Source organism: Primulina tabacum, chromosome 2, assembly GCF_025594145.1.
Source record: "Primulina tabacum isolate GXHZ01 chromosome 2, ASM2559414v2, whole genome shotgun sequence".
Lineage (NCBI taxonomy): Eukaryota > Viridiplantae > Streptophyta > Magnoliopsida > Lamiales > Gesneriaceae > Primulina > Primulina tabacum.
Genome location: NC_134551.1, coordinates 4,558,090 through 4,627,582, shown reverse-complemented (window position 1 = coordinate 4,627,582; position 69,493 = coordinate 4,558,090). Strand labels below are relative to the sequence as shown.

At 34.3% G+C, this 69,493-nt stretch overlaps 3 protein-coding genes and 2 long non-coding RNA genes across 5 annotated transcripts in view; all 5 read left to right on the top strand.

Annotated features, from left to right (window-relative positions):
- The first annotated feature begins 12,607 nt into the window (after window positions 1–12,607).
- On the top strand, window positions 12,608–17,041 carry LOC142526835 (putative pectate lyase 12). Its single transcript, XM_075631455.1, has 4 exons — window positions 12,608–12,922; window positions 14,680–15,586; window positions 15,763–15,965; window positions 16,702–17,041. Exons 1-4 carry the CDS (start codon window positions 12,783–12,785, stop codon window positions 16,892–16,894), a joined length of 1,443 nt encoding a protein of 480 aa, XP_075487570.1. The 5' UTR covers window positions 12,608–12,782; the 3' UTR covers window positions 16,895–17,041.
- An 11,179-nt stretch (window positions 17,042–28,220) lies between these two features.
- On the top strand, window positions 28,221–30,582 carry LOC142537312 (uncharacterized). Its single transcript, XR_012818519.1, has 2 exons — window positions 28,221–28,390; window positions 30,416–30,582. It is a non-coding gene; the product is annotated as an uncharacterized LOC142537312 (long non-coding RNA).
- A 3,617-nt stretch (window positions 30,583–34,199) lies between these two features.
- On the top strand, window positions 34,200–36,561 carry LOC142537311 (uncharacterized). Its single transcript, XR_012818518.1, has 2 exons — window positions 34,200–34,369; window positions 36,395–36,561. It is a non-coding gene; the product is annotated as an uncharacterized LOC142537311 (long non-coding RNA).
- Window positions 36,562–46,389: 9,828 nt separating this feature from the next.
- On the top strand, window positions 46,390–50,791 carry LOC142526824 (enolase-like). The gene is made up of 10 exons (XM_075631445.1): window positions 46,390–46,529; window positions 48,678–48,752; window positions 49,266–49,338; window positions 49,430–49,477; window positions 49,582–49,668; window positions 49,759–49,839; window positions 49,949–50,050; window positions 50,122–50,202; window positions 50,584–50,662; window positions 50,751–50,791. Exons 1-10 carry the CDS (start codon window positions 46,405–46,407, stop codon window positions 50,774–50,776), a joined length of 777 nt encoding a protein of 258 aa, XP_075487560.1. The 5' UTR covers window positions 46,390–46,404; the 3' UTR covers window positions 50,777–50,791.
- Window positions 50,792–60,687: 9,896 nt separating this feature from the next.
- LOC142526817 (protein fluG-like) overlaps window positions 60,688–69,493 on the top strand; it is an 8,840-nt gene continuing 34 nt past the window's right edge. Inside the window, 19 exon segments of the mRNA XM_075631431.1 lie at window positions 60,688–60,894; window positions 61,243–61,494; window positions 61,979–62,043; window positions 62,153–62,268; window positions 62,341–62,443; window positions 62,572–62,731; window positions 62,816–62,911; window positions 63,103–63,151; window positions 63,947–64,218; window positions 64,615–64,787; window positions 65,933–66,053; window positions 66,125–66,177; window positions 66,258–66,387; window positions 66,863–67,008; window positions 67,671–67,877; window positions 68,407–68,453; window positions 68,456–68,638; window positions 68,882–69,024; window positions 69,342–69,493. The exon segment at window positions 69,342–69,493 is cut by the window's right edge and continues 34 nt beyond it. Of these exon segments, the coding sequence (XP_075487546.1) occupies window positions 60,730–60,894; window positions 61,243–61,494; window positions 61,979–62,043; window positions 62,153–62,268; window positions 62,341–62,443; window positions 62,572–62,731; window positions 62,816–62,911; window positions 63,103–63,151; window positions 63,947–64,218; window positions 64,615–64,787; window positions 65,933–66,053; window positions 66,125–66,177; window positions 66,258–66,387; window positions 66,863–67,008; window positions 67,671–67,877; window positions 68,407–68,453; window positions 68,456–68,638; window positions 68,882–69,024; window positions 69,342–69,404 (2,544 nt within the window). The 5' untranslated portion in view covers window positions 60,688–60,729 and the 3' untranslated portion in view covers window positions 69,405–69,493.

Below are 69,493 nucleotides of genomic sequence, written 5' to 3'. Positions count from 1 at the left end.
TTTTAGTGCCAAATTTAGCTTCACCATACTCCCCTATAAATAGTGCATCAACCCTAGTCATTCCCCACACCTAATTTTCGAAAGTCCTTGCTGCAAATTTTCGAGAATTTCAGCAACTCTCTATAGCCAAACTCTGCCTAAATATTGTCCCGAGGTTAGCCTAAAAGTCGAGCCGAAGCGCTGTCCGAGCCAGCACAAGAAGCAACCTAAATCCCGAAGCCAAGCATCTTCGTTTTCTAGCATTCAAACACAGTAAGTGGGCTGTTTTAAAATTTATAAATTTCGAGTTATGCATACGTAAAAATTTCGGTTTTGTGGTTTAAAAATACGGTCGAGTACCGTCGTTTCGTCTATACGTTTTTACGAAATTTTGGTACGTTATGTTTGACACTGTGAGGATTCCCTGAAAATGGGTGGAATTCCAACATATGGCCCTTAACAGTGGGATAGAACTGTTTTATGGCCTCGCCCCCTTAGAGGATTAAAACTTAGGGACTGATGTCAGTAAACCGTTAAAGGTGAAAAATCGCAGTGTTATTATGTTATGAAATTTACGTTACGTTTATGAAAAGCATGATGTACGTTTATGATATGTTTTGAAAATGTTATTAAATTGGTTATGTTTTGTTCAAAGTCCCCCATTTACTGAGTATTCCCAAAATACTCACCCCTCTTACATCCCTTCCCAGATAAGTCCGAAGAACAGATTGAGGAGGAAGAATCCGAGCAGTTTTGGGGATGGTGAATGCTCAAGGAAATCGATTATGTTTAAGTTATTATTTACGTTTCCGCATTAAAACTATGTCGTCTTATTTAATTCGATATTGTAATGACAATTGTTATTTCATTGAGATTATGATATATAAACTGGTTTCGGTTTATACTAGTGCTACGAAAAGCTTGTTGTTTCGATTGTGTGATTGTTAAACAACGCCGGTGTCAATTCCGAGTTTCGGGGCGTGACATTTAAGTGGTATCAAAGCCGCCAGGTTCATAATCCGAGTGGGAAAAAAATCGATTTAAAAAAAAAATTCGGGAATTCCGGCCAAACAGGCCCTTAGCGCGATCCGCCGCATTTTTCGCCGATTCCGGCCGCTTTCGGTAGTATTTCTTTGATCGGAGACCAGATCTAGGACCGCCTCGACGAGACGAACAAAAGCCCTCAAACAATTTCAGATTTCGTGCTCGGGTGCAACCGGAATTTCGGATCTACGGATTTGTCGTACGAACCCTAATGCCGAATCTTATTTCGTCCAATTACCCTATCAATCCTACTCCAATTTTCAATTTCTTTTACCCAAACATTATACTATCCATGGGTAACGTTTCCCAACAATCAATTTTGAGATCGGATCAACTAATCGAAAACGTCCAATTTCAAGTGAGTTAACCGAGTTTGAGCGAGTTCCGGCCAATTAGGTAGTTTTCCGACCGATTCTGGCCGTGCCACCACCGGTTTTGTGATGCTGACCTCTTCGCCGACGCACGCCTTTCCTCCGACCATACTCCGGCGAGTCAACTCAGCCGAGTCAACGAGTCAACCCGCCAGCATGTGTCCTTCGATTTTTCGTAGGAAACTCCGAATTCGATTCCGTCAACTGATCTGAAATCCTCTCGACATACTCTTCGAATCCATATGCCTATTTCAAAACTTTCCATTTTTCGAAATTTTCAAAAAAATTTTAATTTTCAGTATCTTACTCTATCCTGATATTTTATTATGTCTTAGTGATTTTGTTCTAGGAGTTTTATTTTACCTTTCTTTTTCCGTTGTTGCTATTTTATTCAGTTCGACTTTTATTTCCTTTAGATTGGTCATGTTCTTTCTTTTAGAAATCAATAAAAATTTGTTCTATTTGGTTCATTGATTTCAATTTATTTCAGCACAACCTATTGTAGAAACTTTACTCGTACAACAAATTCTTAGAACTTGCAATCTGTAGGAAATGGCCGGCAGACCCCCAAGACAGAACCGCAACCCGCGTTATGCTAATATCAACCGTGAAGGCGGACAGGAGAACGAGCAACGAAATGGACCCCCGCCGGCAGTCAACTTAAGCCAAGCTGATCTTATGGTCATAGCCACTATTGTGGCGACAACACTGCAAGGGTTGGGAAACCCGAACGCCAATCAGCCACCACCACCTGCACCACCAAATGGAATCAAGTTCCACTATGAGTCACTTCGCAAGAATAGGTGTCCAACCTTCAGTGGAGCCGCTGACCCTGAAGTTAGCCAGAGTTGACTGAAAGGTGTAGAGACTCAACATCGCCTATTGGAAGTTCCCGAGGCACTGAAAGTGGACGTGACTGTGCCGTTCCTGGAAGATAAAGCAGGAAAATAGTGGGAAGCACTCTCGCCAGCCATGACAGCTGCAGGACCAATGACTTGGTGGTTGGAACTGGTGAAGGACTATGATTGCGAGATTAGCTACCATCCGGCAGCGATTTCGAGAAGCCTTTCTGAAACAGTATTATCCAGCCGAGGTCAGACTGCAGAAACTGAGTGAGTTTGAAAACTTCACTCAAACTCCGGATATGTCAGTTGTAGAATACACCTCCCAGTTCAACGCCTTAGGATCTTATGCTCCGACAATCATGGCGGACGAAGTTCTAAAATTACACCGCTTCAAAAAGGGTTTGAACAGCAGAATACAGTCGGCTTTGGCAGTCTACCAACCTGCGAACTTCTCAGACTTGATGGGCGCAGCCATCCGAGCTGAAACTGATATCCAGCGCAGAGAGAAGGAGATTAGGAACAAAAGGCCTATGAATGATCAGTCCTCTCATGGCAGTCAGTCGTTCAAGAAACCGAACCACTCCGGCGAACCACCTAAGGGGCTTTCACCCGCCACCAACTACCAAGCCATTAAGCCTTGCCCAACTTGCCACTTACGACACCTGGGAGAATGTCGTAGAGCCAGCGGCGTCTGCTTTGGATGCGGAAAACCAGGACACCGTATGGCAGATTGTCCAGCCGCCAGCAACAAAACAACTGGACCAGGTAAAGGAGACGGGTCAAGCTCAGGGGCGAATACCAATAAACCACGGGAGAACAAACCAAATGCCAGGTTGTTTGCCATAACGCAGGAGGAGGCAGATGATGCAAGCGATGTTGTGACAGGTACCATATTTTTTTTAGCAAGTGCCTGCTTATGTGTTATTTGACTGTGGCGCTACGCATTCTTGTATATCTTAGAGATTTGGTAAGAAGTTAGGACGTAAGCCCGATAAGATAACCGAACCTTTCCAACTAGCCACGCCTACTAGTAGAGCCATTGAAACTGACGAAATTTACAGAGATTGAAAAATCAGTATTGGTAATTAGACTTTTAGAGCCGACCTGATACAGTTGATCATGGTCGATTTCGATATCATCTTAGGAATGGATTGGTTAGCAAGAAACAATGCGGTAGTAGATTGTAAGGGAAAGGAATATCCCTACTTATTTGGCGACCAGGCCAACTCCAATTTCGAGGACGAAACTTCTCATAAGGAGGGAGGGATGTGAGAACCGAAAATCTTGCAATAATGTAATTAAAATTTAGAAGGAAATTTTATTAGCATAAGATTCTTTTTATTGTATTAGAATAAGATGGCCATGTTGAAATCTTTATTGCCAAGCAAATTTCGAATTTTGGGGTATGAAATATTACAAATTAGTATATCATACAAGATGCAAGGAAACAAGATAAAGAAAATCTCGGATATTCATATAAATCAAGGATTTATATCTCACGAATTAGGAAGAGAAATCATCAGCAATGTCATGGATATTTGGAGTCAATATTAGGAGATTTGACATGAATTTTTGGTATGATTTTAGTGCCAAATTTAGCTCCATCCTCCTCCCCTATAAATAATGCATCAACCCTAGTCATTCCCCACACCTAATTTTTGAAAGTCTTTGCTGCAAATTTTCGAGAATTTCAGCAACTCTCTATAGCCAAACTCTGCCCAAATATTGTCCCGAGGTTAGCCTAAAAGTCGAGCCGAAGCGCTGTCCGAGCCACCACAAGAAGCAACCTAAATCCCGAAGCCAAGCATCTTCGTTTTCTAGCATTCAAACACAGTAAGTGGGCTGTTTTAAAATTTATAAATTTCGAGTTATGCATACGTGAAAATTTCGGTTTTGTGGTTTAAAAATTTGGTCGAGTACCGTCGTTTCGTCTATACGTTTTTACGAAATTTTGGTACGTTATGTTTGACACTGTGAGGATTCCCTGAAAATTGGTGGAATTCCAACATATGGCCCTTAACAGTGGGATAGAACTGTTTTATGGCCTCGTTCCCTTAGAGGATTAAAACTTAGGGACTGACGTCAGTAAACCGTTAAAGGTGAAAAATCGCAGTGTTATTATGTTATGAAATTTACGTTACGTTTATGAAAAGCATGATGTACGTTTATGATATGTTTTGAAAATGTTATTAAATTGGTTATGTTTTGTTCAAAGTCCCCCATTTACTGAGTATTCCCAAAATACTCAACCCCCTTACAACCCTTCCCAGATAAGTCCGAAGAACAGATTGAGGAGGAAGAATCCGATCAGTTTTGGGGATGGTGAATGCTCAAGGAAATCGATTATGTTTAAGTTATTATTTACGTTTCCGCATTAAAACTCTGTCGTCTTATTTAATTCGATATTGTAAAGACAATTGTTATTTCATTGAGATTATGATATATAAACTGGTTTCGGTTTATACTGTGCTACGAAAGGCTTGTTGTTTCGATCGTGTGATTGTTAAATAACGCCGGTGTCAATCCCGAGTTTCGAGGCGTGACATTTAAGTGGTATCAAAGCCGCCAGGTTCATAATCCGAGTGGGAAAAAAATCGATTTAAAAAAAAAATCGGGAATTCCGGCCAAACAGGCCCTTAGCGCGATCCGCCGCATTTTTCGCCGATTCCGGCCGCTTTCGGTAGTATTTCTTTGAGTGGAGACCAGATCTAGGACCGCCTCGACGAGACGAACAAAAGCCCTCAAACAATTTCAGATTTCGTGCTCGGGTGCAACCGGAATTTCGGATCTACGGATTTGGCGTACGAACCCTAATGCCGAATCTTATTTCGTCCAATTACCCTATCAATCCTACTCCAATTTTCAATTCCTTTTACCCAAACATTATACTATTCATGGGTAACGTTTCCCAACAATCAATTTTGAAATCGGATCAACTAATCGAAAACGCCCAATTTCAAGTGAGTTAACCGAGTTTGAGCGAGTTCCGGCCAATTAGGTAGTTTTCCGACCGATTCTGGCCGTGCCACCACCGGTTTTGTGATGCTGACCTCTTCGCCGATGCACGCCTTTCCTCCGACCATACTCCGGCTAGTCAGCCCGGCGAGTCAGCTCGGCCGAGTCAACGAGTCAACCCGCCAGCATGTGTCCTTCGATTTTTCATAGGAAACTCCGAATTCGGTTCCATCAACTGATCTGAAATCCTCTCGACATATTCTTCGAATCCATATGCCTATTTCAAAACTTTCCATTTTTCGAAATTTTCAAAAAAATTTTAATTTTCAGTATCTTACTCTATCCTGATATTTTATTCTGTCTTAGTGATTTTGTTCTAGGAGTTTTATTTTATCTTTATTTTTCCGTTGTTGCTATTTTATTCAGTTCGACTTTTATTTTCTTTAGATTGGTCATGTTCTTTCTTTTAGAAATCAATAAAAATTTGTTCTATTTGGTTCATTGATTTCAATTTATTTCAGCACAACCTATTGTAGGAACTTTACTCCTACAACAAATTCTTAGAACTTGCAATCTGTAGGAAATGGCCGGCAGACCCCCAAGACAGAACCGCAACCCGCGTTATGCTAATATCAACCGTGAAGGCGGATAGGAGAACGAGCAACGAAATGGACCCCCGCCGGCAGTCAACTTAAGCCAAGCTGATCTTATGGCCATAGCCACTATTGTGGCGACAACACTGCAAGGGTTGGGAAACCCGAACGCCAATCAGCCACCACCACCTGCACCACCAAATGGAATCAAGTTCCACTATGAGTCACTTCGCAAGAATAGGTGTCCAACCTTCAGTGGAGCCGCTGACCCTGAAGTTAGCCAGAGTTGACTGAAAGGTGTAGAGACTCAACATCGCCTATTGGAAGTTCCCGAGGCACTGAAAGTGGACGTGACTGTGCCGTTCCTGGAAGATAAAGCAGGAAAATAATGGGAAGCACTCTCGCCAGCCATGACAGCTGCAGGACCAATGACTTGGCAGCGATTTCGAGAAGCCTTTCTGAAACAGTATTATCCAGCCGAGGTCAGACTGCAGAAACTGAGTGAGTTTGAAAACTTCACTCAAACTCCGGATATGTCAGTTGTAGAATACACCTCCCAGTTCAACGCCTTAGGATCTTATGCTCCGGCAATCATGGCGGACGAAGTTCTAAAATTACACCGCTTCAAAAAGGGTTTGAACAGCAGAATACAGTCGGCTTTGGCAGTCTACCAACCTGCGAACTTCTCAGACTTGATGGGCGCAGCCATCCGAGCTGAAACTGATATCCAGCGTAGAGAGAAGGAGATTAGGAACAAAAGGCCTATGAATGATCAGTCCTCTCATGGCAGTCAGTCGTTCAAGAAACCGAACCACTCCGGCGAACCACCTAAGGGGCCTTCACCCGCCACCAACTACCAAGCCATTAAGCCTTGCCCAACTTGCCACTTACGACACCTGGGAGAATGTCGTAGAGCCAGCGGCGTCTGCTTTGGATGCGGAAAACCAGGACACCGTATGGCAGATTGTCCAGCCGCCAGCAACAAAACAACTGGACCAGGTAAAGGAGACGGGTCAAGCTCAGGGGCGAATACCAATAAACCACGGGAGAACAAACCAAATGCCAGGTTGTTTGCCATAACGCAGGAGGAGGCAGATGATGCAAGCGATGTTGTGACAGGTACCATATTTTTTTTAGCAAGTGCCTGCTTATGTGTTATTTGACTGTGGCGCTACGCATTCTTGTATATCTTAGAGATTTGGTAAGAAGTTAGGACGTAAGCCCGATAAGCTAACCGAACCTTTCCAACTAGCCACGCCTACTAGTAGAGCCATTGAAACTGACGAAATTTACAGAGATTGAAAAATCAGTATTGGTAATTAGACTTTTAGAGCCGACCTGATACAGTTGATCATGGTCGATTTCGATATCATCTTAGGAATGGATTGGTTAGCAAGAAACAATGCGGTAGTAGATTGTAAGGGAAAGGAATATCCCTACCTATTTGGAGACCAGGCCAACTCCAGTTTCGAGGACGAAACTTCTCATAAGGAGGGAGGGATGTGAGAACCGAAAATCTTGCAATAATGTAATTAAAATTTAGAAGGAAATTTTATTAGCATAAGATTCTTTTTATTGTATTAGAATAAGATGGCCATGTTGAAATCTTTATTGTCAAGCAAATTTCGAATTTTGGGGTATAAAATATTACAAATTAGTATATCATACAAGATGCAAGGAAACAAGATAAAGAAAATCTCGGATATTCATATAAATCAAGGATTTATATCTCACGAATTAGGAAGAGAAATCATCAGCAATGGCAAGGATATTTGGAGTCAATATTAGGAGATTTGACATGAATTTTTGGTATGATTTTAGTGCCAAATTTAGCTACATCCTCCTCCCCTATAAATAATGCATCAACCCTAGTCATTCCCCACACCTAATTTTCGAAAGTCCTTGCTGCAAATTTTCGAGAATTTCAGCAACTCTCTATAGGCAAACTCTGCCCAAATATTGTCCCGAGGTTAGCCTAAAAGTCGAGCCGAAGCGCTGTCCGAGCCAGCACAAGAAGCAACCTAAATCCCGAAGCCAACTTCGTTTTCTAGCATTCAAACACAGTAAGTGGGTTGTTTTAAAATTTATAAATTTTGAGTTATGCATACGTGAAAATTCGGTTTTGTGGTTTAAAAATACGGTCGAGTACCGTCGTTTCGTCTATACGTTTTTACGAAATTTTGGTACGTTATGTTTGACACTGTGAGGATTCCCTGAAAATTGGTGGAATTCCAACATATGGCCCTTAACAGTGGGATATAACTGTTTTATTGCCTCGTCCCCTTAGAGGATTAAAACTTAGGGACTGACGTCAGTAAACCGTTAAAGGTGAAAAATCGCAGTATTATTATGTTATGAAATTTACGTTACGTTTATGAAAAGCATGATGTACGTTTACGATATGTTTTGAAAATGTTATTAAATTGGTTATGTTTTGTTCAAAGTCCCCCATTTACTGAGTATTCCCAAAATACTCACCCCCCCTTACAACCCTTCCCAGATAAGTCCGAAGAACAGATTGAGGAGGAAGAATTCGAGCAGTTTTGGGGATGGTGAATGCTCAAGGAAATCGATTATGTTTAATTTATTATTTACGTTCCGCATTAAAACTCTGTCGTCTTATTTAATTCGATATTGTAAAGACAATTGTTATTTCATTGAGATTATGATATATAAACTGGTTTCGGTTTATATTGTGCTACGAAAGGCTTGTTGTTTCGATTGTGTGATTGTTACACATCGCCGGTGTCAATTCCGAGTTTCGGGGCATGACAATTAGTATTTTGTTTTTCATATATTATTTGTTTAGCGGAATAAAGCTAATCTATTCATGATGGTCAAACATGGTTGTTAGATTAACAAGAAAACTCGAACAAAATTGCAGAAAATAATAGAACAGAATGAATGATACAGATTTACTTGGTTCGAATTAAGATCAATCATACATCTAAGGATATGAGAACACCCAATTGAATCCGCTAAACAAATGAGTTATACAAGGTTACAATTCTCATAAAGCCACACCACCAAGCTCTCAATACAGATCTACAGACGTATATCAAGTTTGTATATAGTGCTCTGTCTCCCTTGCTTCCCCAATTCCAGAATCAAGAATCTCAAAGAGAATAAAGAAAATAGATGATACTTTGATCTGTTTTGGATAATATACGCGAAGAAGAAGGAAATTATGATTGTTAACAGACCTTAACCAACTCATCCCTATTTTAATTTGTTGGCTTCCAAGATTAGATGTCACAGCCGTTGAATGACCAACGTATAGTCATAAGCAATCTAAGTCCTCCGATTAACATAATGAGTCAAAATAAGTCTTCACAAGGGTCCTTGGACCTTACAATGGGGTATTATCCCACTTAGGAGAATGATCAAGATTTGGTTACATATGATTTTTCATGTGAGATGTACATAAATAATACGAGCTACGAGTAAAATTGACCAAATTTTAGTCGTTAATCTTACAAAGGGACAATACCCTGTAAGATCCCATATGTGGTACTAAAAAAAGAAATATATATGCTTGGCGTGAAAACATGTGTGATTAAGTAAGAACGATATCAATAATATAAAAAACGATAAATCACAGACCAAAATTGGAAACAATTTCGATGTTCCACAATATAGTTATTAACTTATTGTTGTCTCATGTTTTTAAAGAAAATTTGTCAGAATTTTTTCAATGAGATTCGGATTTTACTTAAATAAAAAAAGATACTGAACCAAAAAAAATAGAAATCATGGTTGTAACTAAAACCAAAATATTCAGTTTCGGTTTGGTTTAATTTATGTTTGATTCGGAAAAATTCATCAACTGCGGCTGCTGAGTTTCATCTTAACAAAATTGATTGTACGATGATAACCTCCTCCACTAGTGATATAAATCTTTGTCGATGCAAAGGGGAAATTCTCGGTTCAATCACTTATTCCCTAATTTCTTGTTAGCCAATGGAAGAAGATCGTCTCCCTCGCTGTTGTCAAGCCCTGCTACCTTTGAATGTTAATATCAATTTAATCTCAAACAATCGTGAACATATAATGAGGAAGAGGAAGAGGAAGAGGAAGAGGAAGACGAAGAGGCTTCAACCGTGGATCGCCCGGGAAGCTGGTCTGTTAAGTCAGGGCAATGAAATGAAATGTCTACTCCTAGAAATTTTTTAAAATGGGTCGACTCGAATTAAAATGCCAAGAATGGGGACCCTTTTGGAAAATACCGTCAAAAAAATGGATAAATCATAAATGTGCTTTATTGGAAACCCGATGTGCCCATGTTCTGCACAAATTCATGCTTCCACGCACTAAATTTTTTTTCCCATTTTTATTTCATTTTCTAAAAAAATTATATTATTTTTTTAATTAGCAAATTGCCCGCTTTGTTGTCAATAATCCAGGACGTTGAAAACGTACACGATAAAGCAATCGATGTCTAAGAGCATGTGTAGCCAAATTCAATGATAGATGGCCCACTCTATTTTCAAATTTCCACACTAACAAAATGCACAAAAAGTGACGTGATTATTATTATAATTATTATTATTTTTTTAATAAATTAATTTCTGATATAAATTCTTTAAAAAATACTTGGCAACGACGGAGTGATAATATCATCAAGAAAATGAAAAAAACAGAAATAATTTTATGTGTAGGGCCCCAATGTCGTTGATATTATGTTAAAAAGTATGCCATGCGAAAATGTCGTAGATAAATGAAGTGATAAAAAAGAAAAGTATCGCCCTTCCTACGACATGAGGGAATATCTAGTTTTAAATTTTTCTAGCAAAAAAATTACAATTCGGACATTTTTTTTAAAAAAAATTATTACAGGGGTAATGTCCTCGAGATATCAATTTCTTTTAATTTAGAGACATAATTGTTATAATTGAATCTTAAACATACGATAACTAAATTTAAGAAGTTGGTGGGCAAAAAATTCAGCCTTACCAAACAAGCGAGAATTACTACATTTGATGATGCCAACAAAAAGAAAAAGAAAAAACTTACGTGAGACGGTATAACGAGTTGTATTTTGTGAGACATATATTTTATTTTGGTCATCCATAAAAAAAGTATTAACTTTTATGCTAAGAGTATTACTTTTTATTGTGAATATCGTCGATAGGGTTGACTTGACTCGTCTCACATATAAAGATTCGTGATACCGTCTCACATAAGACCTACTCAAAAAAAAAAACTCCATTTTCAGGAAATCCAATTGGCACACATGATGTGACGGAAATGTCCCTGGAAGATAAATTTAAACCTTAATTTAAGGCACCATTAACCCTGCAGATTGAGCTAATTGCGGGATTGAATAGCAACAACATTCAAAAGCGAACAAATTGATTATCCATAGGCAGACCAGAGCCAACATCTTTCATATGTTGCAATACAGTAAGTTTTCGTGAGTTCATCTTATGAATTTTTATTTCTGAAAATAATGTACATATTTACAAGTAATATTTTTGACATAAAAATAATTTTTTTAAATGAATGATTCAGATAAAAAATCTGTCTCAAAAATTGACTCGTAAGACTGTTTTACAAAAGTTTTTGTTGTTGCAATAATATCCACTTAATATTAAATTAGATTTTTTTAAAAATTAATTATATAAAAATACATTAACGTATCTTCCCCTAAAACATTTGCCTTTGAAAATAAAATAACGGATTCATCATTAGTTTATTAGGAATAGGGCCCTTTTATGTCTCAATATCAACTTTTTATCAAAATATTTTAAAACCGATACAGTTCGGTTACGGTTCAAAGTATAGTTTGAATCGAGTAATTTTCCTGATTTTTTCTTTTTTTAAAAAAATAAAATTATGAATTAAAATTGATGAATAACCCACAAGATAATTAAAATATCATACAGAAATATCAATTATTAATTGCGCAATAACAATAAACTTTATGCTTTTTACTTTTTTAGAATGAAAATGGTCAAGCATAAATATATTTACAAACACATGAAGTAAGAAAGACCTAGTTATATTGGAAAATATAATTTTCAGGGGAAAATTTGGCCTTTTGGTTTGTAATTTGAGATATGTTCTCATGATTTTACATGATTTTCTGCTAGATTTCTAGTTTAAACTATGAAAAAATTAGATGAAATTCTAAAATGTGTCCTATAAATCGGCCAAGTTTGGACTTAGTTAAATATGTATGATGTTTTTGTTGTTGTCGTCCATTTAATACCAACGTGACAAACATTACAATGTGTTTGGTATTACATTTACACAACTGAAAAGGCTGCTAAAATTAAATAAATTCAAACTTATTAGACCATGACCAAAATGAAAGCACAAAAACCATTGAAGTTGTTTTAAAGATCAATTTTATGAAATAAATTTATGATTGGATCCCTAAATCGAGAAAAAGTATTATTAATAAATTTATGATTGGATCCCTAAATCGAGAAAAAATTTTATTTTTTATATTGAAAATATTATTTTTCATGAAAAATATATAAAATCAATCTCACCAATATAGACATGTAAAATCGTAATTATTTTTTATGTTAAAAATATTATTTTATTTTTTATATTGAAAATATTATTTTTCATGAAAAATATATATATAATCAATCTCACCAATATAGACATGTAAAATCGTAATTATTTTTTATGTAAAAAATATACATATAATCGATCTCACCGATATAGACATGTAAAATGGTAATCTAAGATACATCAACTTCCAGGGCAAATTTGTAATTTTATGTTTTTGACTTCTATAATCAATTCACATAGGCCCTACGTGAACCAAAGTGCAGATAAATTAACTCTTAGGAACGACATGACCTGACAAAAGGTAGTAGAACGGAACTACAAATATACTACCCAAGATTAATATATTCACTCAGTGCATTGAGCCCTTCAAAATGTTCAGACTTTTAAGAAACTGAAAACAACGCTTCCCTTCTTCTCCTCACTTCTCATTAATGCACTAATCTGAAACCACATTTGCAGAGATTAGTGCAATGGAAGTGCTGACAAGTAGCCGGTGCATTGTGTTTGTATTTCTTGTGGGTGCATTTTCTTGCCAGGTTTCAGCATTGCTCAATTTCACTCTCCCTGGGCAGCACCCGGACCCTGAATCTGTTGCTCAAGATGTTCACAGGCGAGAATTTGCTCCCTTTTGCTATCATTTTTTTTTCTGAGTTTTGGCTTCTATTTATTTTTTCGTGTAAGTTCAGTTTAAGCTTCTCCGGTCTCACTTCCTCTACATTTGGGCGTAAAAACTTTAGTCCAACACCGAAAATGTTTGTTTACAGTGTTCTATGGCAATGTGCATGTTTAGGATACCAGTTCCTCTAAAACTTAAACATTTTTAAAAAAAATGTGTGTGTTTTTTTTTCCTTCGAGGGACTAACGACCGGGTCACGTCTGAACCTTTTTCGGGTTGTCTATGATACATGTATACAGAGTTGGACTCATGGTTCGCTTGTCGCGGTCACGGAGATCGGAACGGATGCTGCCGTTCCAATTACAATGAAATTTCGCGTAACGGTCGCGGAACGAGTATTTTAAAAAAATATTATAAATATATAAAAATTAAAAATTTTGAAAAATATTTAGAAATATGAAAATTAAAATAAATATCATTTAAATAGATTATTTGATGTAAATAAGAAATTAAAATGTTTTTAAAATTTTATTAAAAATTTATTGAACACAATTTATATGGTCATTACATTTAAAATATTTCCAACCATATCAAAAATTAAATATATTATTAAAAATTATTTGTATTTAATTAATTAAAACTTTAAAATATTTTCGATTGGATATATATAAGTTCGCACAAATTTGAATCAATTTAGAGTGATGGACTAATAATAAGCATCAAATCTTATATAAAGTGATGTTACAAATTATTTAACATCAATTAAAATAGAAATATTTTATAATTAACTTAGTTTTTTCACACTTTGTAATGAAAATTTCTCAATATAAATAGTTGACTTGCGATCTCTTCTTTATTAGTCTTTCATCGATGGATGCACCGGGAATAAGACTCAAGATTCACTATCTCACATCAACCGATGTGCTTTGCTTTCCAATGTTCCTAGTGAAATTAATATTAAACTTATTAAATTACTCATATCATATGATAATAAAATAACAATGAGAAATGAAATATAAGTTGATGAAAACAAACATTTATATTCAAGCCATCAACCTACAAATTCATTCCCTTCCATTCCGTGCCGTTCCGCATGTCCCGTGCCGTTCCGCCGTTAAATACCCGTTTTCGGTATATGAAACGCCGATACAAGCCATCAACCTACACACCCCGGAACCTCGTCAAGGTTGCATCCGTTCCGGTTCCGGAACGCCCGTTCCGGCCGTTCCGTTCCCGTTCCCGTTCCGGCGAACCATTGGACTTATACTGCACATGCTGTATCTAACTCTGTATAACACAAAATATGAGCTGCAGAGTTGTGGGATTTTCATCTTTCTCTGTCTTCACAGCTTTATACTATTTGACTGTTTTAAGCAAACTTAGAGGATATACAGTCAGGAGATCAAAATATTTTCTAGTTAAGACTTAAAATGTTGGACTAAATTCTTGTTGGAGCACGCCCCGAGAGAACAAGTTTTTCTTCTTGATGCGTGGTCTTCCATGTCAGACATCTCTGTGTGTGTGAATCTATAAACTTACTTGAATTCGTGTATGCATTTTAAGCTAAAGTGTGGTCCTCCATCAACTTTTCAATTTTCTGTTGCATGCCATGGAATCCTATGTGTGTCGTCTTTCATGAATTGACTGTCGTCTTTCATGAATTGACTAGTGACAAGTACATGCAAATGTTCACTATAATTTATATCTTATACTGGGCCCTGAACAGATTTTATTTTCATTAATTCCCGCAGAAGAGTCAATGCATCAATGTCAAGAAGACAAATGCTATCCTACACCACCAGTGACCAGTCATCCACTTGCTTCACTGGCAATCCCATGGATGACTGCTGGCGTTGCGACCCCAATTGGCAACTCAACCGTCAAAGGCTTGCAGATTGCGCCATTGGGTTTGGTCAATATGCCCTTGGTGGCAAAGGGGGGCGTTACTATGTCGTGACAGATTCATCAGACGGCGATGCCGTCAACCCAAAGCCGGGAACCCTTCGATATGCAGTCATTCAAACTGAACCTCTGTGGATTGTTTTTCCCACCAATATGCTCATTCATCTCTCCCAAGAGCTGATTTTCAACTCCTATAAGACTCTGGACGGCCGGGGAGCAAACGTACATATAACCGGGGGAGGATGCATAACATTGCAATATATAAACAATGTCATCATTCATAATATACATATACACCATTGCTACCAATCGGGGGAGACAAATGTTAGATCGAGCCCAACACACTCTGGGTGGCGTACACTATCAGACGGTGATGGGATCTCCATATTTGGATCAAGGGACATTTGGATTGATCATTGCAGGTTGTCAAATTGTAAAGATGGCTTGATTGATGCTGTCATGGGATCCACTGCAATCACCATATCTAACAACATTTTCTCACACCATAATGAGGTCATGTTATTAGGCCACAGCGACAATTATTTGCCCGATTCTGGGATGCAAGTGACCATAGCTTTTAACCATTTTGGTAAAAGACTAATACAGAGGATGCCAAGGTGTAGAAGGGGATACATACATGTGGTAAACAATGACTTTACAAGGTGGGAAATGTATGCGATTGGAGGTAGTGCGAGTCCTACCATCAATAGCCAAGGAAACCGCTACATTGCCTCTTTTGATAACAATGCAAAGGAGGTAATCTTTTTCCTTGAACAATGTACTATCATTCTGGCACATCCCATGCCCAGGGGCTCTAAGAAAAACATCAATTCTACAATCCATCATGAGACAAAAGATTACATATTACCGACTTAGGGTCTGTCCGAGATCATCATCTCAAATCCATTATATTGAACTAATTTGTGTTGTAGGTTACGAAACGGTTGGATACTTCGGATGAAGAATGGAGGGATTGGAATTGGAGGAGTGAAGGAGATATAATGGTGAATGGAGCATTCTTCGTGGCGTCAGGACAAGATGTAGGGGTGAAATATGAGAAGGCTTATAGTGTGGAGCCCAAATCTGCTGCAGATATTGACTTGCTCACGCTCAACGCTGGTGTCCTTAGGAGCAGGTCATTTTACTTATTCTTTCTTTAACTTTGTTCTCTTTTTCCCTTTTTCCTGTCTGTTGCTTTTGCTCTTTTTAATAAAGAACTAGTCACAAATTTTGTTTGTTTCTCAGTTAAAACGCTAAGAGAATAGCGCTGATTTATTTCAAGATGCTGGAGAACCCAACATACAATCTTACAAACATTTACAAATTTCTCACACATTTAAAGACCTCACCAATATACACATTGAACCATAACAAGATCATCTCCGCCGATAGAGTACCCATTGGTTGACTCTAAAACCATTTTTCATGCTTAGGATCCACGAGGCAACTTGTGCAAGCAAGTCTTGCTTGCCATGACATAGCCGGATTTAGCTGATATGGGTGGCGGTCGTCCCTGGCCTTGTCATATTTTCTGTAAAATTGTTTTTTTTTTTTTTTTTTAATTATACCCCTCTGCTTTGGGAGCCTTGGCATGATTGTCTCTATAACGTCTCCTTTGAGTCCACACTCACTTTAGAAGAAGGTGGATTCAAGTTTTGGGAGAAATCAATCATACCACCTTGAAAACATTTTCAATTTGTCAATAAGATGACCGATGCTTATATCTGGCCTACAGCTCTCTCCTACATCGTTTACTAAGGGAGCACACATAACATTACCACATACGTTCATCATTTCATTTGCATAGAGATCAATATATCGGAGTCATCAATCAAAATGCTATACCTAACTTTGTTTCTTTCTGTCAGCAGGGGTAACAAGATGTCTAAGTGGGCAGGAGATAGCTCTGGAGCTGATTTTGATTCAAATTCCGATGGCTTTGACGACTATGATGACTACTCGGGGAGCCAGAAGCCTTGCACTAATAACTCTATCCTGACCACTTCTCTAACGATCTTGACAATCTTTTTATTTCTACATGGCACTACGACTTCCATTCTATAGTGGAAAGCCATGTAATGACTATGGGAGAATCCCAAGTATGGTTTCGTTCCTGCATTTTAGTTGTGATATTTAGCTTTTACTAGTTTCAAGAAAACTTGCTCGGAACAGACCCAAAAATCAATATTCAGGAAGACTGGATTTGGGATCTGGTTGTCACGGGGTAAACCTTTCAAGTTCGTGTATGATATTTGCAAATCGACTCTGCCCCTAAAAGTAAATCACAACAGAGAGCCTCGATTTCGTCCTTGATAAAATGACCAAACAAGAAAAAATTTCAAATTTCATACATATTCGTGGAAAAAAATATTTTTCCATAAAAATTCACATAGATCACCTCAGCTCAATAAAGCTCCTGCTTCACCGCGGTTGAATCATGTGTTGTATGGACAGAAAACGTCAGATAAATCTAGAAATTTGTCCACAAACATGTAAGTGGCAATGAAAACTGAGTTCAGTGTTCTAAAAAAAGTGAAAGCTAATGCGCGATGTGAGGAAAAAGCTTTCGCTTAAAACAAAAGCCTGAAAAAACAGTCATCCTTTGGTTGACTATACTAAGTGCAAAAAGCATGTAAAAACTATATAAAAAAGGAAAAATTGATTGGGTGGGCTGAACCCATAGTTTGATATATTGATCATAGACGGAAGGGCATTTGAGAGGGAGCAGAGAAGTGTCATTGGGGGGAAAAATTTGCCTTCACCGCAGCTATGTTTTCCGTCATGTATGATCCTGATTCTACTCTGCTAATTTTCGAGTTCGACGGTAGTTTCCCCAAACACCCATCACTTATTCTCTCTCCCAGATAAGTCGGAGGTACAAGTTGAAGACGAAGAAAATACATGTTTTAGGGCTGGTGACGGAAACTGGAGATTGGTTTCACATATTTTATTACGTTAATTCAAGTTTTAATTTAAGTGTAAGATATTTCCGCAATTTTTATTAGGTTTTGAGATTTTACGTTCTAAAAACAATGATATTTATGAAATAAATTGATTTTGGTTATATGGTGGTACGAGATTTGTTGTTGACGATTATGTGATTGTTGAACAATGCCAATTTCAGCACGTCTAGGTCTCGGGACGTGACATGTACTAACAACATACTTTGCTCAAAAGGCCACAAAAATAGGCATGCGATTAATGTACTTGAAATGTTTTTATAATAACAATTCATTTTTGATGTGTTGTTGTTTTATCAAGAAATTGGAGAATAATATATATATATATATATATATATATATTAATTTCCCGCCAAAATGTCATTTCTAAAAAAAGAAAGATATATCATGAATATTGAAATATGTGTACTACAATAAATGACCACTTCAATTATTGTTTGCATTAATTATATCAATTCATTTAATTCAATTTTGAATTTATTTAATTTTTATATCAATTCAAATGTAATTCATGTATTATATATTTTTTATTTTTTTACTCAAATTGAAACTAAACTCTATTGAAAACGTAAACTATATTAAAATCCATGTCTCCTATATGGGTTTGTTCCATATATATAGGTGACTGAGTTCAACGTCTATGATCAGAAGATGTCTTCTGACTTCTGATTGAATCAGCATTATTACCTAAAAAGGTTCCTGCAGAAAAGCTATAAAACAATCAGTCATGTTTCATACTAAAATCGGTAAAGCGAATTAAATGACTTCGTACAGTATTTAATGCTGCAATTAATACTAGTACTAGGTAACCTTAACGGTAACATTTAAGATTAGTTCCGTTAGGAAACATCTTCTTCTGTTTCTGTTTTTCTATCCTTTCTACTGCTTTTGTTTTACTAACACAGTAGCTTCTGCTTTTCTTATTGTCTACTGTTTTTCTTAAAGAATGCTGCTGGTTTTTATTTTCATCGCCACAACTAATTTATGTCTATCAATTAGTTTATTTAATTTTTCTAAAAATAAAATTGGTTGGGTGTTAAAAGATCACTAGAATAAGGTTTTTCAATGAACATTAAATTACAATTTAATAATCATAAATTTTTGATCTCAAATGCATATTATTTCAAATTTAACTTAATTTGAAATAATCAATGCATTGTAGTTTTTTTCCAAAACCATGTGTATATTGTATACTTTAATTGTCTTCTTGAAAATTAAAAGAGATAAATTCAAAAGAATTTCAAATTGACATTAAATTACTATCAATAAACATGTATAATACCCTTAATAATCAGAAATGTTTGACACCCAATGCATGCAATTCGAGACTTCCATAATTTGAAAGAGTTAATGTATGATATAATTCTGTCAAAAGCATCCAATGTATAATTTTTGTCCCATGTGATGTCTTATTTGAATTTTAAATTATAAATAATGCAATATTGCATATTATATTAGAAACCAATTTTATTCTATTTATCTTACTAAATTTATTTACTCCAAAATTGAATTCTGAAATGACTCCTCTTTTCAGCACCATATATGAGTTGAATCCTTTCAAGATGCAATGTTCGTTTAAATTAAGATTTGTTCGTTGTTATGAACTACCTACATATGGAAACAACGAGAAAAACGAGACATTAAGTTTGAAATCTGTCTTTCATGATCGAGAAGTAAAAATATTATTATTCTATTTGTACAAAATTTTAGTTATTACGTATTACTAATGTGATAATTTTCTTATATATTACAAAGTTCACGTATACATGATAGTGTAAAATGTCCCGTAATTGAAATGATTAAACCAATTCTGAAGAAAGTACGTAACTTATTAGAAGACACCTTATAAAATTTATTGACATTGTTTTGAAATACACATAGTAAATGTTAATAAAATAACTTTTCTGATTTATACATAATTTACATATGTTTACATGTTTCATTTTTCTTTCGGAATAATAGATTGTTGTGTATATTACGAAGAGATTTTGTAGATAAAATCACAACTCATTCGGATAAAGATATTGATAAAACAATTATTGTTATCATTCAAATGTGTCAAACACGTGTCATGTCGCAAAATTGTTTGTGAATGTGGATTTAGATGAAATTAATGAATTTTTAAAAAATATTTATCATTAATTTTATTGAATGTGATTTAGAAATATTTTTTTATCACATGTTAAAAAATAATAATATATAGCTTCTCGAAAATTAAAGAATTAAATATGTATTAAGGTTGGTGGTCGACATCAATTCACTAAACACGATAAGAATCATGTCATTGCCTTAGGCTAACATAATAAAAAAAATGATATATGATAGTGATTATTAGCCAAAAATATTAAACGACATGCGTTGTATTTAAGAAAGTTTTTTAAAATTAACGAAAAAATAGTTTTTATTTTTATTTTTATAATTATATATATTTTTTCATTTTAAATATCTATTCATTTTCACTAATTTTTAATAATATCATCGTGTGCATCGCACGTGTTAAATACTAGTTTCTATAATATTAAAAGATCGACTATATATATTTTACTATTTACAAATAATAAGGCCGAATGTTTATAGCTTTATCAAAAATTATAATTATTGTATTTGCAACGTAATATTCAGACCATAAGATTTGTCATTAGGAATCTGAATCGAACACTGATATTTAAATTTAGGAATAGCTGTCTAATCAAGAGTTGAAGACGTGGCAAGTAATAATTACGAAATTTAAAAGAATCAACGTGATAACATACGCTAATTATAATAATTGGTTCGGATAATTATTGAATTAGTAAAGCTGAATAATTTATTTTATATAATTCATCTGTAAATTATAATGTTTTCAACTTTTATTTTCCTAGCTTTCTTCACTCGAACCACTTTTCGAATAGTAAAAAAATTATTAAAAAATCACATTATAATAATTTTTGGCGTTTTAACGAAAAATAAAACGAATAGTTTTCTTATAAAAACAAAAAAAATTACAAGTATGTTTCATTATCACAGTGTTAATTTTTTTTGGCAAAAACTTGTGTGAGACGGTCTCACGGATCGTATTTTGTGAGATTGATCTTTATTTGGGTCATCCATGAAAAAGTATTACTTTTTATGTTAAGAGTATTACTTTTTATTGTGAATATTGATATGATTGACCCGTCTAACAGATTAAGATCCGTGAGACGATCTCACATGAGACTCACTCATTTTTTTTTTATCACAAGCTAGGGTCAATTTTTGGTGCTTTTTAATTTTGTTTTTATAACTCTCATTTAGAAAAAATACAAATACAAAAGGAAAGATTATGGAACTCATTTAGAAATCTCATTATTTCAGCCCCTGTTAAAGTTATATATTTTTTTTTTTGACAAAAAAGTTATATTTTTAAATATAGCCTTCTTCACCGCATATTATATAATATAATCTTTAATATTTTAAAAATCCTAAAATACCCTTAATTTACTCTTTTCAATATCTCGATTAATTACAACTAAGTAAAATAAAATTTATTTGGTATATGTTAGAAGGAATAACTATATTTTAAATATTAACTTAATTGTCATATTAAATTTATTTCATTTTTTATTCGAATATTTTTTCTCAATCTCAATTATTAAGCATTACGAATGAAGAAATGAAACTACTGTCAATTTTATAGAATAAAATGTGAGTAAAAAACCACTACATAAATCTTAGAAAATAAAAAATATTTGGAAAAAATTAAATAATCCACATAAAACAAAGTATACTCTACTATTTCGTGGTTCCAACATATTTTCTTTCTTCGAAACTCTCTTTATATCTATCATGCAAAATTCTTGAAAAATAATTATCATATACGTTAAGTTATCAAATTAAATTTATTTCTCAAAGTAATGGAAATAAATTTCTATTTTTAAAAATTGGCTTAATATTAGGCTAAATTTGATATGGTAGGTTGAAGTAGGGTTTTTTTTTAATAGAAAATCTCTCTTTATTAAACGCATCTATAATCATTTCCTCAAACTCTTTCTCCAGCCCGCATCCAAACGACGCAAATGAGTTGATTATTATTTAATCATTTGGAAATTTCAAATTCTTACTAGAAATTGTCATTTTAATTGTATGATATCGTCCATCTCTACTCTTATCGGGGAAGAATTATAAAAATTTTAGGCTCTGTTTGGACAATTATTTTTAAATTTGAAAGAATGAATGAGCCAAGTCGTTGTTGATCGGCCCGTGAGCTCATAGGTTCACTTTGGGATGTAATTACATCAAATTCAATCGAATATGGAGAAAATATAAAGTTTGAATTCGAGCTTGATTCGAATAATGAACAATTAAAATTTAATTCGAATTAGAGATCGAATAATTGAGCTCAGCTTGTAACATATTAGCATATTTGAAAGCTCACCATAAAACACAGTCTCAAAACATTCTAAATATATTCATTTGATATATGACTATACTATATCATGCTGTTACTAAAATAATAAATTATTGAACAACGTGATTTGGGTCTGAATCTGCTAAAAAAAATTTGTTATAGTTTATTTTGAGTTTGATAATTCATATGCAAATCTAATATTTTAAAACCGACTTTAAAAACTCTCGAAGTACACCCGATTCGTTGATTCCTCTGGACTTTTGACTTGGGTTTTGATTTCATCCGTGTTCGGTGTATCGAGGTTTGATTTGATAAAGTTGAATATAAAATATACAATCGTGTCATAAATAAGGAATTGGCAATATTTAAAAAAAAAAATTAGTGACTCAGAAATCGAATTAAGAGCATCCAGGATATTTGGAATCTCATGTCATCCACAATCCGAATATCCCAACTAAAATTCATATATTTCAACATTTTACATCAATTTTTATACCCAAAAAACACTATATATCAAAAAACAAAAAAACAAAAAAAAAAAAAAAATGGAATGGATAAAAATTTCAGTCAGCCTTTTAGGGATTTTTTAAACTTTCCAAATATCGACGAGAATTCAAGTGGAGAAAATTCTCGAGTTCGTCCGAATCTACATCTTCTATTTCCATTTCTTACACAACACCCACATAATTTGCAATATTTTCCATAATCACCATCATATTCTTATAATTTCTAAAGTTATTCAAACTTCTCGAGTAATGTAAGGCCTGATATTTGATTACTGTAATCAGATATTGATTAATTGACAAAATTGAGGTTGTAGGCGTTCAAATGGAGAAGTCGGGCGTCGGTACAATACAAGACCAAAAAGCTTGTACAGAACATCTGGCGCCCGAGCGGAAGAAAATGACCGCTCGAGCGCCAGTGCACCAGCAGTTTATCTTTTGGACAGAAAGTATGGCGCCCGAGCGGTAGAATATGACCGCCCGAGCGCCGGTGTGCAACAAGAGGAGTAATCGGGCAGAGAGTATGGCGCCCGAGCGATAGTTTTTGACCCCCCGAGCGCCAGTGTTTGATAAAACAAAGGCATGGGCAGAACATTCCGCGCCCGAGTGGTATTATGCGATCGCCCGAGCGCCGCCTGAAATACAAGAAGAAATAGACACGTATCATGGCATGCAACTTGGATATATATATGCTTGCGTTCCTTCACAAGCTGGAGAAAGGAACGAGAATTCTTTCTGGAAAATCCTTACGCCTTTTATTTTATAGATTTGAGATTTGTTCAAGATCCGCCCGTCTGAATTTCAATCCGATTTCAGTATTGTGTTTCTATCGACAAGAGCTTCAACTGGACGTAAGTTTTATTACGTTTTGATATGATTTGAAAATATGACATTGAAGGAATTGGATATAATTCATATATGGTGTTCTTGACATTTTAGACATCGTAGAACCGAAACCGGACTGAAGAATAGATACTGTATGGAATTATTATGATTTTCGGAAGCAATTGATTGAGATTTGATATCAGATTTGTATCGTTACTGATTATGAATTGAGATTTGACTATTATTATGTGTTCTGGATATACTGATCAGTATATATTTGAAGTCAGATCGAAGAACAGACTGTTTATACAATTGTTATGATTTTTCAGAATATATTAATTGAGATTGAGCAGATTTGTGATATGGATTAGAATGGGGATGATATTGATATTGATTATGAGTTACAGATTGTATCTCTTGTTGTTGACCGGTTGGGTATATCGAGATTATGCCGTTATGTTGTCATTATTGATCAGATTGTATATTGAACAGAACAGATTTGAATTGAATAGTATTTGATATTGTACTTCTCAATTATGTCATTTCAAATTGATTGACATTGACAGATTCAGATTCCAGACTTTGACTTCGACAGATCGACGGAAAGAAAGGTATAAATCAATGTTAACCGGGAGATCGACTTGAGTTAGATTTAACTCCAGTTTCCCTAAACCACATACTTTATTTATTGCATTGATGTTTGTGATTCTTGAGATTGATGTGCTTAGTCTATTGAATTATAGCAGAGCATATCTTGAGTTATGGGCTGACGTGCCTAGTCTTTTGACCGATTGTTTTTATACCTTTGTATTATCTGCCTGAGTATGCTTATTCTATTGATGTATAGAAAAGCAGTGGATAGCGGATAGCTATTGAGTGAGAGTCACTGACAGAGGGACTAGATTGTGACAGAGTGGTCACTAGTCCATTGCACATTGTCAGAGTAGGATTGGCGGAAGTGCCAAGACACTTGACGTTTGGTATATCGAATGGCTTAAGAGACGGAGAGGTCCTTATTGCTGATTATTCGATATGGATCAGACCAAAGTCCAGAAATAGGGACGTACCGCCACCGCAAACGGGAAAGTAGGTGGGAGACTTGTTACGTTCTTATTCAGACCGGGATCCCTAGATGATAGATGAGTCGAGTCTGAGAGATCGAGTCAAGAGTTTGATTTACAGATTTGTATTGATTCATGTTTCGTAGATTACGATTCATGTTTTTATTATAGTTTCATCTGTATTCACTAATGTGTCATAACTTGTTGATTCATGTTCAAATCTGATTAGGATACATGTATTGATATCTGTTTCATGCTGTTATATATGTTTTTATATGGTTGCATGTAAACATTGTTTATACTGAGATTATATTCTCACCGGAGTTATCCGGCTTTTTTCGTGTTTGTATGTGTGCATGACAACATATGGGACAGGATCAGGGTCAAAAAGAAGATGAGAGATCGAGATTAGAGTGGTGATTCCGGACTTTGATGTAGATAGGTTTCAGCACTGGATATGTAGTAGTTGAACTTTAGTTTGGTTTGAATGCATGTTGTACAAGACTTGTACTTATATACTGGTATGTATATTAGATTGATTCCATTACGTTCCGCATTTTAAAAAATTTTTTTTATGACCCTAATTATTTGATTAGTATATTGATCCTAATGATGACTAAAAAGATGATTAGCGTCCGGGTCCCCACAACAGGTGGTATCAGAGCGATAGATCCTTTAGATTGAGATAGAAGATAGAACGAGCGAGGTAGATTGAGTTTTCTTTCCTGCTTTTTGCGATGCTAGCATGTGACTTATTATAATGTTGATTTACATTGTATATGCTAGTATGATCGCATGTTTTCTTGTTTTCGAATATACATGTTTACCTGAATATCTGAGTCGATGTGGTAATACATGATTACCTGAATATCTGAGTTGATTTGGTAATGTGTATTATTGAGAATGAATCAGAACCGATTCTTGATCAGAGGTAAGCTGATCAGAAAGGGACTGAGACAGATTTGTCTCATGTGATTGCTAACCTTTTTTATAATCAGATTGACCTGCTCGAGGAATCCCAGAACAGGGTAGTATCTTGACTAATCAGATGGATGTATCAGAAACTCTGATGGAAACATTGTTGCAGAGGTTTCAGTCATTTCAACCGCCGATTCTGAAGGGTACTGAGGCGTCTGTTGATTGTGAGAATTTGTTAGATGAGATAGAAATGTAGTTTGATTTCCTTGATTGCACAGATGAACGTAGAGTTACACTGATTGGGCATCAGTTACACGAGGTCGCTAAGAGTTGGTGGCTCGTAACCAAGGAAGCTTTAGAACAGCGTGGTACAGTGATTACGTGGAAAATCTTCAAAACTGAATTTTATCAAAGATTTTTTCCAGTATCTTACAGACAAGACAAGAGTACAGAGTTTGCAAATCTGAGATATGGTCAGTTGAATATCGAAGAATATTTGGCCAAATTCTTTACCTTGCTACGTTTTGCTCCTCACGTGGCTGAGAATAACGAAGCGGTAGTTGATCAGTTCATCAAAGGATTGAATCCTGAGATACTTACATTGGTAAATGTAGAACAACCGAATAACTTTGTTGATGCACTGAACAGAGCCAAAAGAGCTGAAGCAATTCTGACGAGACAGAAGGGAGCTTCGTATGTTTTTCCAGCACTGAGACCACAGCAATTGCCTTCCAGATTTGATAGTGGCAACAGCAGTGGTAAGAAGAAAGACTATTTGAAAACCAAAAGAAAACAGTTTAAGAAATCTGGGAGTAGTTCATCTAGCTCCAGTGAATCCATACAGAGTTATACTGGAGTGTATTGTAACACCTGCGGAGGGAGACATCCGACTGAGCAATGCCAAGGAGTGATTGGTAGTTGCCGTATCTGCAGACAGCAGGGGAATTTTTCTAGAGTATGTCCACAACAAGGTTCTCAGAGGTTCCAGGGAGCTGAATCATCTGGATCAGTGACTCAGACTGAGAGACGATCATCTGGTGTTCACTCATTCCAGCCCCCACCGACTACTACTCCGTCACAACTAAGGTCAGGAGGAAGCCAGACTGTTAGCCAACCTCCCAAGACTGTAGGCCCGAGTGGTTGCATGGACCGAGGAATAGGCCCAGAACACACCTGATGAGGTAGTGACAGATAATTATTCTCCTTGTGATTATCTTGCATAGGTATTGATAGATACTAGTGCATCCTATACGTTTATCTGTGAACGAGTTGCATTGATTTATGCAATGTCTCTCGAGTACTTATCTGCTATAGTAATTGTTTCCTCTTCTTTTGGGGAAGAGGGCTGATATCAGTGAAGTCTGTGAAATATGGTATGTTACAGTACGACGAGCATGAAATTGAGTCAGATTGTATTGTACCTGAGTTGTCTGATTTTGACTACATGATTGGTATCGATATGCTGATCAAGTACAGAACGACAATAGATAATGCCCATAAGATTATGAGATTCAGACCTGATATGGCTGATGAATAGAAATTCGACGTTAAGGATTTTAGATCTAGAATGCGTTTGATATCTGTGTTATTGATGACTTGACTATTACAGAAAGGAATAGAGGGATTCTTTGTGTATTCAGTTGATGTACTGAAGTCGAGCTCATCATTGGCTGATTTGCCAGTGATATACTGATGTCTTCCCAGATGAGATTTCGGGATTGCCTTCGATTAGAGAGATAGACTGCAGCATGGAATTGATGCCAAGTATAGTTTCTATCTTTGAAATATTATACTTACTGGCACTGATCGAATAGAAAGAGTTGAAAGAATAGCTTGAAGAATTACGGGTCAAGGGTTATATCAGATCGAGTGTTTCTCCTTGAGATGTTCCAGCTATGTTTATGGGTTGATAACCTGTGTAGTTCAGATGTATTTTGATGATTTTGTGATTATTCATATCGATGATATTCGGATGTCTTTGAAAAATCTGACTGATTATGTTGAACATTGAAGACTTGTGTTGAAAACACTGAGAAGTGAAAATTGTACGTAAAAACTGCAAAGTGTGAATTTTGATCAAGACAAATTATATTTGTGGAGTACAATTGTGAAGTCCCGAAAATTTTAAGTCCATATGAACCACGTGCGTGCAAGTTATTAAATTCCTTATGTATTTTATGATTTTAATGCATACTTTCATTTAATTTATGAAATTTATTATTTTAATTATTTATGTTTATTTAATGTACGTTAAAATATTTTCTTGAGTTTATGTTCAGATGTTTATTCGAGGCGGAATCAAGGAAAGGAGACCGGGACGATTTTAGTAAATATTATTGTGGTATTTTATTTTAAGTTAGGCTTGAGGCATTTTTAAATAATTTATGAAGTTTAAAGCCTAATTTGAATATTAAGTTATTTTAGAATTTTAAACTTTTAAAGTTTATTAATTTAAGGATGTATTATTTTTAGTAGAGAATCATCATTTTTATTTAGTATACTAATTGATTAATTAGTATTTTTATTATATTAATTTAAAATCCTTAAAATGATCATTTATTAAATGATTTATTTAAACATGCAAGCACACACAATTTGACTCACACACACACTCACACCTTTACACATACATATACACGTATATTACATATACACACAAAACAAAACACATGTTATTCAACCTATTTGACTAAGGAGAAAAGAAAGTTTTTAAAAACTCTTCTCTCCATTATTATTTTTGGTTCCTCTCCACTTTTCTTTATCAAATTGTCTTTCCAAGAGCACGTCCATCTTTTTTTTCTTTGCAATATTCCAGCATCTTTTGGTTGAGGTTATTCAAGAAAAATTCGAGCAAAGTTAGTCCCGGATCGTCTTCCGTATCGTCTCCGCTTCGGTATCGTCGTTACGGTATTTTTAAATATCAAAAGGTACGTATAATCTGTTCTTGCTGCATCGATCATGTCATATTATGTATTAAGTTGTTTTTAAGCATAAAAATGTATGTATGATGTAGAAGTTTGAGCAGAAAAATCTACCGAATGTATTTGGAAGTATTTTTGGAGTTGAAATTTCGTGTTATGATGGTCTTTCGAAAACTGCGATTTTTATGTACATAATTTGAGAAAACTTTCAACTATAAAAACGTAGATCTTTTTGATACGTTCGATTTGATATAAAATTCGAGTTATTTGGATTAAAAACGAGTGAGTTATGGTGTTATTAGTATGACTGCTCAAATTAGATCCGAAAATTCCTGTTTTGATGTTATTTCGAAAACTGCAATTTTTCGGTACATATTTTGAGAAAACTTTCAACTACAAAAACGTAGATCTTTTCGATACGTTCGATTTGATATAAAATTCGAGTTATTTGGATTAAAAACGAGTGAGTTATGATGTTTTTCGTATGACTGCTCAAATCGTGTTTCAAGAAAGTTATGAATTTTAATGTGTTCTTGAAGTTTTTATGTTGCAGGCTTTGTTGGGGATCGATGGGTTATCGTTGCTGCATATAAGAAAGTTAGTAATGATGTTTAGAGTATTTTTGAGGTTTCGATTCATGTCGTTAAAAGCTTGAATTATTAAGAAGTCGTAAGAAATAAACTTTAATATAAATGACAGTATTTTTGGGTCGTATAAATTGTAGGGTGATTATAAAAGTTTAGTTCATTGTTATGGTGTCCTAGAATGGTCTCATAGTGTGGAATCTTGATGCATTATGTGTTAATTGGGAGAATAGACATGTCATAAAATTTTCATCAAATAATTCGTTGGGCAGACGGACACGGACCCGGAGACGGAGGTTAGCACGGGGTTCGTGCCTTCTCATTTCTTCAACACATATTTAAACGCACAGACACGGACCCGTACACGGACCTAGGGACGGGCTCCGTGCTCCTTCTTTTACATGACACATACGAGGCAGTACCTACACGGACCCGGGGCCTGACTTGGGTACGGGGTCCGTGTAGCTTCAGTTTTTGGGATAAATATTTTATCACTTAAGGTTTGGTTTGAGGTGTTATGGTATGATTTAACATTAATGTTTAACAAGGTCAAGTGGTGAGAAATTATAGAATGTTCTAAGAAATTATTTAGCTTGAGATTAAGCATGACTTTTACGTTTAAGTTGTACACGTTAAGCTTATGAAATCATGTTAGTATGTTGCAGCAACGACACGATTGACATCCAACGAATCCCTCAGCGCTAAGTAAGTATGTATGACGTGCAAAGAAAATATTTGAAGTTTTTGAGGTATGCTAAATGTCTTGTGACCAAAAGTAAATGGGTTTGGAAGTCGGTGAACGTGGCCGAGGACCTCTCCACCCCGTTAAATTATGAACGGGTTTGAAGTTAGGATTGGAAAGCGTTAAATTATGAACGGGGACCAATCCGCCCGTTAAATTATGAACGGGTTAGATCGTGGTTGTGAAGCGTTAAATTATGAACGTGGATCAACTGGCCTGTTAAATTATGAACAGGGATCTCATGTATGTGGCAGTGGATACGTCCCTGTCAGCCCAGTACTGTGGTTTGTCTGATCAGATATTTATTATGTTAAGGGTCACTTGCTTTGAAACATCCTCTACGAAAATGATGAAGTTACGTATGTTCAATTAAGTTCAAGTATGCAGTATGTTTATGAAAGTTTATGATGATGGCACGTCAGAGTATGTATGTACGTATGTTCAAAGTCATTATGCAAAATTCAAAGTTATTATGCAAAGTTCAAGCTATTATTCAAGTTCAAGTTTCAAAGTATGTATGTTCAAGTTTTAAGGTTATTATGAAAGTTTTAAATTTATTATGCAAGTTTCAAGTTTATTATGCAAGTTCAAGTTTGAAGTTATGTATGTTCTATTTTTAAGTTGCATGCGATTTTATTATGTAGTACTCGTTATTCCAGTTTATACGTGTTGAGTTTTTAGACTCACTAGACTTGATCGATGCAGGTGAGTATGTTGATGAGGAGACAGGAGGTGGCGACCAAGGGGCAGGCTTGGACTGAGCGGAAGGCTAAACCCGAGGACCACTATGTTTATGTTTTATGAAAACTTTAAAATATTATGTTTTTATGTTGGTTGTGAGATAATTTGGAATAAGTACTTTGTTGGAAAATTTGAGTATGGGATGTTGATTTTAAATATTATTATGTTGAATGATAAGTAACGACTGTATGAATTTTATGTTTAAGAAAATTTTTAATTTTTCCGCAAATTTTGAAGTAGTAAAAGTACGGTACGTTTCAGTTGGTATCAGAGCGGTGTTCTTGTAAAGGGTTATGCCTACTGCCAGTCGCAAGAAGCTCACGAAGTCACACCTCAAGTCTGTAAGTTTTAAAGTCTTTTAAGTAATGAACATCAAGTCATGATTTCAGTATGTGTATGCTTTAAATTCTATTACCTGTATGTTTACATGACATACGTTTCAGAGTACAGGCTGACTTGTCATTATGAATTGAGATTGGATCTTTAAAATTTTTATGCATGTTATGACATGAAATGAGAAAGTAATTAATTTCTTGCATGTTGGTGTGGTGGACTTGGACATGAGTAAGAATTTTATTTTTGGGCGTTTGGAAAAGTTGAAAATGATTTGTCTATATTAATTTTTGGTTAATAGTACTGATGTTATACTTGTGGGTCATAAGTTAAACTTGATAATGATGAATGCTTTTGGGACTTGTAGATTTTATAAGAAATTTCTGATGATTCATGGTTGTTAGCTGAGTTGATTCTTTTAGAACTCCATTAAAGGATTAATGGTTCGGGACTACGACGATCTTTAGAAATATAAAGACGTAGAATTTATTTAGGATGCATGTCTTTCCAGTTGGATTTAAGGATTGAATTGCACGAATTGAAAATTTTAAAGACCTAAGTGCAAAGCAATATTCTAAGGGATTATTTTCGAATTTATCAAATTTTGGGATTAAATTATTAGTTCAAGAATTTTAAGGTTAATGGGGTTAAGTCGAAAAATTTATGGGTATGAAGATGCAAATTTCAAAGAGTTGTAGGGCCAAAAATATAAATTTTGGGAACTTTAAGGGCCAAATTGCAAAGTCCGAAATTTTTGAGGATTAAATACAAACTTTTGAGGAACACTTGGGATTTTAAATATTAATAGAAATGTAAGACATGTTATGGAAATTGATTTTGGGTTTAATAAGCTTAAGATTGTCGAACTTTATGTTACGAGAAACTTATAAGATGGAATTAAGAATGCCAACAACTTATGGGTAATTGTGGAATTCTTGAAATTTAGGACAATTGGGTAATTTTTTTTAGGAAATTAAGAATTTATGCTACAATTTTAAGAAATTGGGAGAACTAGTTTAGCGGTAAATGAGAATTGAATGGTTTAAATGATAGAAATCTCGAGGATTTAAGCTCGAAGAGATCATTAGAACATTGAAGTATTTGGGTTATAATATTATAAGAAATGGTAATCAAGGGAGTTGTAAGATGAATTGATATTTGGCTCGAAAGTTAGGCGCTAGTTAATTAATGTTGCGGCAAATTAAGAATTTAGAATGATAACGATTTGAGGTAAAAGTTGCTCAATTAACTAAGTTATAAGAGTAGACAATAAGTTAGCAAAATTTTTGGGAACTTAAGATTTATGTGTTATAAGTTTTTATCAATGATCTTAACAGCTAGGACTATACTTTTGTTGGAATTTTATTTTCTAGAAAGTTGACTATGATCGATGGTTAGGTTACTTGATAGATGTATGAAAAGATTTAAGTAGACATCTGGTTTTGAGAAATTTTTTTTTTTGTAAGTTATTAAGAAAATTGGGAATAAGTAAATATGTGTGTTGGAATTATGTTATCTAAAACTATTTGGATTGCGCAAGTTGAATTTAAAATGTATGAAATATTTGTTAGTACGGAAATTTTTGTGGGTGAAATAAATACAAAAGAGAATTAGTTGTGTTCAACATAAGTTATCAATCAATGAATATTAAGATTTTTTTTTTTTTAGTAAGAAATCTAAAAGTTTGCCATGGTGGTACGACAAATCACGATGCATTTTATTAATTAATGAATATTACAATACAAAGTAATGGATAAACAACAATTACAAGTAATCGTAAAAATAAAGAAAAAACATGAGGAGGATATTCTCCGATAAATACAAGAATCGTAAATATAATAACTAAAATAATTGAAAATAACTTTGCAAAAGCCATCTTCTTTTTCTTCGGGAAAAAAAAAAATATTTGATGAAGAATAAGTTTTAGAAGAGAAGAGAAAGTTGGAGTGATTGAATGTATTTGTGAGATGGTATTTATAGAGAGAAAAAAAAAAAAAAAACTAGCCGTTAGTTACCGTTTTATGACCGTTGGTATATGTATGTATTTGTATAATTTTATGGTAAAAATATGGTGTATATAATATTAGATATGTTTAAATAATTATGTATATCATATCTCATTATTATAATGAGATGTCATAATTTATTTTGTTTAAAAATCTTATAGACTTTTATATTTGTTGTATTCCTTGCTCGAAATTAAAGGTTGACAACAATTTTATATTTGGTACGTATTTGTAAATAACTAAGTTACATACGGTGGTATTGTAAGGTAAAGAATTGATTCAAGAGTTGTAGGCCAATATTATTATGAGGTAAGATAAGATTTAACTTTTAAGTGTATTGGCGTGGATAGAAGTTGATCAGAAAAATTTTGGTGCTAAGATTTCTTAGGCTAAACTGCATTGATGCTAATGTATTAGTTCGATGAACATTACGAGTATAGTATAAGAAAAGTAAAATACGATAAGCTTGAACCTTCATTTCTAATACTGGGAACAACGAGAAAAGTTAGAAGTCAAGATCATAGTAAAGTAAAAGTAAGTCTCCATAAGTCATTTTAAGTTGTGAATCGCAAACGAGGTTTTTGGTAGGAAATTTAATTAGGATTGAAGAGACGTAAGACAACATAAGACTTAAATATTTATCAGAGTAGCGCAGCGGTAGCGTGGATTTTTAGAATACTAGAATTAAGAATCTAAACTTTTGGATTATTTAGGATTAGCGAATTTCGGGGACGAAATTCAAATTAAGGGGGATAGATTGTGAAGTCCCGAAAATTTTAAGTCCATATGAACCACGTGCGTGCAAGTTATTAAATTCCTTATGTATTTTATGATTTTAATGCATACTTTCATTTAATTTATGAAATTTATTATTTTAATTATTTATGTTTATTTAATGTACGTTAAAATATTTTCTTGAGTTTATGTTCAGATGTTTATTCGAGGCGGAATCAAGGAAAGGAGACCGGGACGATTTTAGTAAATATTATTGTGGTATTTTATTTTAAGTTAGGCTTGAGGCATTTTTAAATAATTTATGAAGTTTAAAGCCTAATTTGAATATTAAGTTATTTTAGAATTTTAAACTTTTAAAGTTTATTAATTTAAGGATGTATTATTTTTAGTAGAGAATCATCATTTTTATTTAGTATACTAATTGATTAATTAGTATTTTTATTATATTAATTTAAAATCCTTAAAATGATCATTTATTAAATGATTTATTTAAACATGCAAGCACACACAATTTGACTCACACACACACTCACACCTTTACACATACATATACACGTATATTACATATACACACAAAACAAAACACATGTTATTCAACCTATTTGACTAAGGAGAAAAGAAAGTTTTTAAAAACTCTTCTCTCCATTATTATTTTTGGTTCCTCTCCACTTTTCTTTATCAAATTGTCTTTCCAAGAGCACGTCCATCTTTTTTTTCTTTGCAATATTCCAGCATCTTTTGGTTGAGGTTATTCAAGAAAAATTCGAGCAAAGTTAGTCCCGGATCGTCTTCCGTATCGTCTCCGCTTCGGTATCGTCGTTACGGTATTTTTAAATATCAAAAGGTACGTATAATCTGTTCTTGCTGCATCGATCATGTCATATTATGTATTAAGTTGTTTTTAAGCATAAAAATGTATGTATGATGTAGAAGTTTGAGCAGAAAAATCTACCGAATGTATTTGGAAGTATTTTTGGAGTTGAAATTTCGTGTTATGATGGTCTTTCGAAAACTGCGATTTTTATGTACATAATTTGAGAAAACTTTCAACTATAAAAACGTAGATCTTTTTGATACGTTCGATTTGATATAAAATTCGAGTTATTTGGATTAAAAACGAGTGAGTTATGGTGTTATTAGTATGACTGCTCAAATTAGATCCGAAAATTCCTGTTTTGATGTTATTTCGAAAACTGCAATTTTTTGGTACATATTTTGAGAAAACTTTCAACTACAAAAACGTAGATCTTTTCGATACGTTCGATTTGATATAAAATTCGAGTTATTTGGATTAAAAACGAGTGAGTTATGATGTTTTTCGTATGACTGCTCAAATCGTGTTTCAAGAAAGTTATGAATTTTAATGTGTTCTTGAAGTTTTTATGTTGCAGGCTTTGTTGGGGATCGATGGGTTATCGTTGCTGCATATAAGAAAGTTAGTAATGATGTTTAGAGTATTTTTGAGGTTTCGATTCATGTCGTTAAAAGCTTGAATTATTAAGAAGTCGTAAGAAATAAACTTTAATATAAATGACAGTATTTTTGGGTCGTATAAATTGTAGGGTGATTATAAAAGTTTAGTTCATTGTTATGGTGTCCTAGAATGGTCTCATAGTGTGGAATCTTGATGCATTATGTGTTAATTGGGAGAATAGACATGTCATAAAATTTTCATCAAATAATTCGTTGGGCAGACGGACACGGACCCGGAGACGGAGGTTAGCACGGGGTTCGTGCCTTCTCATTTCTTCAACACATATTTAAACGCACAGACACGGACCCGTACACGGACCTAGGGACGGGCTCCGTGCTCCTTCTTTTACATGACACATACGAGGCAGTACCTACACGGACCCGGGGCCTGACTTGGGTACGGGGTCCGTGTAGCTTCAGTTTTTGGGATAAATATTTTATCACTTAAGGTTTGGTTTGAGGTGTTATGGTATGATTTAACATTAATGTTTAACAAGGTCAAGTGGTGAGAAATTATAGAATGTTCTAAGAAATTATTTAGCTTGAGATTAAGCATGACTTTTACGTTTAAGTTGTACACGTTAAGCTTATGAAATCATGTTAGTATGTTGCAGCAACGACACGATTGACATCCAACGAATCCCTCAGCGCTAAGTAAGTATGTATGACGTGCAAAGAAAATATTTGAAGTTTTTGAGGTATGCTAAATGTCTTGTGACCAAAAGTAAATGGGTTTGGAAGTCGGTGAACGTGGCCGAGGACCTCTCCACCCCGTTAAATTATGAACGGGTTTGAAGTTAGGATTGGAAAGCGTTAAATTATGAACGGGGACCAATCCGCCCGTTAAATTATGAACGGGTTAGATCGTGGTTGTGAAGCGTTAAATTATGAACGTGGATCAACTGGCCTGTTAAATTATGAACAGGGATCTCATGTATGTGGCAGTGGATACGTCCCTGTCAGCCCAGTACTGTGGTTTGTCTGATCAGATATTTATTATGTTAAGGGTCACTTGCTTTGAAACATCCTCTACGAAAATGATGAAGTTACGTATGTTCAATTAAGTTCAAGTATGCAGTATGTTTATGAAAGTTTATGATGATGGCACGTCAGAGTATGTATGTACGTATGTTCAAAGTCATTATGCAAAATTCAAAGTTATTATGCAAAGTTCAAGCTATTATTCAAGTTCAAGTTTCAAAGTATGTATGTTCAAGTTTTAAGGTTATTATGAAAGTTTTAAATTTATTATGCAAGTTTCAAGTTTATTATGCAAGTTCAAGTTTGAAGTTATGTATGTTCTATTTTTAAGTTGCATGCGATTTTATTATGTAGTACTCGTTATTCCAGTTTATACGTGTTGAATTTTTAGACTCACTAGACTTGATCGATGCAGGTGAGTATGTTGATGAGGAGACAGGAGGTGGCGACCAAGGGGCAGGCTTGGACTGAGCGGAAGGCTAAACCCGAGGACCACTATGTTTATGTTTTATGAAAACTTTAAAATATTATGTTTTTATGTTGGTTGTGAGATAATTTGGAATAAGTACTTTGTTGGAAAATTTGAGTATGGGATGTTGATTTTAAATATTATTATGTTGAATGATAAGTAACGACTGTATGAATTTTATGTTTAAGAAAATTTTTAATTTTTCCGCAAATTTTGAAGTAGTAAAAGTACGGTACGTTTCAACAATATACCCGAAGATGATATATTGCTTGATTTTAGCAAAGTGAGGCCGTGATTAGTTGATCAAGACCGACACTAGTGTCAGATATTCGCAGTTTTATGAATTGGCAGGCTATTATCAACGATTAATGTTTCGAATTTGATGGAAAATTTCGATTTTTTTGAATCTTTATTTGAAACAGATTGTAGATCGTTGCGATTTTTATACTGTTCCGGTTGCACTAAAATTGATTTTGAGGTTAAAGAAGCTCAGAAAATTGATCAGAACATTCAGAACTTGATTTTGATGGTCAGAACAGGGCTTCAATCCGAATATCAGGTTCGTGACATGGTATTAGATGGGAATAATCGTATTGTTGTGCCAGATATTTCGGATTTGAAACAACAGATATTGGTAGAAACGCACACTAGTTTATGCAGTAGTCATTTTGGTAACAGAAAGATGGATAACAATTTGAAAAGACAGTTCTGGTAGAAACAGATGAAAGCAGATATTGCAGAGTTTGGATCCAGATGTATAAATGGCCAACAGGTGAAGACCGAAAGAAAGAAACCAAAAGAGTTATTACAGATTTTGTCTATTCCTGAATGAAAATGAGATCACATTTCCATGGATTTTGTGAAGTAGCTACCACGTTCCTTCAGAGATTGTGATGTGATTTGAGTTGTGGTTATCAGATTGACCGAATTAGCATGTTTTTAGTCTGTACTAGATGACGTACATACATGACCAGATGACGGAGAGTATGTCAGAGAAGTGATCAGATTACACGGAGTGCCGAATTCGATTGTATTAGACCGTGATTCTCGATTTACTTTGCACTCTGGACACAGTTGGCAGCTGGCTCTAGGTACGAAGTGACATCTGAGTACCGTATATCATACTCAAATCGACAGATAGTCAGAGCGGACTATCTAGACACTAGAAGAGATGCTGAGAGCTGTAGTGCTTGATTTTAGCAGTAGTTGGCAGGATTTTTGCCACTTTAAGAGTGTTCGTACAACAACAACTATCAGACGAGTATAGAAATGACACCGTTGTACCGAAAGAAGTGTAAATCCTCTCTTTATTGTATGATATCTCTGAGGTACCTGAGATTGGACCTGACATGATTAGAGATGTGACTGAGAAAATGAGGCTGATTCAGAAGAGAATGAAGACAGCTCAAGCCAGACAAGACCTAGCTTGATGAGACATTGAGTTATGTCGAGAAGCCGATTCAGATTTTGATCGTAAAGCAAAACAGCTCAGAATAAAGACTATTCCACTTGTGAAACTTCAGTGAAATCGTCATGACACCGTAGAAGCTACCTGAGAGACTGAGTCAGATATGAGACAGAGATTCCTAGAATTATTTCTCTGATGTGAGTATTTATTTCAGCTTCTGTTATACATTTCTTTCTGATATAATTTGATTGCCTGCGATTTCGGGGACGAAATCGTGTCTTAGAGGGGGATAATTTTAAGGCCTGAGATTTGATTACTGTAATCAGATATTGATTAATTGGCAAAATTGAGGTTGTAGGCGTTCAAATGGAGAAGTCGGGCGTCGGTACAATACAAGACCAAAAAGCTTGTACAGAACATCTGGCGCCCGAGCGGTAGAAAATGATCGCCCGCGCGCCAGTGCACCAGCAGTTTATCTTTTGGACAGAAAGTATGGTGCCCGAGCGGTAGAATATGACCGTCCGAGCGCCAGTGTTCAACAAGAGGAGTAATCGGGCACAGAGTATGGCGCCCGAGCGGTAGTTTTTGACCCCCCGAGCGCCAGTGTTTGATAAAACAAAGGCATGGGCAGAACATTCCGCGCCCGAGTGGTATTATGCGATCGCCCGAGCGCCGCCTGAAATACAAGAAGAAATAGACACGTATCATGGCATGCAACTTGGATATATATATGCTTGCGTTCCTTCACAAGCTGGAGAAAGGAACGAGAATTCTTTCTGGAAAATCCTTACGCCTTTTATTTTATAGATTTGAGATTTGTTCAAGATCCGCCCGTCTGAATTTCAATCCGATTTCAGTATTGTGTTTCTATCGACAAGAGCTTCAACTGGACGTAAGTTTTATTACGTTTTGATATGATTTGAAAATATGACATTGAAGGAATTGGATATAATTCATATATGGTGTTCTTGACATTTTAGACATCGTAGAATCGAAACCGAACTGAAGAATAGATACTGTATGGAATTATTATGATTTTCGGAAGCAATTGATTGAGATTTGATATCAGATTTGTATCGTTACTGATTATGAATTGAGATTTGACTATTATTATGTGTTCTGGATATACTGATCAGTATATATTTGAAGTCAGATCGAAGAACAGACTGTTTATATAATTGTTATGATTTTTCAGAATATATTAATTGAGATTGAGCAGATTTGTGATATGGATTAGAATGGGGATGATATTGATATTGATTATGAGTTACAGATTGTATCTCTTGTTGTTGACCGGTTGGGTATATCGAGATTATGCCGTTATGTTGTCATTATTGATCAGATTGTATATTGAACAGAACAGATTTGAATTGAATAGTATTTGATATTGTACTTCTCAATTATGTCATTTCAAATTGATTGACATTGACAGATTAAGATTCCAGACTTTGACTTCGACAGATCGACGGAAAGAAAGGTATAAATCAATGTTAATCGGGAGATCGACTTGAGTTAGATTTAACTCCAGTTTCCCTAAACCACATACTTTATTTATTGCATTGATGTTTGTGATTCTTGAGATTGATGTGCTTAGTTTATTGAATTATAGCAGAGCATATCTTGAGTTATGGGCTGACGTGCCTAGTCTTTTGACCGATTGTTTTTATACCTTTGTATTATCTGCCTGAGTATGCTTATTCTATTGATGTATAGAAAAGCAGTGGATAGCGGATAGCTATTGAGTGAGAGTCACTGACAGAGGGACTAGATTGTGACAGAGTGGTCACTAGTCCATTGCACATTGTCAGAGTAGGATTGGCGGAAGTGCCAAGTCTTTGGCGGATGTGCCAAGACACTTGACGTTTGGTATATCGAATGGCTTAAGAGACGGAGAGGTCCTTATTGCTGATTATTCGATATGGATCAGACCAAAGTCCAGAAATAGGGACGTACCGCCACCGCAAACGGGAAAGTAGGTGGGAGACTTGTTACGTTCTTATTCAGACCGGGATCCCTAGATGATAGATGAGTCGAGTATGAGAGATCGAGTCAAGAGTTTGATTTACAGATTTGTATTGATTCATGTTTCGTAGATTACGATTCATGTTTTTATTATAGTTTTATCTGTATTCACTAATGTGTCATAACTTGTTGATTCATGTTCAAATCTGATTAGGATACATGTATTGATATCTGTTTCATGCTGTTATATATGTTTTTATATGGTTGCATGTAAACATTGTTTATACTGAGATTATATTCTCACCGGAGTTATCCGGCTTTTTTCGTGTTTGTATGTGTGCATGACAACATATGAGACAGGATCGTGGTCAAAAAGAAGATGAGAGATCGAGATTAGAGTGGTGATTCCGGACTTTGATGTAGATAGGTTTCAGCACTGGATATGTAGTAGTTGAACTTTAGTTTGGTTTGAATGCATGTTGTACAAAACTTGTACTTATATACTGGTATGTATATTAGATTGATTCCATTACGTTCCGCATTTTAAAAAAAATTTTTATGACCCTAATTACTTGATTAGTATATTGATCCTAATGATGACTAAGAAGATGATTAGCGTCCGGGTCCCCACAAATAACATCCATCTATCTTCGCGGAATACATGTCCCACATAATATTGGCAAACTAATCAATATTTTATGCAAGCTCTATCTCATAGAATTAATCCGTTCAACGCCATAATTTGGTGAATACCTTCGAATAAATACTGAATTACGTGATAGTCAGGTTCATCATCAGCTTCTTCACGACTTGGTTGAGCGCATTTGGGAGACTTGTCGTCGTGATTAATGAACAAATAATTTCTTATGAAATACTTGGTTATTTTAATTTCTAATCTGTCAAAATTTGTATTACTATGTTGTACCATTTATTTTTAAATAAAATTTTAATGTTTTTTTTTTTTGAAAGGAAAATTTTAATGTTGAATTACGTGTAGTATAGATTAGATGTATTTTAATTAGATAATTTTCAAAATACTTTCTAATTTTATTTTTGAATAATACTAATAATAATATAATTTATAAATGAAATTAATTAAAGAAGAGATAAATTTATTACAAAATATACATGATTTTATTTGAATGAAAAAAAATTATTTAAAGCGAAAGTGAGACCTAAAAATATTTGGTTTGTGAGATATTTGATCGTGAAATGTGAATATTTGAGTAGTGAGATATCTTATTGATGCTGTGGACTACGTGACCTACCAATATTTTATGGTTAATATCCATGTTAACATAGATGATCTATGTTGAAATATGAAAAGGTCGATAATTACATCACTTATACATAAGCTTCAACATTCTCCACATTATTATTATTATTACTATTATTTGTATGTAAAAGAATCAATGCGATATTGGGTGATATTTTGTTTGAAGATTTTATACTGTTTGGGGAAATTGGTTTATTTTTGTAACCATTTTTCCAAAAATGGAATGTTTAATTACCTTTCGGCCTGCCTTTTTTAACGAATCACGACTGCTCAACAACTTTAGCATGTGAATTGAATGGGACAAACTCATGGTTCATAATGTTTCTTTCATGTGACTGTTTCTTTTTATTTATTTATTCACTTTTAAAATATTATTATTGTGTTAAATATACTTGAAATTTTTACTCATTTAGTTATTCTAGAAATATAAGCCCGAGACTCACGGGCGGATCCAGAATTATATGTTTGAGGGGCCAGCCCACCCCACACATAAAAAAATAGGAAAATAATTATTATATGTTTGCATATAAATTTCAATAATAAGAATACAATAATTAAAAAATAAATAGAATATTTAAAATTAATATTAGTATATTACAAAAATATGGAAGCCAAAAATTCCTTGAAAGATATGCTCAATTAAGTATCAAGTACAATTTTTTAAATAAAAGGAATTCTACGTTCTTTTAAATTTTCAAAATCTTCAATGATATCTTTTATGTTCACATTTCTAGCAATTTCTTTTCTTTTAAATTTTCAAAATCTTCAATGATATCTTCTATGTTCACATTTCTAGCAATTTCTTTTTCAATATATATCATTAATGCGTCCGATATAAAATCATCCTCCATTTTGCTCCGAAGCCTTGTTTTCACAATATTCATCGCAGAAAATGATCTCTCTGTAGTAGTAGTGGAAACCAGAAGAGTAAGAACGCCCCCCTCGGTCCTATAGTGAATCCACCACTGCCGAGACTCATGAGATATCGGGCTCAAATCTCTATATTGTGTCGATATAATAAGATATAGTTTTTGTTTATTTTAAAATGATTTTTTAGAAATTATTTTGAAGTGAGTGAGAAATAAAAGTTAGAAGTGTTTAAAAATAAAAGTTTAAAGTTACTACAAGATAAAGTTTGAGTGTTTGGTGGAGAAAAACTGTTTCCAAACTTCAGTTTTAGTAAAATGAAAACAATATCATTGACTTATATAACATTTATATTTCTTAATTATTTAAATTTTGGTAATCATATCATTGACAATATATTTATATAATAATTATTACACTTTGAATGTTTTGTATCAAAATTATTTTTTTTATAACATGAATGCGTGAAAATTTATATAAGATTGATAAAAATTAAAAAAAAAAACAAATGAAAACATTTGTATAAATACACAAAATATGTAAAAAAAAAAAGTTTATGGAAATGAAAATTATATAAAAATGCATTATAAATTTTTTAAAATTAATTTCTGTAATAATATGATTAGAATTTTATGAATTCCATTCAAAACTATTAAAAACTAATATATAAATAAAAAAAATTATATTTTAAAAAATCTCAAAAAATATTTATAAAAATTGAGAACAATTATAGAATATGATAAATTTTTTAAGAATAAAAATGTCAAATTGTAATTTTAAACTATTAACAAAAAAACAAAAGTAGAAAAAACATCGCAAACTTGCTTTCTAGCTTTTGGTTAAAAATCATAGAATTTAAAGCAAAATATGATATTCACAAACACTCCAAAACACTTACAGCCAACTAGAAGCTAAAAAGTATTTCCCAGAAACTCTCTTTAACACTCTTAAATAGCTTAGACCGGAAATTTTCTACCCTCTTCCTTCAAAACACTATCAAATAAACATATTAATGGAATATTCCTGAGATATTTCCTTGTTTGGTGGACGCTGTGAGTTGGAATTTTTGGAAAAAAATTTAAACCTCCTTCGACTTAATATAATTTTCAAGTTGACTTAGCATCGGAGAACCAGTTTGTGAGACACACTGTCTGTATACCAGACTAGAAGTGTTTGTTTCGATTCTTTGATGACCCTCGTTTTTATTTGCAAGTTTGTGTTTAAAATTTTATTTATTTGTAATTGTTGGACTTAGTGATTAATAAGTTTATCTTTATTCTTTTAAATTGGACCAATTTCAATCTCTATTATTGAATTCAAATTGAACATATGTTAACGTGACTAAACTTTTGTCTTTATAATATACTGATGTTAAATGTGAGCATCTCCAATGAAAACAAAACTTAAATTTTTTTCGCTTTTTTCGTATTGAATTTTTTTAAAAAAGGTAGTTAAAAGATAATTTTTGGACTTTACACTAAATTTTAAAATTACGTGGTAAAACGACAAAAAATAAGAATGAAAAAAATGAAATTAAGGTTTTTATTAAGATAAAATTTCATTTTGCTAGCTGTGACGGATCTTCGTGACTCTCCAAAATTTTAAAAATCATATTGCAATATAAAAAACTTTTTTCCCATATGTGTGTGTGCATATATAAATGTGTGTGTGAGAGAGATATTTCCATTTTTAACACTTAATTCAAGGATTCGTGTCTTCTAGTTCTCAATTTTTTTGCTTTCTATATTTATCATATCCAAATAGAAACTCTTAGGAAACAAATAAACATTCTAGAGAGCAAAATCGGCGAGCCTCATTAGAAATTGGTAGCTCCGACAACGCCGCACACTGTCGTCGTTTAGTATGCGACCTCCCCAAACTTTAAATCATGGATCCTCCCCCTGATTCCAGTCTTTCATTTTCACGAATGAGAATCGACAATCGGAGTTTCGGGTTACTGTTTTGGTTTTGAGGATGATTTTACGAGGTGATAATTTATCTAAACATAACCTAACTAATTAAACATCAAACTCAACTAGTTAGATTTGAAATCCAAGATCATCACGATCTTTTGATAACGGCCTTGTCACTAAAGGAATACTTATCATTTACAATTTTGAGAGAAAATTCCCATTTTAATTTACAGTTAGGCATGAATCAGTTCGGTCAGATTGATAATCATATATATACAATTGGATATAAAAATTTATTTTTAGCCGACATCTGTTACAAAACTCAACCGTCATAATGAAGTATTTTTGTTGGTATTTTTAATAGCACAAAAACTGTTGTGAAATTGTCTCAAGATTCAATTTTGTGTGATAGATCTCCTATCCGACCTAAATAAAAAAATATTAATTTTTATACTAAAAATATTATTTTTATACTAAAATATTATTTTTTATAAAAATATAGATGGGATCAATCCATATCATACAACTCTTTTTAATAACAGGAATTGGTCATGATTCATAATTATTATTTTAAAATATTTAATTGTGACAAAATATGGAATATTATAATAATGATAAGAACAATAATGAATATGACAGTGGCCGATAGGGGTGTGTATTCTGTCAGTTTGGTCACCGACCGAACCGAATTGCCAATAATCAAACCGAACCAAAATCGAATTTTATTTTGATAAACGAACTGATCGAATTAGTTTTAATAACCAATCACAAATTAACCGATTAAAAAAATAAAATTAAATTAAATATAAAAACATTTAAAAATTATAAATTATATAATAAATCTATTTTTTTAAAAAAATAATTTATTATTCTGTTAATTCGGTTAACCGATTTTTTTTTTACGAAAATCGAAACCGAACCGAATTAACCGATTTTTTAAACCTCCAAAACCGAATTTTCGAAATAACCGAACCGAATTTCCGAATTGGCTCGGTTCCGTCGATTATTTCGGTTTAACCGAGATCTTGATCACCCCTAGTGGCCGGGTTCGAATTGGGACAGGGGTTGCGCTCGGGAGTACGTAGAATCAACAGTTTCAGGTTAAACTGCACATCAAACTTAATCAAGATCGAACCAACGGCTGTGATTAAGCCTAATCTATTCTATAAATACGTGTCCTATTTTCCCTGACCTTCGTCAGTCTTCACTGCCAATTAAAAAGCACTAAACCTAGATCCGATCTCTCTGCGACTATCAAGAGCGTTAAGGCCCGTCAGATCTTCGACAGCCGTGGCAATCCTACGGTCGAGGTTCGTCCTTCGCCCCACCCAAATCTCATAGCCTATCCTTGTCGATCAGTTCCGAGCTTTTGTCCAGTGGGTTTCATGAGATTTGTTATTTTTATTTTCTGAAAGCTCCATTTGATGCTTAGATTTGCATATTTATTGATTATCTGTAGTTTATGTTGTCGGATTAATGTGAAGAAATCGTTGATTTATTTTAGGTGTGTTTGGTTCTTTAAAAATATGAATTTGGAATTGAAATTAGATTTGGAAATTCAAGTATTCGAAATTTTATTTGGTGTTTGGTTTAAAATTAAAAAATGGTATTTACAAATCCATTTCTTGTTTGTAGAACTAATTTTAGAAATCATATAAACATAAATAACCAAAGAAGTTTAAAAATTAATAATTCTTCTATATTATTTGTGTATGTAAATTCAAAAATTAATTATTATTTATTAATCATAGTGCGCATAAAATAATGATTAAAAAATCATCAAACAAATTCAAAATATGAAAATTTAAATCCAGAAAAATTATCAATAAAAAAACATAATATATATATATATATATATACAAAAATGATACCCTGCACACCATTTGGTGTGTACCTCGGTGGGCGCCGCTGAGTTGGCATTCACGTCTCTTTTTTTTTTTCAATTGTTAATAAACAAAATCAGCGCAACTATCTCTTCTTCTCAAAAATTAAGCAACCGGGAACTCTCTCTTCTTCTCAAAAACTAAGCACACTTATCCACAACGCTGTGAAAAATCGAACCGATTTCGTTTTTTTCCTTCATCTTATTGGCTGCAAGTTCCTGATGCCAATCATATCCTTCAGCTAAATTACCCACGCTTTTAATGATGTTCGATCTATCTCCATAGATTCAAGGAGAATCAGAAGGAGAAATATGGCGGTGAGAACTGTGGTTGTGAAAGCAGCTCTCGCGACAATGGCAATATGCTTGGCCGGATACATAGGGGTGCCACCTCTGTATTGGCACTTGAAGGAAGGAATCGCTGCTGTTAGCCGCTCGTCTTCCCAGTATTGCCCACCGTCCGACTGCGACTATGATTTTCAGCCCCTTCTGTCCATTTCCAAAGGTAAACTTCATGTTCGATCTGTTTAGATCTCTGAATTTTGTGCGTCGGTCACGCGTTGAGTTATTGGGACTTGCTCTTTGTGCTCAACTGGATTTTGTTTATTGTTTCAAATGTTGATGAAATGATTGTGTCTTTCATGTGGTATGACATGTCACCTCGAATGTGCTCTCAGCCATGAAAATTCAGGCATCTCTACTGGTAGGAGGGATAAGGGGCTTGATGGAAGCTTCTCTTGCGTATCTTGTGGAAAAGTGAATGATTTACTAAGGTAAATGTCTGATCTTGTTTCTATATGTTCTGTTTCTTGTATAATTATAGGATTTTTATATTCAACCGTAATGAGGTTGAAGTACTTCATCATCAATATTCAACTGCTATTAGTTCCAAATGGTGGTGAGGCCTCTGAATTCTCTGGCTGGTGTGATTGGTACTTTGTTGAGTTCTGCGCCATGCTTGCATCATTGGATTTTTTCTAGTTAATGGCTTATTTTTTAGTAAATGGTTGGAATTATTCAGTTTGTCTCCATACTTGGTGGAATAGAGCCCTTTGTTTTCTTTGTAAGCTTCCTTGTAGAGATTGAAGTGGTTTAACTTGTCAATCTTGTAATTCAGCACGCCTTCCGAGTGAGGATATTATTTGTTCAACAAAAATTTTTTGATGTAGAATGTGATCTGGTCACATGAAGATCGGGCACATGCCTTTGCGTTCTCTCTTGTGTTCTATTAGTTTTTTAATTTGTCCTTTCCAAATGATTGTGTTATGTCTTTAACCTGATCATAGATTTTTTTGTTTTCACCCTTCTTCCAATCAGTCATGTTTTGTTCTAATTTAATAAAAAAAATCTGTACAACAAAAAAAAAAGATAGGTAATCGGTGCATACCTTGGAACGGCAGAGATCGGGTGGCGGAGTGGTGGATGAGTTTCGATCCTAAGGCGGAGATTGGGCGGTGAAGTGGTGGGTATCGCTTATTTTTTGAGAAAAAGAGATAATTTTGTTGATTTTGTGTATTGACAATTGAAAGCAAGTAAAGAAACAAGAAACAGAAATCCAAAACAGATGGAATATAAATAAACTGCAAACGAACAATTTAAAACAACAAACTCAAAATAAAAAAAAATTCAATTCAAGAATCAAGATTCTCTCGAGTTCAACGAGTTCAAGAAAGTTTCACCCTTGCGTCAGACACAAAACTAATTCAGGCAAACAAATGAGAAAAAAACAATTAAAACAAAGCATTTGATAATCAACTACAGTCAGTGAAATCCAATCACGATTAATCTATGCAATCAATAACTTTTTGTACCGTATCTTCTGATCCTAAAGAGAACGATGTGATATTCTCTGCGTGTGAGGGAGTAATAAAGGTATCATTTCATGATACGATCCTAAATTATAGCATTTCAGGAAGAGATATTCTTCCTCGAGAAAGCAGGAAAAACGGCCAAAAATAAAGAGGAATATCTAAGACGCTTTATTAGCATGAATGCTATCATTTCATTGTCGGTCTTCTGATTTAAAACACGTTGAGAATTCACCAAATGTCAAATTGTTGTACCGTATCTTCTGATCCTAAAGAGAATGAAGAGATATTCAAGAAGAAATAACCTGTTTCTGGGATCTATACCTGGGTAATTTAGCCAGACGCCGCTGATTGGCATAAGGGACTTGCACCCAATAAGATGAAGAAAAAAAACGGTTCGATTTTTCACAATGTCGGTGGGTAAGTGTCGATGGCTTTTTCTTTTGGGGGAAGAAGGGATATTTCAGCACATAGCTTATTTGAAGAAGAGATAATTTTCCTGATTTTGTGTATTAAAAATTGAAAAAAAAAATAAGAGCCATGTGGGCATCCAATTCAGCGGCGCTTAGAGAAGTACACACCAAAGGCGTGCAGGATAACTTTTTTGTGTGTATATATATATACACACACGAAAACATAATAATAATAATTTATATTGAAGACATCAAGACAATCCATCAATATATACACGAATATATATATATATATATATTATAAACAATTCAATCAATTAGTGGTCAATATAAATAAGGGTAATTAACTAATTTAAAAATATTGAAATTTGGAATAGAAGGTTTGTTGAATTTTCTAAAAAAAACGAGAGAGGTTTAGTGGTGGAGCAAAGAACTTCCCCAAATCAATTTCATTTGGATAAAAAAGTAATTGTATGTTTTTAAAATCTAAATCCCACAAAATATTATCAAATTTGATAGGATTTGGATATACTTATTGAAATCCCATAAAATTCTAAACAAATCCGAATTCTTTTTTTGAATCATAGGATTTTGAAATCCAAATCCCATGAAATTCTTCAAATCCTGGTTGCCAAACACACGGTTAAGAATTGCAGATTTTGGTGTAATAATGATGTTTAGTGGGTTCGTGCGACTGCAGGTTGATATTCATATGTCGAATGGAATTTATTCTAGAGCCGCTGTCCCCAGTGGTGCATCCGTGGTGCATCCACTGGTAAGATCTACTTGCATGCATTAATGTCTTTCATTTCTACTATATTAGCGATTAATCGTTCGTGATTATATTCGTTTGCATGATGCGGATTCAACGAATTCGATCTTCATATTCCTTGATTTGTTATAGTGCCTTAAAGTTTCAAATGTATTTGGTTTATGTGGTATTTACTTTGTCAATATTTAGATTCTATCATATTGCATCTCTGATCTCGCTTAATGACGTGTCTGCTACACGGCGGGCCTGGCACCTAAGGTCTGCTATCTCCGTGCACCTTGCTGCACCTTGAGCTTTTAGTAACAATGGGTGAAGTGTAGTGCACACATCTTTAAGGGTCTCACATTCAACATTCTATTGCAGATATGGTGTGTATTATATTTTATTATTGTTGACAGTAAAATAACGTACCCGGGAGCATCAACGCCAATGATTAATTGATTTTCTTGATATAGTTGCTATAACATTATTTTTTTGTTAGTTGTCCAATGATTTTTTAACTGACCTTTTGTAAAATTCTTCAGGAATTTATGAGGCTCTTGAACTGAGAGGTGGGGGTTCTGATTACCTTGGAAAGGGTGTCTCCAAGGTCAGAATTTGTTGTCAATTATTTATTACCGGCCTTTTAAATTTCGCCCACAAATTGCTTTTGTTTTGATGCATTGGATATGGTCATGCAGGCTGTTAACAATGTCAATTCAATTATTGGCCCAGCCCTAGTTGGCAAGGTTTGCTTTGTCAATTTTTGCATGAATCGTGTTTGTTAATTGAATTTCATCTCTAAAATTCTGTATAACCTGCTGCAACTGAGCCAATTTTGCATTCATTACAGGACCCAACTGATCAGACTGGCATTGATAATTTCATGGTTCAACAACTCGATGGAACTCAGAACGAATGGGGTCGGTGCAAGCAAAAGGTATTTTTAAGGCATTTATAACAATCCAAGCGAGGTTCTTATTTTCTGAAATAGTACTTTAATCAACATTTGTACTTTCCAATTTTTAAGCTTGGAGCAAACGCCATTCTGGCGGTCTCTCTTGCTGTGTGCAAAGCTGGAGCTGCTGTCCTCAATATCCCCCTGTATAAGGTAGATTGAAGTTTATTTATTGTCACAACAAGTTGTGATCAATTTCTAGCTTGGTAGTACAAATATGTTACAGTGATTTCATCAATTTTTGGTTGCGTTGTGGAATCAGCACATTGCTAATCTGGCTGGCAACAAGAAGCTGGTGTTACCTGTTCCTGCATTCAATGTCATCAACGGTGGATCACATGCCGGAAACAAACTTGCTATGCAGGCATGTTTTTCTTACATATGAGCATTTGTGATGTTTATCAAGAGATTAAATTTCAACTTTTTTGTTTACAGGAATTCATGATTCTTCCTGTTGGAGCTGCATCATTCAAGGAGGCCATGAAGATGGGAGTGGAAGTATATCATCACTTAAAAGTAAGTGATCTCGTTTGACATAATTGAATCCCGTGATGGTTAATTTTGGATACATTTCATGTTTTTCAATTAAATAATTATGTTTGTGTTTGGTTTTAATGGAAATTATGGTTCTTGTAACAAAGTCGGAAGCTTGTGCAACTGTCCAATTTTAAGGATGTAAAGAAACGAATTTTCTAGTCCCAGTGTTCGAAAATGCGGCCTAGGCGGAGGCCAGCCGCATCGATAAGGGGCCAGGCGGCCAGCCTGAGCTCTAGGCGGGCCTATTTAAAAAAAAATTTGGGCTTTTTTAAAATTTTAAGATCCGTTAACAAGCCCATTTAACTACGTCTGCTTGCTGCCTTCTTTCGTTTGTTTTTTTCCATCTCTCGTTCGTTCCAGAGACTCTCTCGTCCGCGATCCTTCTTCTCAGTTCTGCAATCATCCAGTCTGAAGTTCACGCCATTCCTACAGTGTTCAGGTCCATCTCTATTTTGGTATTTTTAAGCTTTTAGGTTGAAGTTCAAGCGATTTCCTTCTCATGCCATTTCCTTATCACGCCTCCTCAGAAACTGTGTGTGCTTGGGGTCGTTAGTCATTCATTAATCTCGCAATAGATGTTGGGTGATGATCTGTTGCTCGTGAAAGTGTTTTGCGTGAGTGTTAAGCTATTAGGTAAACTATGGCACTGCAACATGTGGATTACTGCTGGAAGAATGAGGGATTTGAGGGCAGTGTAAGAATGAGGCATGTGAGGGGCATGATAATATATTTGCTCCGAACATTCAGGTAACTCTCTTTAATGGTGGCACTATACTTGTGCTTCCATGATATGATATTCCCCTCGTATATTATTCCTTTGTTTGAGTTGCTTATTAAATGTTTATTGAATGTGTGTGTAGGTTGTTTTTATAACTCTCATTTAGAAAAAAATTCAAATACAGAAGGAAAAGATGATGGAACTCATTTAGAAATCTCATTATTTCAGCCCATGTTAAAGTTATATTTTTTAAAAATAGCCTTCTTCAACGCATATTATATAATATAATATAATCTTTAATATTTTAAAAATCCTAAAATACCCTTAATTTACTCTTTTCAATATTTCGATTAATTACAACCAAGTAAAATAAAAATTATTTGGTATGTGTTAGAAGGAATAACTATCTTTTAAATATTAACTTGTCATATTAAATTTATTTCATTTTTTATTCGAAATTTTTTTTCTCAATCTCAATTATTAAGCATTACGAATGTAGAAATGAAACTACTGTCAATTTTATAGAATAAAATGTGAGTAAAAAACCACTATATAAATCTTAGAAAATAAAAATATTTGGAAAAAATTAAATAATCCACATAAAACAAAGTATACTCTACTATTTCGTGTACGTTCCAACATATTTTTTTCCTTCAAAACTCTCTTTATACCTATCATGCAATATTCATGAAAAATGATAATTATATACGTTAAGTTTTCAAATTAAATTTATTTTCCAAAGTAATTGAAATAAAATTTGTTTATTATGCATTATTTTTTCCCTTGATATAAGAAGACTTAAATTCTGCATTTCATTTTTACATGTTTTATTTATTTTCAAATTTATTAGTTATTTACCTAATTTATATAAAACATATAATACTTTCATAAATTTAATATTTATTTGCACAATTTATAATATAAAAAGAGTTTAAGGGTATATTTGGAATTTAAAGTTATTTTTAAAAACTGACTTAATATAAATGGGGTATTTTTTTTTTAACCCTAGTCAACAAATTTTTTGAAAAAATAACCTCATGTAGTACATTTTTCACTACATGGGGATGTTAATTTTTTTTAAAAAATTTTGACTTGGGTTAAATCCCCAATATCCCCTAAATTGGATATGTTAAGGTTGAAGTAGGGTTTTTTGGAAAATCTATCTTTAGTATACGCAGCTATAATCGTCTTTCGGGGTTCTCCAACTCTTTCTCCGGTCGCATCCAGTAATAGTCTTATTTTTTGAATCTCTGATTTTTGTGATGTTTTTCAGGGGTATTTTTCGTGGAGTTTTAACTCAGCGGAAACAAGAAGCGAGAAAGGAAATTTCCGTGCCCCTCAAGTTCCACGGTAGTTATCTATTTGTGCCTATGACTTTTATAAGTGAAGGAAACGATTTCTGGTTGATGGGTTGTGTGTTTATTGATTCCATATCCCGTACTTGGAACACATTCATTTTGATGTCACAAGTGAAATTCCATTCCCTCTTCCTTTTCTTACATACATGGATTCTTATATTCAATTCCAGTCAATGTAGATAGAGTGAGATTGGTATATTTAGGTCAGTGTTATGTTGATTTATGCTGAGTTGGTTACATTTTCTTGTACAACTTTTTACACCTAAAACTGGATTTTGTATTGTGAGAACTTTAATATGAACTATGGTGTACTTGGTAAAAGTCCCAGTTTTCACAAAATTTCGATGCTCGATGCCAGAAGTTTCAGAGAACAAAGAATGATGAATTCTAGCTAAATCTCTTTTTGGTGAAAGATGAATGTTAAATTTCCTTAGTTGATTTTTTATGTCTACCCAAATGTTTGTCATTCTCTTAAATTTTTCATATTTTATGGTTTCTCACTTGCTTTATTCTTCTTGCTTTATTCTTCGCAATGTTTCTCTTCTTAAGATATGTTACTTTTAATCTTTTCAGCTCTTAAAACCCTTGGCCAAACTGTCTTCAGAGGTTACCTTAGGTAGGTCCTTTCTAAATCTTCTGTTTGTTTTTTTCGATTACTAAAAAAAATTATACGTTTATGCTATAATATCATTGTATATAGGCGCATGCTACCGAAGTATTTCAGCCCTCTAACAAAGAGAGAGATCCGTATGCAAGGACCATTTTTTGTCTCAACCGAGCCTTCAAAAACTTGGTACGAGAAGTTCGCGACGACACCGACCAAAGATTTGCTCGCCATCACGAATGTTGTAAAGTTGCTGTTTGGTCTGGTTTTTTCCTTTAAGGCTATTGAAGCCAAAGCTGCTATTGAAGGATCAAGCATCTCTACAGAAGCAATAAACGAGAAGATGGGTAACTTAGTCAAATAGTTACCCAATGTATACGCCAAGATGGAAGAGAGCACAGTAGAGCTGAAAAAGCTCAATGGGGGTGTGCTCAACATCCATAAAAAAATGATCAAAAAGTGTGAGGTAATTCGATAACTCTTGAATTTGAAAAGAAATTAAAACACACAATTGATTGATTTGAAATATCATGTATCGATAGATGGAGGAGGGGAAAAAAAGCTGAGAAAGAATGACCGGCCGGTCTACTTCAAGCTTGATGACTGTGGTATCTACATCAGCAAGGAGTTGATCGAGTCTTCGAGACACTAGATGGTATGTTAGGCACTGGGGCACCCCGGCTGCTGTCCAACGTTGTCTAATTCCTAATTTTTCAACATTTTGTCCAATACACTTCTACAATTCAATTTTATGCATCATTTTAACACTTCCCATTATAATCAATGCTATGTTATCTCATCTTCTTGTTTTTACTTTAATCTCGTTCCAAAAAAAACTTATCAAAACAAACTTTTCTAGGAATAACGAAGAGTTGGAGAAACTGCATCGCGAAAGAAGGTATGGGATTCAAAAACTTTATTTTTTCATCAGTGAGCTGTGGTTTTGCAATGCCAATCGTCCCTATAAATGATATATATAGTCTTAGTTTATTATGCCACTTGATGATTTTGCTAGTTATGATAAGTGAATGGTTTATGTCGTTGTGAACTTGTTTACTATGATATTTGACATGATAGCAATAGCGATGAGTTATAGAGTTTATATATTGTGTTGAATAGTGTTACGGACTCCAATATTGTTACATGTCCTACTATATCGGGCTTATACCAAAACATGCCCAAGAGCATAAGCACTTGGAAGAATCTAGATGGTGAGGAAGGGGGCATTAAACGTGAGGGAAAAGAAACGGTTATGCATTCAGTCATTTTCTTCGTCTTGTTTGGTTGGCTTGAGTGTAGAACTACTTTTAGTGGTCGGGATATGCATCAGCTCCTTCACGCCAAAAATCTCATTGTGACATCGATCATTAAGCGTCGTCATGCTAGCCGTCGCCGTTGGCATAATTATAAATATGTCAGCTGAGTTTGGTATGTTTTAGTTAATAACAATATTTAGCATCTTTTTTCTTCATTCTATTTTCATAAAGCCAAATTTCATTTTTCTCAACATATTAATCAGTTTTAATCCAAATGTTATCGTCCTTCGAAAATATTATATAAACGAATTTGTTATATTTTAAAATCTTTTAATTTTCTCACCTACAATTTATTTTTCTCACAATATGATTCTCACGAAACTTATTTGCTCAACATAAACCTACCCGATCGAACAAATTCAGATATATATACACAGTGTGCGATAGCGAGTGGTTGTGAAATCATATTATAATACAAATACCACGATATATTTAGAATATACCGTATCATCATCTGCAAGATGAGGCAAGAATCAGGAATGCTGTAGAATCATTACACGAGAAGTTTAAACCAGGGGTGCGGGGGTTAACTCATGTAGGGAAGAGTTTTTACATGATCATTGTTGAATGCTAAAGCAAGTGGCTTTGCCAAATGACCGGAGAAAATGGATCCTCGTGTATGATTATGAGGAAAATTATGGTTATATATACAACATAAAGACCAATTAATATGTGTACTATTTTATGGTGCAACATTTTCAAGAATATGCCAATGAACTGTGTTCGAATTCAAATTTTTGATCCCTGTTAATGTAGGGGAACTAGGTTTCGAAGAGCAGAAGCACTGTGATGTTTATATACTTGGCCATTTTTGGAAATATCGGGTTATTCTTAGAGATCTTAAATGAGAAGGTAGAAACCATAATAATTTTATAGACCTGCAAAATAATTATTGGCATGTCTGTGTAGTTTTAGTTAGCAAACATAGCCTCTGTATTTATTTAGGTTTTGAAAGTCTGGATAAGAATTAATAAAAATTATTGAAAAGAACCGACGAAATATTTATATTTTCATTACTAAAAAATCATACAAAATACTAGTTTTTTCCCAAAAAATTCACCCCCTACTGAAAAAATATATCAAGCAAACTTGTTAAATTTTTGCACAAGTTTCCCGCGTTTTAAATTCATAAAATTTACTGTTTTCTAAAAAAAATCCTAGAATTTAATAGAAATATGACTAAAAAAAAAATTGACAAATCGTTTTCTTATAATAAAACGATTCGATTATTTTATATTAAATAAATAATTCATACATGGACGGATGTTATTATCTTAAAATAAACATAATTAAATCAAACAATATAAAAATATATTTCGAATAAAACTGAATTATTTGATGCTAATTAATAATAATTTTAATAGTAAAATAACATTTCATCATTTAATTCTCAATTAAATCAAACTAAAAAATTTGTGTTTATATGTGTGTGTGTGTGTGTGTGTGTGTGTGGGGTGGGGGGGGGGGGGGGGGGGGGTTATGCGGGATTGTAAATTGTATTAATAGTTAATTTATGGACTTTTCTAGAAAAGAATTGTAACACCAGACATTCGTATGCATATGATGTAAGGTAATTATTATGATTAAGTATGTTCATTATTCTTTTTTAGTTTGTTACGATGATCGTTTGAGATATGTGATGTAATGGTGATGGTTTATGGCTTCAAGATATGATATGAATGGTATTGAATGATATAGAATGAAACAAAGAATGGATGGGTAGAATAGAAAGTTGATCCTTAGACAAATAGGTAATGGAAGTGCTGAAACGGTATGAAAACTGTGGCAGTCCTTGTGGTTTTTAGCATAATGTTTTGTATGGTGATCCAAATGATGTGAGGCCACTTCCATTAGAAAGATAAGATATAAGGCTATAACTTTCATGTTTTGAGTTTTGTTCAAATCATTTTGGAAGACGAGCCAAAAGCGTCCCGAAGTGTGTCGTGTGTTTCGTTGTTCCTATATTGACACATGTTGGGAGATTTAGCATAACTTTTTACTTAGAATTTCAAATGACATGAGGCCAATTGGAGATGCAAATAAAGACATAGAGCTACAACTTTCCTGTTTACCACTTTTCCTAATTCTGACGGGAAGAGGCGTTTCGGAAGCAATCTTTGTCGTAGCTGTGCGCAGAGCGCACCTGGGCCGAAAAAGATGTCCGCCCGGGCGAGCCTATTTCGAAAATATTGTGTTTTTGGCCGAGAGTTCCGCGCCCGGGCGGAAAAAGATGTCCGCCCGGGCGGCCAGCAATGTTTAAAAACGTGTTTTGGGTATTTTTAGGCATAAAATCGAAAGAGACTCTCATTTTTTCTCATTTCCCTTCTCTTCCTTTCTCTTCTCCATCGTGTAAGGCAAGGGTTCTTCATTTTTCCTATTTTTCCAATCTTTAAATCAAGCAATTAATCTACAATCCGGAGTTGGAACTTCACTTTTTTAGTGAAAGGAGCAAAGGTAAGTTGTTTTTCTTCTTGTTCTTGAGTTATTGAAGATGTTGGAGTTAAGAGATGATAGTTGTGATGATATATTGGATTAAATGGTAATTTAAGGTTATTATTTGGGTTTATTGTTGTAGGATCATCGTCAAGGTTTAGGAAACCAAGTGCTCCAAGTGTAGTAAGTGAAATCATTTTTTAAATGCATCACATGATCCTATATGTATGTGTTTTGATGATTTTATGACGTTAACTCCTTTCAAATTCCATTAATGATATATATATGTAAATATGTATATATGGTAGTGCAATTATATGCATTTTTGAGTGAAAGGAGTTAAAATTTAAATAATGCCTCTAAGATGTTCGATAAAATGTCTGAATGAAGTTTTATATGATTGAATGATTGGATTGATAGTGATAGTAGCGGTGTTGCCTCTGGCAATTCTAAATCCGCAATGTAATTGGCCAATTAACGATGAAAACATGTGCTCTCTTATAAGATGCATTTTATGCAGAGGTACATGTCCTTCCTATAAGATTCGTTTTTACGAAGAGGGTTAGCAATGAATGAACTATCTTATAAGAACTATCAATTCTTCAGTTAATCAATGGAATGAATATCATCCCTATGTATTGTTGTATTATGATTCTTGATGGATGATATTAATGATGATTCGACGTTTATGAAATGAGAAGGATAATGTTTTCAACAAAATGAAATTGAGGCTATACATTTCATGTTTTACAATAAAATGATATATATGTATCTTGTTAGTATTGATTCCATTTACTGAGTTTTATACTCATTCCAGTTATGTTCATGTGATGCAGGTAAAGGTAAGAAAGACTGATCATCCCGGAGTTGTTGAAGCGAGTGAAGGGCATATGCCAAACTTTGGAGATAGTGGTTGAACGCTATTTTGATATGTTGAACTTTTGGTTATTTTGGGAAATAGTGAAAATGTTGTTTTGGTATTTGAATTTAAAATATGTGTAGATACTATATTAACCGGTATCTGATATACATGAAATGTTTTGCATATGTTTATGTGTTGCTTGAGGCATGTGACATGTCCTATTTACGGGGAGATGTTGTCCAATTTTTTTTAAAAGTACACATTTTCTGCAAATTATATTTTAAGCTTCCGCAGTTATTATGAATTTTAGTCACGAGTGTTACAAGAATGTTAAAATTATAACTAAATATCAAAGATATTATAATGGTTTATTTGACCGAGAGGCAAGAAACTAATTACAAGAGTACTTTACATATTCTAATTTATCTTTATCAGAGTTTGAGTTAATCTTCCTACAACTTATCTTTATGCATCAAATGTTAGAAATTTAATATAATGACGGATTAAAGATTTGCAAATTATGGTGGAAAATCAACGTAATTAATCCAACGTGAGAGTTGAAATGCATATATTATGCTAAATCTTTTTTTTTTTTCCATATAGTAAATTGTTTTATAGATTTTTGCGTTTACGAAACCCGATCAAAATTATAGGTGAGAAAAAATATCGAATTTATCGAAATTTCGGTACATACCGAATTTTTCGGTACGATAACTGTATGAAATTTTAAAATTTCGTTATATACCGAAATTACGAAATATATATAATTTTAAAATATATAATATTTTAAAACAATACATTTATAAAATTTTAAAAAATTATTGTTTTTTCGACATAAAACGATATATACTGATAATGTACCGACATATCAGTATATCGAAAATTTTAGTATAATATCGGTATAAAATTTGCTTATACCATAATTATCGGTACAATATATGATATATAATTTCGGTACGATGTACCAATCATAGTTAGAATTTAGTGACACTTAAAGACAAAATTATGAAACATTACAATATATTACATGTGATTATAAAGCAAAAGTAGTTGATCTAGCCGAAGTCAAGTGGATAAAATAAAGGTTCTTCTGAGAATTAATACTTGTTGAATTTGAAGATATACATGAGCATAAAGATTTTTATCGTATATGAGAAAATTTGTAATTTATTTATCCAAAATTATGCTAATACAGTGCTTCTGACAAAAAGAAAATATTAAAAATATATTGGGTAGAGCTTTTCAAGTGTTTTAAAATAAAGAATTTGTGAATTTTAGATCACACCCTCTTTCGTGATCGGGTGTGTAATCAACTATGATCATAAAATCTTAAATGAGAGTGAAACACTTGGAGGAGAACGAGAGGATTGAGTCGAGGCTTAACCGAGTAGACACCAAGCAAATAACAAGAGACTTAGTTGCCATACTAATCTTTATATGGTGTATGAGACTATTTTCTAAGTATATTTTCATCATTGGTGTACACAAATGTGCTGTCATATGAAAAAATTATTTATGATACAAGTTACTCTGCAGACGTGGTGCATGCGTGTACAGTCTTTTTTATAATTACCGAAAAAATAAAGTGTAATTTCACAAATTATCGAGGGACTAAAGTGTTATTTGAATTGTTGAAATTAAAAAAAATAAAAATAAAAGTGTTTGTTAAAATTAAAAAGAAAAACAAAAAACAAAAGTGTAATATTGATATCACACAAGAGTAAAGTTAAAAGAAAAAAGTTAGTATCTATTTTTGTCTCTATTAAATCCAACCTTTATATATAGTAAAGATATACTGTAGATTTTTGTAATTTATCTTATATAAATAAAAAAATCATCGACTAAAACAAAAACATTTAAATAGATTGATTCAAAATTTATATTGTTTGACACTGTCTTTTTAACTCAATTTTCAATAAAAATAAAGTCGGTAAATTTTCCTTCGTAATTTTATTTTATTTTATTTTTTGAGGAAATTTGCAATCAGCATCCCTGTAATTTGCAAAAGAGACACAAAATACCCTTAATTAAATTAATATGATAATAGACTCTCAGCCTTTCATAATTCAAGCTGAAAAAATCACGAGTTTATTTAAATAAAATCTTAAAATATAAATGAAGTCGTACATTTGACCCAAAGGCTTTGACTAAAGGGCCGTTAGTACCATTGCAAATCTGTTCCTACTGATTTGCTATAGACTGGGATGTAAATGAACCAAACTGTTTGCGAGCTATTCGAAGTTCGGTTCGATAAAAAGCTCGTTTGAGTTCGTTTGTTAATCATATCAAACCAAGCTCAAGCTCGATTTTGACCTCGAAAAATTAATCAAACCAAGCTCAAGCCTAAAGATATTCGGCTCGTGAGCTCGCAAACATGTTTGATAATAAGCTCGCGAGCTCGAGCTCGAGCTCGGCTCGTTTAGGTGGCTCGTAAGCTTGAGTTTGACTCATTTGTTGAGTTGACAAATAAAAATATTAGTATTAATATCAATGGAAGGAATTGAAGACAAGACAAATAAAAATATTAGTACTAATGTTATTATGAACTTTGCAGGATACTTGACTAGTTGTTATTGGAAGATGATTTTGTAATTCCTGATTTTAATGGATTCTTCGACGTCCTCCTTACTTTCTCACCAGACTTAGTTGAAGTATTAAATGGGTGAAATTATTTCATTGTTATTTATATGATGATATCAGTGTATGATGAATATTCTAGATGTATTATTTTGGAATGTTCAATAATATATTGATTTATGTTTTTAGCTCTTATTTGTGTCGTTTTGGTTATTTATGAATGAATTTACATTTTTATGTCTGATTTAAAATTAGTTTATAGATATATTTAATTTTTAACAAACTCGAATCAAGCTCAAACTCGAGCTCAATTTTATGCTTTACGAGCTCGAAAACGAGCCGAGGTCAAGCCAGGCTTGTTAAACATGCTAAACAAGTTATTAATGAATCAAGCTCGAGCCTGACTTTATTAACATGCTAAACGAGCTTTTAACGAGCCGAACTCGAGCTTTTCTCGAGCTTGGTAATTTCGACACAAACCAAATTCGAGCCTGATAATAAAAGCTCGAATCGAGCTCGAGGCTCAAATAATCTTAAACAAACCAAGGTCAATCCTGATACTATTTATACTTGATAGTTTACATCCTGTGTATAGATAGAAGTTCAGACACGGTCAATATCCACAGGTGAGAGAGAGAATGGATAGATTTGCAGAGTTGAAAGCGGCGATCAAGACGGCGGAGCTAGTGGATGCGCACGCTCACAACATTGTGGCGGTCGACTCCGCCTTCCCGTTCCTCAACTGCTTCTCCGAGGCCGCTGGCGATGCCTTATCCTACGCACCCCACACTATCAACTTCAAGGTTGGTGTGGAATCCCAAGTCAACATATCAGTTTCATATTTGTTTCTAGGAATCGTTACTCTGTTCCACTTGAAAGTTGAAATCGAAATCTTTAAACGTTTTGACTTCATGATCCGATGCTCGTTTTCTATTGATTCTAGCAAAAGTATGTTTAGAAACACAAACATTTGCATTTCTCTCTTTCGTCATTTCATATCTAACAATTCACCTAGGAAAAGAGAAGGGTGAGTGAAACTGAACGAATGAGTTGTATTGTATGATCGACATTTTCCGAGCATGATGTTCTTTTGATGGTAATAATATCTTTGAGATTTTTTTTCTAACCAAAATGTTTTACTGTACGTTTAGAGAAGCTTGAAAGAAATTGCTGAACTCTATGGTTCGGAGATATCCTTGAGCGCTGTTCAAGAATATCGCGCCAACTCTGGAGTGGAAGCAATCACTGCGAAGTGCCTTAAAGCTGCTGGAATTTATACCGTTTTGATTGCTGATGGACTCGAGTTGGACAAAAAACACGATATTGAATGGCACAAAGCCTTTGTACCATATGTTGGTAGAATATTAAGAATTGAAAGTGTGGCTGAGCAGATTCTTGATGAGGTGAGATACTCCTTTTGTTTTGGGCTTAGCTGCAACGTCCACTCAGTACCCCCATTCCCCACAAATTTGTCTAATCTTCATCTCCTCAGGTTCTTTTGCCTGTAAGGCCACACCAAGCTCACTCTAAATGCACGGAATTAAATTCATATCTCAGGAGGGCATTTTAAAGGCAATTTTTTAAAATGCCTCACTATATATGTATTTTTAAAGTCATTCAGGTTTTTTATGATGAATGTTAACTTGATCGAGAAAAAAAGTGATAAATTGGAAATGGCCTTTTTTCCTATTATCACACCATTATAAGTTTATTGAGTCAGCCATTTTACTTTTATCCTTTAATTTATGCATTTGTAGCATCATCTTAACCTTGTTCTGGTTGTTCAACCGATCAACATTTATGCAGAATAGCTTTTCTAAAGTCCAATTTCTTTATTCATCAATTGATTGTTCTTCATATTCGATTTCTCCTGTGAATCCTAATTAGGGCAGTGCTAGCGGGACATGGACACTGGATTCATTTACAGAAATATTTGTGGACAAATTGAAGTCATATCCTTTTCATTTATTTAATATCTGCAAAACACTGTTTTTGGGACCAAGTGTTGTGATTCTGTAATGAATCATTAGGTTCTTTATTGATATCCTTATCTAACATTACTCAAGCTGATAAAATCGTAGGCTTTAAAAGTATAGCTGCATACCGCAGTGGACTCGAAATTAATACAAAAGTCTCAAAGAAAGACGCTGAAGAGAGCCTTAATGATATTTTGCAAGGTATGCCTTTCATACTGGATATGTGATGGAAACCTGAGTTCTCAAAGTAGTATGATAGGTTTATGTTTCCAGCTGGAAGCCCTATCCGGATCGAGAACAAAAACTTTATTGATCACATCTTCATTCATGCATTGGAGGTTGCCCAATGTTTTGACCTGCCGATGCAGATACACACACACAGGGTAACGATTAATGAATATCAGAATATGTTTTATTTGTGTGTTTTTATTTAAACTCAGTGATTTCAACAATTGCAATACATTATTGCTTCAGCAATCGACTTATTGTTTAATCGGTTATCATTAGTTTTGGTGACAAAGATCTGGACCTGAGGCTATCCAATCCCCTTCATCTTCGTAGTCTTCTAGAGGACAGTAGATTCAGGAAGTGTAGAATTGTGCTTCTGCACGCTTCTTACCAATTTACTAAGGAAGCATCATTTTTGGCCTCTTTGTACCCTCAGGTGAGGTCATGAAGTTTTCGTCATGCGTATAAATAAGTCCACAACATTAAAGTCACGTTTATTGTTGGAAACCTTCTGCTGTAGGTCTATCTGGACTTTGGGCTGGCAGTTCCCAAACTTAACTTCCACGGGATGCTATCCTCGGTGAAAGAGCTCTTGGAGTTAGCACCAATAAAGAAGGTGAAGTTCATACACTTCTGAATATGTTCGATGATTAGATTTTGCAGGCATTAAATGTGATTCTAACGAAGAAAACACATGAATATTTCTGAATTCCAGGACCATAATAACCGGTTCCATGTTAGCAGTCTAGTCACTAGATGAAATTTATGTGTTCTCCTAAGTTGAAAACAAATGTTTTGTCATTTCAGGTAATGTTCAGCACTGATGGTTATGCATTTCCTGAGACCTTCTATTTAGGTTGGTCAGTTTGAACCTTGTATCATGCTCTCTATCACATGAAACTGTATATTCCTCGACAACTCAATAACGTTTTCAATAATTCCAGCTGTGTATAGAATATGACGTTTTCCTTGTTGCAGTAGCAACATCTTCTAGGAATAGTGCTCGTTTTTGTAATGGACCAAAATAAAATGACATAAATGAAAAATGGCTCTTCAGTGTCTCAATAATCATGGCTGAGATTTTGGTCCCGATGATGAATCAAAATGGATTTTGAGATTTTGAATAAAACTTTTTTTCCTACTGAGCAATGCTTTGAAGTTTGGTTGATTAGTTACTCATACATTCCCATGTTCCACACTTTGTTGTAATAGAATGCAATGGCTGTAAATCCGTAGAATCGAGCAGATTCAATAATTTTTTTATCGCATTTTTGGGCATTTTCTCAAATTGTATTTGCTCAGGTTTTCATGGTGATAAATGATAACTGCTTTTCCGCAATTTTGTCTTTAATTAGTATTTCTTTCATTTCCAATTATCATTAATTTACACAACATTTTTTTACCATACCCTACAAACGAAGCATTAGCCAGATATTATTTTGTATGATGCTTTTAGTTAAATTTGATAGGGTGCTTTCAGAATTTTAGTGTAGTAGAGTAACATCTTTACATCAATAGGCTACATTAGAGTTTTTAGTGTTTTCATTTGTTAGGTTATGTATGATTAGTAGGATTATTGCTACTTAAGATAATTTATGCAGCTTAATCAGCAGTTTTAATTTTGTGTACTTTGGTGTGATTACCTGGATAGGTGCGAAAAAATCCCGGGAGATTGTATTTGCTGTTCTGCGAGATGCATGCATTGACGGAGATCTTTCAATTCCAGAAGCTCTTGATGCTGTTAAGGATATATTCTCCAAAAATTCACTAGAACTATACAAGATTAAATCTGCTTCAATGTCTCTTGATTTGGATAAGATGACAGGCTCTTCCTTTCTGAAGATAGATGACTATTCTCCTACTCCAGTTATTACTTTTGTTCGTATTATGTGGGTTGATGCTTCAGGGCAGCATCGATGCCGCGTAAGACTTTTTCCTTTCATATATCACTGGAAGCTTCATTGTCGTGAAGTTTCTTTATCATCTTTCTTCGCTCTAGTTTCAACATACATCATCCGCCTTTGAGTATAAAGGACTTTTGTAATTAAAAATCCATTCCAAGCACCCAAATTCACTCTGTGTTATTTCACTTCTCTATTCACCAGGCCTAGACTGTTTCTGAATTTTTTTATTTGTAGCTCCAACATCATTTGGGTAAATGCACTGTAAGCATGCACTGTGCTTCTATCTTCACCATTTGTGTCAACTAGTCTGTTGAATTCTTTTGTAGCTCTTGGAATGGTAACCATGTACGAATATTCTCTTGACAGGAATTTATAGTGCAACTCTATTCTGATATTGTTGGTTTTTACATATTAGGTTATTCCTAAGAAACGCTTTTATGATCTTGTTACAAAGAATGATGTTGGGCTAACCTGTGCATCCATGGGGATGTCCTCACACATGGATGGTCCCGCTGATGAGACTAATCTAACTGGAGTGGGTGAAATCAGACTCATACCTGCTATGCAAACCAAATGCCAGATTCCATGGTTGGAAATTTCTCTTTATTCTCTCCCTTGGTCCTTTTATCATGGATACATGTGCGTGTGTGTGTTAAAAAAGATACATTTACATATGTGTATGTGTGTCTTAGGAAACATGCATATTTAACGAGCTTTCCTGGATTTAACTAAAAATAATAGAAGAGTGGACATCCTTGTTCCACTCTGATTTTGTGTAATTGATGTTGATGCCATCCTTAGAGTAAGGCACATAAGGTACTAATACAGCAGAAATTTACTTCTCCTCTATGTTGAGCCACATTATACATGTGATACATGCATATTTTGTATGGTACTTGATGGCCTTAGCACCATTACATGTGATACATGCACATTTTGTATTGTACTTGATGGCCCTAGCACCATTTTTGGTCTCCCGGTCACATATCACTATCTAGAAAGCAAGTTCTGTTGCTCCATGGAACAGGGACCAAACACATTTCCATGAAGATATTTTCTTTCCCAGATGAAAATATAATGCATCGTGGAAGAGCTTATCTCAGCCTTGCTAGCTCAAACCACATGAAGTTGAAATTGACCTATAAGATATTTCTTGTATTTGCATAAATTATTTATAGCTTAATCTTTTTTTTAATGTGCATAAAATAGCAATCACTAAGACAGATGGAAGGGAAAATATAACGACCATGGGTCGTAGGTTGACACAACACGAGCCTCAGCCTATACCCATGCACCATTACGACCCATGGTCATTACAAAAAATGAAAATGTAACGATCATAGGTCGCAGGTTAACCCAACATAAGCCTCAACCCATACACATACACCACTACGGCCCAACCATGGGCCGTAGGCTGACCCAACATGAGCCTCAGCTCATATTCATGCATCACTGCTGGTCATGGGGCGTGGGTTGGTCTAGTATGAGCTGTAGCTCATATCCAGTCACCGTCACTCACAGACCACTTTCCAGGGCATGGGCTACGGCTCATTTCGGACCAATCTACGGTCCATGACTAATAGTGGTACATGGATATGAGCTGAAGCTCATGTTGGGTCAACCTACGGCCTATGGTTGTTATAGAAAATAACAGTGATTTCTTTGCAGTTCAAGTAGAAGAAGGTATATTGCTGACTTGGTGTGTGTTTCTCTATGATTTTACTTTCATACAGGGCAAAAGAGCAGGAGATGGTTCTGGCTGATATGCAACTTAAACCTGGAGTACCATGGGAGTATTACCCTAGAGAGGCACTGCGAAGAGTTTCTAAAATTTTAAAAGATGAATTTAACTTGGTAATATCTGGTCACTTTTCCGGAGTTTTTGAATATTTGTGTTATTTTATATCAAACTTCTAGTCTTGCAGGTAATGAACGCGGGATTTGAGAATGAGTTTTATCTCTTAAGGAGTATGCTAGTGTATGTTTGAAGATCTTATGATTTCTTCATTATTCTAAGTCTCCTTGTGCATAGTTTGTAATTTGTAGTGAATTGTGTAGGGATGGGGAGGAAAAATGGGTACCATTTGACAAAACACCTTACTGCTCCACATCATCATTTGATGCCGCTTTCCCTGTATTTCATGAAATTTTGGCTTCTCTTCAGTCCTTAAATATTGTGGTGGAGCAGGTATGTAAAAATTACCCCTCTAGGCCATTTTGCATGGGTGCTCTGGATGCTCATATGATTGGAGTGATTGAATGCTCCAACTATCATGACTCAAACCCACTTAATAATATGATATTGAAGCCATGACAAAAAACATTTGCCTGGCCTTGGCTCTTTAATTTCTGGCCTGTTAAATATGTTGTGTTTATTAGAATGATTGTAGAATTGATTATCTACCAATGTACCAAAAGCCAGCGTCTCAGTTGATATGCGGTTTTCCTGGTAAATTGTCATTGTGATTCGAGGCCTTAGTTTTCTCCTTTAAACCCTCTTCAGGTTTTCTCTCCTACAAAAGTTGAGAATTTTTTTCCTTCTATTCTTGTCCATTTTAATAAATTTGTTTACATTTAACAATATTTTACTAAAATAATGGCTAGGTATAATTTCACGAACATAAATAGTTTCTTATTATTTTCTATGTTCGGAAATTTTACAGTTGCATGCAGAAGCTGGGAATGGTCAATTTGAAATTGCATTGGGCTACACAACCTGTGAGGCAGCAGCTGACAACTTAGTTTTTACTCGTGAAGTTGTTAGGGCTGTGGCAAGAAAACATGGATTGTTGGCAACTTTTGTGCCAAAGTTAGTGTCATCAAATATATTTTATATGCATCATCAAGCTGCTTTTCTTTGTTTGCTTTAGGCATTTGGTAGGAGGATTGAATGTAGGAGCTTTTGTAAATATTTTTAGTTTTGTTGTGCTAATTGATAATGGTCTCATAGGAGATTTTTGAAATCTTGAGTTTTGAACACAACTTAAGTAAGCACATTAAGAATGTCGAACATCTGATTTATTGGGAGTACGTGCCATATTTGGGAAAGGCATATACCTTTGGCAGGCTTTGTGTTTTTGCATCACATTTTTCATCAACATTAATAGGTGTATAATTATAGTCAATTGTTGTTTAAAGGAGAGAATGTTAGAGCTTTGAGACTAAGAAATTAAGGTCTTTGTTTTTCAAGATTCCACTCTCACCAAAATGCAAACTAAACATTATAACCGGAAATTCATTTGTACCTTCACAACTTTGATGTGGCAGCTACTGCAAGTTGGTTACAGACGACCCTTTTCAAATTCCACTTTCACCAACATGCAAACTAAACATAACAATCAAAAACCATTTGTACCTTCACAACTTTGATGTGGCAGCTACTGCAAGTTGGTTACAGATGACCCTTATAGTACATATGCTGTCTCTATCACACTTCTCCTTTCTCGAATAAGTTTATGTGATCCCCTCTAGGTACAAACTGGATGATAATGGCTCTGGATCACATGTGCACATTAGTTTGTCTGAGAATGGAGAAAATGTATTTATTGCGCATGGAGGATCAACTAAATATGGAATGTCCAAGATTGGGGAGGAGTTCATGGCTGGAGTATTGAGCCATCTTCCTTCAATATTGGCATTTACTGCACCAGTTCCAAACAGTTTTCTATTTATAGTCACGTTTATAGTTGACATTACTGCCTTTTATCCATATGATTTCCTTGGTTTTGACTCTTGAACTTTTCTTACTTCTCCCCTTAATGTGTGTAGTAGAAATCTTGATGTTTTCTTGCATCAGCTCATCCAAAATAATGACTTAAGTTTTTTCCGTCACCTGATGTGAAAATAATAAACTGTTGCAATGCATCCATGTTTGTAGACTTGTATGTTTGGGGTGGAATTGTGCAGTCTGTGCTTGGATCCAAATCTTTGTGTAGATGCTTTGGTGCTTTTCTTCCTTACACTGTTACATATATTGTTTTCTTGACTAAAATCCTGATCTATCTCACGTTAACATTGCGACTTTATTGACCCAGAACAGCAGATGTTGCTTAAAATTTCAATTTAGAATGTGTCATCTCTTCATATGTTCAAAGGCACACAACACAAGAGTGTTAAATTTGGTTATCCATAAAATATTATTTACGGTTCTAAATGGAAATAATAACTTATGATTTGCTTGTTCTTTTCAAATTTCGAAATCCTGTAGTTATGATCGAATTCAACCTAACACGTGGAGTGGAGCATATCATTGCTGGGACCTGAAAACAGAAAAGCTCCCTTGAGAACTGCTTGCCCACCAGGGACCCCTGACGGCTCTGTAAGCAACTTTGAGATAAAGGTAGTGGATGGTTGTGCAAATCCTTATCTGGCCCTGGCCTCTGTACTTGCTGCTGGAATTGACGGCCTTCGTAGGCATGCTAGTTTCCCTGAACCAATTGGTAAGTACTCTATAACTCATCTAGTTTGTTGGGAGCATCAATTGATCAAAACCTAGTGGTTGGGTTGTTGTAAGATTTTTGAAAAATTGAGGTTGCAGGGTGACACGAGCTATAATTTTTTTATACAATGGCTAATGCCTTGGTTCTGTATGAGATGTTGCTAACTTCCATTACTCTGACTGAAGTTGCAGCAGTAGCATTGTGTTTAATTGTGCTATCTGTAATTTCATTTCCCTTTAACAGAAAACAATCCTGATAATGTCAAAGATAAAGTGCGAAGGCTGCCAAAGTCGCTTTCTGAATCGGTAGAAGCACTTGTAAAAGACCAAGTGATGAGAGATTTGCTTGGTGAAAAGCTTTTGGTTGCCATCAAAGGAGTCAGGAAGGTACATACTACGTATTTCTTACTCAATTAGTATGCATAAATTCAAGTTTATTTGTTTTTATGAGGTATTTGCAAACAGCAGTAACTAATATGAACAACAGCTTGTGCTCTTAAGCTGGCATACATTCCTAGCTTGCCTACTGTTACAATCTCCCATGCTAGAATACTAAAAACTTCTTACAACTGAATGAAGGCGATCCACGTGCAAGGATTTACTCTCTATGCAACCATATATTCCAGATCCGGGTTTAAGTTGTATAAATTTCTTTCTTGCCCAGGAACGAGTTAAAAAGTTGACTATAATTTCCTATGGCGCAGGCTGAGATCAAGTACTATTCTGAAAACAAGGATGCCTGGAAGAATCTTATTCACAGATATTGATGTGATTGCTAATTTCATTTTCGAAATGATTGTATGCTCTAAATTATCCCACTTGACGCTTTCGTTGCTTCTTGACACAATGCTCTAAT

What these genes read in the sequence shown, in the direction of transcription:
- LOC142526835 (XM_075631455.1), top strand. Translation starts at nt 12,783, where the DNA reads ATGGAAGTGCTGACAAGTAGCCGGTGCATTGTGTTTGTATTTCTTGTG. An exon ending in TTGATAACAATGCAAAGGAG is followed by an intron (nt 15,587 to 15,762) that starts GTAATCTTTTTC and finishes TTTGTGTTGTAG; the next exon opens with GTTACGAAACGGTTGGATAC. An exon ending in GCTGGTGTCCTTAGGAGCAG is followed by an intron (nt 15,966 to 16,701) that starts GTCATTTTACTT and finishes TTCTGTCAGCAG; the next exon opens with GGGTAACAAGATGTCTAAGT.
- LOC142526824 (XM_075631445.1), top strand. Translation starts at nt 46,405, where the DNA reads ATGACATGTCACCTCGAATGTGCTCTCAGCCATGAAAATTCAGGCATC. An exon ending in GCCCAGCCCTAGTTGGCAAG is followed by an intron (nt 49,478 to 49,581) that starts GTTTGCTTTGTC and finishes CATTCATTACAG; the next exon opens with GACCCAACTGATCAGACTGG. An exon ending in GGGGTCGGTGCAAGCAAAAG is followed by an intron (nt 49,669 to 49,758) that starts GTATTTTTAAGG and finishes CCAATTTTTAAG; the next exon opens with CTTGGAGCAAACGCCATTCT.